The sequence below is a fragment of the Lagenorhynchus albirostris genome, chromosome 8, assembly GCF_949774975.1.
Source record: "Lagenorhynchus albirostris chromosome 8, mLagAlb1.1, whole genome shotgun sequence".
NCBI classification, from domain to species: Eukaryota; Metazoa; Chordata; class Mammalia; order Artiodactyla; family Delphinidae; genus Lagenorhynchus; species Lagenorhynchus albirostris.
The window spans coordinates 23,460,388-23,531,803 of record NC_083102.1 but is presented as its reverse complement, the minus strand read 5'-3'; the positions used below and the strand labels follow the sequence as shown (position 1 = coordinate 23,531,803).

The following is a 71,416-nucleotide window of genomic DNA, read 5'->3' as shown; positions in this document are numbered from 1 at the left end:
CAGAGGAGAATGTCCTGACTCAGATGGGTCTTCTAAAGAGAGCTGTGAAAGGTTAAGTGGAAGGACTGGAATGGAAGGAATCTGGTGGCCATGGAGACCCACTGGGACACTTAGAAAGAGGTCCAATGATGAGGGGGTGGCCGAAGGGATGGAGAAGAGAGCCAGGTTTGGGAGAGGGCTCTGAGGGAGGATCGGTAGGGCTTAGGGACACGTTGCATGCTGGCTGGAAGGGAGAGAAGTTGAACATGACTCCTGGGTGTGCAGTTTAGGCAACCAGATGGCGGTGGCACCATTCAGTGGGGTGAAGATCCCAGGAAGCTGAGCAAGTTTGGACAGGTTGAGAGGCAGCTGTGTGTTTGGGACTGGAGCTAAGGAGAGAGGTTGAGGCTGGCTGGAGATCAGGGAGTCAACAGCATCCAAGGGTTGCTGAAGCCATAGGAGTGGGTGAGATAATTTAAAGATGGAAAGGAAGGGGAGAGGAATAGACAGAATAGTGGGGCCTTACCATTTAAGGGGAGATAGGAGGAGGAGAAAAGGAGGGGGATGGGAAAGAGGGTGGAGAGGTGGGAAGGAGCCAGTAAAGACAGGCTGGCAGGAATGGGTCAGAAAAGGAAAAAGAGCATTAAGATAGAGGATGCCTTGGGGCTCCCCTGGTGGCGCAGTGGTTGAGAGTCCGCCTGCCGATGCAGGGGACATGGGTTCGTGCCCCGGTCCGGGAGGATCCCACATGCCACGGAGCGGCTGGTCCCGTGAGCCATGGTCGCTGAGCCTGCGCGTCCGGAGCCTGTGCTCCACAATGGGAGAGGCCACAACAGTGAGAGGCCCGCGTAAAAAAAAAAAAAAAAAAAAAAAAGATAGAGGATGCCTGAACATCACAAGACACTCAGGAAAAGGAGTCTAGTTCATGGAGTAAAATACTGCAGAGAATTTTGGAGATGAAGATTGAAAGCTGGATTTGGTAATTAGATCACTAGTGACCCAGTGGTCGCAGTGGTGTGTGGGTAGAGGGACCAGATTGTAGTGGGCCTGGGGTACTGAGACAGAAGACACAGAAAGTGTAGATTCATCTCCAACGTTGGTGGGAAGAGAGAGGGAGAGACAGAGCGGTAGTTTAAAAAAGAAGTAGGACAAAAGGGTTTCTGTATCCTGTTTCGGTTGGAGAAGACGAGCCCATTTCTGAGCTAAGAGGAAAGAGTTAAAATTGGTTAAAGATACAGGGGGAGAGAAGATAACTCTTGTCCAGCTGGGAGGAGGAGATGAGATTCAGAACAGAAAGAGAGGAATTCATCTTGAAGAGGAGAGGGATGTTGAAGTAGTCCCCGTCAATGTTCTCTGTGTTCTCTGGCTGGAGCAAGTCACCTGCGGACAGCCAGGAGGAAGCTGCGGGCTGGGCAGCCGCAGGAGCCATGAGAGGTTCCTGGAGCAGAAGAGGTAGAGCCAGCCAGGTGGGAGATCCCCAGCTGCAGGGACCCCAGCAACCTGCACTGCATTGCATTTTTTTCCCAGCCACAGTGGCCCAGGAGGTGAGGAGCATAAACGTGCTGTTTTCCTTCAGGTTTGGGGATTGGCTAACCTGAGGGGCGAGTGAGCAAGGGCACCCAGAGTTCTGTGAAGAGCACCATCGATGCCATGATTTTAGGTCAAGTTTTCCTGCCATCCTCATGAAGGTCAAATGCAGGGGCAACGCCCATTCAGTGAGCCTCCTTCATGGCGCTGGGGGCTAATGGGACTGCCAGTACCGTGGCTGAGCCAGATATGTTTGGAAAAAGGAAACCCCTACAGATGCACGAGGCAGAGGCAACTCTGTGTCACCCAGCCCCGGTGGCTCTAGAGATGGGGATACCAGACTCATCTGTCCTCCTGCTGACTCTCCAGCTCCTGAGGGAATCAAAGGGTCCTCAAAGGGCTGGAAGGAACCTTAGCAATCACCCAGTCCAATGGTTTGGCAGCAGTGACCTCTGGGGATATTTTGGAAATATGGGGAGGGGGGAGATTTTTGATTGTCACAATGATTAGAGGAATGCTACTGACACAGTATTAATGCACGAGACAGTCCTGCACGGAAAAGACAAGAAAAGGTTTGTCCCACTGTCCATGGCTTTCAAATACCTTGCCAAGCAGCGGAAAGCTGTCCACAATTATCTTTGAACTCTGGCCCACATATAAACATAGTTGAGTTTGCTAGGAATGTTTCTGTATATAAATCAGGGAAGGTTGTACTTCAGAACGTCGCTAAGAGCTGGGTATTAGTTTGGAAAATCACCTCTCTGAGAGCAAAGATCCCACAGTCACTGAGCCACCGAAATAACATGCCTGTGTCCATCAGCATTGGCACCTGTCACATTCATGTGGCTTCTACACATAGACGCAAGCGTCTCACAGTTTCATCCTATTATGCATTACCATGCTTGAGCATTTACATGCTGAAACACATATTCCTATATTATAATTGTGTCATTTTAATTTTTATATGTCAGTTAGGGAATTGTATGGATTTTTTATTGAATGAAAGATTCTTTAAATTCCATTCTTTAGGGCTTCCCTGGTGGCGCAGTGGTTGAGAGTCCGCCTGTCGATGCAGGGGACACGGGTTCGGGCCTTGGTCCGGGAAGATCCCACATGCCGTGGAGCGGCTGGGCCCATGAGCCATGGCCGCTGAGCCTGTGCTCCACAACGGGAGAGGCCCATGTACGCAAAAAAAAAAAAATTCCATTCTTAAAATTCCAATTTTCAAAAGATTCACACACATGATTTCATGTAATACCATAATAATAATAATAATAATAATACCATAATAACCCTTTTTTCCCCGCTCCAATATTGCCCCTCCCCTTTTTCCCTCTCCCCTCTGGTAACCACTAGTTTGTTCTCTATATATGGATCTGTTTGGTTTTTGTTATATTCACTAGTTTGTTGTATTTTTTTAGATTCCACATATAAGTGATACCATACAATATTTTTCTTTCCTTGTCTGACTTACTGCACTTAACATAATGCCCTCCAAGTCCATCCACATTGCTGCAAATTTTATTCTTTTTTATGGCTGAGTAATATTCCATTGTGTGTGTGTGTGTGTGTGTGTGTGTGTGTGTGTGTGTGTGTATGTACACTACATCTTCTTTATCCATTCATCTGTTGATGGACAGTTGGGTTGCTTCCATACCTTGGCAATTGTAAATAATGCTGCTATGAATGTTGGGGTGCATGTATCTTTTTGAATTAGTGTTTTTGTTTTTTTCAGATGTATACCCATGAGTGGAATTGCTGGGTCATATGGTAGTTCTATTTTTAGTTTTTGGAGAAACCTCCATACTGCTTTCCACAGTGGCTGCAACAATTTACATTGTACTGATTTTTAAAAAATATTTTTAAAGCAGGTTTTAATCTCTATTATTTTATTTCAGAATAATAAAGAGGATACTGTCAACCATTTGCTATAAAAGAGGGTGCTTTAACTCCAGTAGAGTTAGAAAAGAGTCGAGTCTAATCTCTCAACGAGTGAATTCTCTCTACAGCAACTCTAATGGCTAGTTGTCCAGATCTGCTTGACCATTTCCAGGGCAGGGAATTCATCCCCCGCCAGTAGTCTGTTCCATCATCAGGCAGCTGGCTGAGCTGAGAATTGAAGAGATGGCTTGCATATAAGGAGCTGAACCTGTCATTGAATAACTTCCCCCTTCACTAGTTCTACTTCTGTCCTCCGAGGCCACGTCGAAAGTGTCAATCCTTCTGCATGAGATCTCTCTGATATTTGTATGTGGCCAGAAACCCCGTGTATATCCCCTCTGCCCCCCTGCTCACTGTCTTCTCTTCTCCAGACAGAAGGTCTGCAGGCCCCTCATCATTCTGTACATGACATGATTTTTGTGCCCCTTTGTTATCTTGGCCAAACAGACACTGTATTAAGCATGAGGGCTTCAGAGAGACCAGCAGGTTCCATTCTGTTCAGAGGATACTTTACAGACTGCTGACCTATTCACTGTGCTCAGCTCTGGGCACACAAAGATGATTGAGAAACAGGTATTGTCCCTGGGAGCTCGGCCAATGGTGAAATAGTCACATGAAATGGCACACAGAACATACTGTTATCTCCCTTCACTCCCAAGACCCCTCTAGACGTATAGGAAGGGGATATTCTTTTTAAAGAAAAATACTATGATGAGGAGAGACCATCAGCAGATAAGAGGTTTCCACAAACTTTTAGAAGGGTAAGAGCAGGTGGAGGTAGGGAACAGTCGCGTGGCAGAGTGGAGAAAGAATCGGCTTAGAGAGCTCAGAGAAAGGGAGGTGGAAGAGAAGGGACTTATTCACTCCTGAGAACTGGTCCCCGCAGGGCCGGCAGTGGCAGAAGGCAAGAGTGAGATCTGGTATCGGAGTAGGGAGATTATTTGAAAGTCCACTTATGTAACTGTCAACCTGCACCACCAAACAAATATTTACAGCCAGGGTTCTAACCCTCACCTCAGCCACATGGTTAGAGGTTTCTTCTCAGGAAGATGGAGTGGCCCCAGAAAACAGGCACGTGAGGGTCCCCACATAATAGCTGGCTCCCACTGAGAACCCAAAAGCCAAACTCAGCTCCTGAGAAAACCCCACCCAAGCACACAGAACTCCCAAATGACATTTCAGTGTCTTATGTTTCAACATACAAATAGATAGAGCCAAAGATAATCCAGCCCCAAGGAGAGTCTCTGACATAATGCGATGGAGGGAAACACAGAGAAAGAAGACCCCTGAGAAAATCGACATAACGTCAGGAACAGAAAAGAATTCAGACAAAACAGACACAGCCTCTAATTAATGTCCACAGAGACAGTACCAAAAGGGAAAACTCAGAGGACAAGAAAGCGCTCATGGAAATTAAAACATTTTAAGAGTGCTGCCCAAATAAAATACTCAGTTGAATTAAAGATAAGATTAAGGAAATTTCCTGGAAAGCAGAAGATAAAAATTCAATAGTGTTGGAAGATGAAGTTGAGGAAATAACCCAGAGAGCAGATAACAAGACAGATGAAAAAGATAATAGAGGTGAAAAGAGAATCAATTTGGTAGGTTCACATGGGACTAATAGCAGTTCTAGAAAGAGAGAACAAAGAACATTGAGGGGAGGAAACAATCAAATCAATAATACAAGAAAATTATCAGCTCTGAAGTTTAGAGGTCTTTACAGAGTTCCCAAGTCCATACAGAACAAAGAGTAAAATCAGTAGTGTATGTCAACCTAAAATTTCAGTATATCAGGGACAAAGAGAATAACCCAAAAACGTCCAGAGAGAAAATATCAACATAAAATCCCTGTGAACATTACAGAGGCATGAGAATTCTTTATGGCAACACCAGACTCTAAAATGCAGAGAAACCAGACCTTCAAAATTCAGAGGGAAGGGAAGTTCAACCCAGAATTCAATACACGACAAATTATCATCATCTAGTATAGAATAAAGACTTTTTTTAGATTATATAAGAACTCAACACACCATTTAAGGAAGTTATTAATAACGTACTCCACAAAATAAAGGCGGAAGCCAAGAAAGGTGGACAGGAAATTCCAGAAGCAGTGGCTCCCATCTGGAGAGCAGCTGGGAGATGTCCCAGGATGATAGCTGAGCCCAGGGAGCTGCCATCTGGTTGGGAGCCCAAAGGAGAAAGGGCTCACGACAGGGAGTTTCCCAAAGGTAAAGTCCCTGAGGTGCCAGAGCTTCTGAATAAAGCATGGAGGATTGGTTGAAGGAGATCATGGCAAAAATAAAATAGAGACAATTACAAAGTCCTGGCAAAGCAAAAACCTACACACACAAAACTTAAACCTTGTACCCTAATTGATTCTGCAATGGCCATGTTTACATTGTCACGATACTATAAACACTAATTAACCAAAGATGGTGATACAACAGGAGAGGCAAGGCATGGGCAGTGTAATATAAGTGAACCCTCATCCGTTATATAAGAAGTATAGATGAGGGTGAGCATATTTTCATATACTCATGATCCATTTTTATTTCCTCTTCTGTTTTGTGTTTTCATTATTTTTCTATTTCTATGTATTTCAAACCAAATTCATCATATAGCTTACTGATAAACCAAAGAAGGATTCCCATCAGGGTAAGGAGGAGTTAGATGAAGTATTAACTAAAGCAGTTAAGTAAGAGACAGAAATGAAGCACCAAATTAGGAAACAGGAAGTAAAATTGTATCATTAATGTAAAATGATGCGATTGCATAACTTGAAAACGCAAGAGAATCAATGGAAAAAATTGCAAATAGTAAGAATTCTGTAGGATTGATGATGCAAAAGTAATATGGCAAATTAACAGCATTCCTATATAAAATGAACAGAAGTTTAAAAATACAATGGACGGGGCTTCCCTGGTGGCGCAGTGGTTGAGAGTCCGTCTGCCGTTGCAGGGGACGCGGGTTCGTGCCCCGGTCCGGAAGGATCCCATATGCCGCGGAGCGGCTGGGCCCGTGAGCCATGGCCGCTGAGCCTGCGCGTCTGGAGCCTGTGCTCCGCAACGGGAGAGGCCACAACAGTGAGAGGCCCACGTACCGAAAAAGATATATATATATATATATACAATGGAGGGGAAAACCAATTGTAATAGCAATAAAGGGTAAGGTCCATTATGAAGAATTCTGAAACATTGTTGAGGAACGTAACAGATGAACTCATCAAATGGAGATGAAAAACTTCTTGGGTTGGAAAATGTTGATCCTAAGTATAACGTTGTTAATTCTTCCTAAATTATGCCTTACACTTAAATATCTAGATAATACCTAGATAATTTTTTTCCTTGAAACCAGACAAGCTTATTCTCAAGTTCATATGGAAAAATAAACATGCATGAATAGCCAGGAAATTCTTATAAAGAGGAGTCGTGAGAAGAGAACAGCTCTACCCTATGGGGAAACATAATTAAAATAGAGAGGCACTGGAGAACATTTGGTCAGATCAATACAACAGAATAAAGAGCTCAGAAATAGATACAAATTTATATGGGCACTAAAATAAATAGGTCTGGGCACAGCTGGAGACATCTGGGGAAAAAGTTGACTCCTACTTCTTTCCTTCAAAATAATGGAACAAATATATAAAAGTTAAAACTGAAGCCATAAAAGTACTAGAAGAAAATATGGAGCATTAAAATATATATATTTCTAAATATATATATATATATATATATGATCTTGGAATAGGGGAGAACTGTGTGCTCATGAAGCAATTCAACAAAAGACTGGCTAAATCAACTATTTAAAAATATACATCTGGGGACTTCCCTGGTGGTGCAGTGGTTAAGACTTCATGCTCCTGATGCAGGGGGCCCAGGTTTGATACCTGGTCAGAGAGCTAGATCCCACATGCATGCCACAACTAAGAGTTCACATGCCACAACTAAGGAGCCAGTGAGCTGCAACTAAGGAGCCCATGAGCCACAACTAAGGAGCCCCCCGCCACAACTAAGGAGCCTGCCTGCTGCAACTAAAACCCGACGCAACCAAATAAATAAATAAATATTAAAAACAAACAAACAAAATACCCCACTCTTCCCCTTCCCCTTCCTCAATAAAAAATATATTTATATATACATATGCATTGGAAAAAAGCACATATAGACAAGATCAAATAACAAATGATAAATTGCTGAAAGGTACTTGGAGACATATATGGCAGACAAATGCCTACTTTTTTCTATAGAAAGAATCACTACAAATCAATATAAAAAGTGAAAAATCCAATTGAAAAATGGGCAAAGGATGTGAATAAACTTCAGAGATAAAGAAAAATTCATTGCTCTTGCACAGATAAAAAGATGCTCAACCTTACTTATAATGAGGGAACTGCAAGTGAAGATTGCAATGAGATGTCAATTTTCATCCATCAAAACTCAACAAAGAAAAAAAAAAAAACTCAACAAAGATCAAAAATAGAATAGCATATTGGCAAGGATGGGGGGCATTCATGCATTATTGGTGGGAGACTAAATTGGTATAAACCAAGATCTACTGTCAAGTGGAAAAGGCAAGGATAGAACAGTGTGTACAGCATGCTACCTACCATTTCCATTTAAAAAAGTAAACACATATATTTTGTATAGATATAGAGGAGCCCTGGAAGAAAGCACAAGACACGGGTCTCCTTCCTTCCTTCCTTCCTTCCTTCCCTCCCTCCCTCCCTTCCTTCTTTCCTTCCTTCCTTTTTAAAAAAATAGAAATAATTTTATTTTTTCTAATTATAAAAGTAATATTTGCTTCTCATAATAAAAGAATCTGAAAAATACAGAAAAATGTTAAAAAAGAAAGCAAAACCGTCTTCAGTCTTATCACTCAGAAAAATCACAGTTAACATTTTGGCATATATTCTTTCAGGTATTTTTCCTGATATATATTTTTTGAAATGGCATCCTAGCTTGCACACTATTTTCAATCTGATTTTTTTCTCATTCAACAGCATCTCTGTCTTCCTATTTGAATGGTCAAAATTTATACTGCTTTCTAAGAGAAACATATGTATTAAGGACATTTATCTTTGTGTGTCATATCACAAATATTTTCCTAGTTTGGATTTTTAATTCGTATGAGGTTGAAAACTTTTTATTTGGGGGAATTTTCAAACATATATAAAAGAAGGGAGAATAGTGCAATTAGCCTTGGCATATCCATCATCCAGCTTCAAAATATAGCAAATTTTCTTTCATCTATATCCCTCCCTCTTCCCTCCCATTATTTTGAAGCAAATCCCGTATATCATAACATTTTATCTGTAAATATTTTGGCAATATAGTGTCTTTGACATATGGAAAATTTCATTGTTTCAGTAAATCAAATCAAATCAGAAGAAAATAGTCTTCATAAAATCCCAGCACGATTTCTTTTTTTTCCAGTTTCTAATAGTATTTATTTATTTTTTTATTTATTTATTTTTAACATCTTTATTGGAGTATAACTGCTTTACAATGGTGTGTTAATTTCTGCTTTATAACAAAGTGAATCAGCTATACGTATACATATATCCCCATATCTCCTCCCTCTTGCGTCTCCCTATCCCACCCCTCTAGGGGGACACAAAGCACCGAGCTGATCTCCCTGTGCTATGCAGCTGCTCCCCACTCGCTATCTATTTTACATTTGGTAGTGTATATATGTCCATGCCACTCTCTCACTTCGTCCCAGCTTACCCTTCCCCCTCCCCCTGTCCTCAAGTCCATTCTCTACGTCTGCATCTTTATTCCTGTCCTGCCCCTAGGTTCTTCAGAACCTTTTTTTTTTTTTTTAGATTCCATATATATGTGTTAGCATACGGTATTTGTTTTTCTCTTTCTGACTTACTTCACTCTGTATGACAGTCTCTAGGTCCATCCACCTCACTACAAATAACTCAATTTCGTTTCTCTTTATGGCTGAGTAATATTCCATTGTATATATGCCAGCACGATTTCTTGAACAGCATATTCTTTCCCCCACTGTCTTGAAATGCCAGTTGGATTTTCTGTTCTGTTCCTTTGATCCATCTGTTGACTCTGACACCAATACTTTACTGCTGCAATTACTATAGGTTTCAAATATATTTGTTCATATTTGATATGACAAGCATCAGGGGATGCTCTAATTCAGTCTTTTTTTCCCAAAAAAATTCTTATGTATTTCTTCACATTTATTCATCCAGATTAATGTCAGATTTATTTTATAAACTTCAACTCGAAAACTCAATTGAGATTTTGATTGCACTTATGAGAAATTCATGATGAATTTGGGAAAGATTGACATTTTTACAATATCAAGTCTTCTTATCTTAAAACCGAGTATGGCCCTCTATTCATTTGAATTGTTCAGTAAAATGTGAGAGCTTTTCTTTATAAGGTCCTGCACTCTTCCTGTTAAGATTTTTTCCCTGATATTTTATATTTTGGTTGCTATTGTGAATGCAACCTTTTTCCCATTATATTTTCTAACTGGTTGTTACCATTATGTAGAAAATCTAATATATTTTTCTATATTTCTTTTGTAACTACCTTAATCAACTTATTAATTATAATAATTTTCACTTGATCCTTGGATTTTCTGTGAAGTTAATCAGGTTTTTGACTCTCCCTTTCCAATAATTATATCACTTTTTCTTTTTCTTTTTTTTTTTTTTTTTTTTTTTGCGGTACGCGGGCCTCTCACCGCCGCGGCCCCTCCCGTTGCGGAGCACAGGCTCCCGACGCACAGGCCCAGCGGCCATGGCTCATGGGCCCAGCCCCTCCGAGGCACGTGGGATCCTCCCGGACAGGGGCATGAACCCGTGTCGCCTGCATCGGCAGGCGGACTCTCAACCACTGCGCCACACAGGGAAGCCCTCTTTTTTTTTTACTATGGCATTGACTAGAACTTATTTCCATACAATCTTTCATGACAGCTTGAATCAAGGACATCTTTGCATAGTTACAGGATAACGTTTTATCTTTAAGCATGACATTAGTTCCTGGTTTAGACTTGTACTTTATCCCTCTTTGGAATTATCACTCTATTCCAAGTTTACTCTGGGGATTTTTTTTTAATGTACACTATATTTTTTCAGATGCCTTTTGGGCATCTATCAAATGGCCGTATGATTTTTCTCCTTTAATCTCTATTCCTGAGACAAGTTGCATTGATAGATTTGTTAAGGTTGACAGTCTTCGAATTCCTGCAATAAACTTCACTTTGTCATTTATACTATTATATTTATTACTCTTCTGCTGGATTCAGTTTATAATATTTTTTATCCCATTAATGTTGGTGTACGAGACTACAGACTACTCTTTCAGAAGCTTAGCTGAGAAGGGGAAGAAAGAGAGAACCAAAGCTATAGTGACTCAGAATGAAGGAAGTATGTATTTTGAGCATACTCCCTCAAAGTATGAATAGGTTTGTGGAGACATGTCCAGGGGAGAGGAAACACTTGAGGACGTAAGAGAAAGAGGACATAACTGATGGAACAGGAGCCTGTGACGCTGAGACTGGAGGGGAAGAGTCCAGGACAGGTGAGAGAGGCCACATCAGTTGGGGCCGGTCATGGTTGGAGGCCTCAGTTGCCATGGCGTCAAGGAAGCACGGTTATCCTCCCGGGTTAGTGGGTGAGGGCTGGAGGCATGTAGTGGAAGTTGAGAACAGCTGCTGAGAGAAATGAGGAAAACCAGAGGATTGTCATGGATGCCAGGCCACACTGAGGTTGAAGACCTTGGCTTTGGGGGGCTTCAGTTTGCAAGATGATGTAATTATTTTTTCTAGGAGCGCTGTGGGTGTGGAAGGGGACTGTGGGCCTGAGGCGGTGTTGGCGTTCTGATGGGTGAATGTGGAAGGCAGCCGGTGGAGCTGTGGACCTGGCAGGTCCCACATGTTGGCAACAGGGATCATGAGGAACTGAGAGGATACACACGACACAGCAGGCCTCTCGGAGAGCACAGGTTGTCTTTTTTTTTTTTTTTTTTTTGGCGGTACGCGGGCCTCTCACTGTTGTGGCCTCTTCCGTTGCGGAGCACAGGCTCAGGACGCGCAGGCTCAGTGGCCATGGCTCACGGGCCCAGCCGCTCCGCAGCATGTGGGATCTTCCCGGACCGGGGCACGAAGCCATGTCGCCTGCATTGGCAGGCGGACTCTCAACCACTGCGCCACCAGGGAAGCCCACAGGTTGTCTTTTTTAAAACGTCCACCTTGAGGCAAAATTTTCCATTTTTGCCCTGTCACAAAACAAACAGAATGCACCATGGCTTAAGCCAGATAACTTATGTAACTGATTTCATGCTCTGTCACGTTTCTGACAGTTACAAAAAGTCTGTGCTTGTGTTGGGACCACAGGAAGTGTGTTCTACTGCAGGGGAAACGCTGAGAGGAGGGAGTGGTTCAGGTGATCTGGCCAGCAGATCCAGCTGGCCTGGTCCACTGGGAGAAAGGGGGCTGGTGGAGACAGGGCGGCTGGGAGCTGGCCAAGGCTGTGAGTGCCTGAAGGGAGCTAGAGGTGAAAGACCTGGAGATCAGGAGGCCCAAGTCCCCAAGCTGGCCTGTTGAGTGGGCATTCTACCTGGATCTTGAGGTCACCCCCAAATGATGCTGGGAGAGACAGGGAGACAGTAAGCTGGACATAGGTTTCAGTGAGTGTGGAGGAGTGTCCAGGGAGTTGGGAGGATGGCACTGAGGCAGGGAGGTGGGTGTGGCTGGAAGGTAGGCCCTGCAGAGGAGGAGCAGGTATGTTTGGAAAGTTGCAGTGGGGAGCGAGAAAAATGCTGACTCGCCCTGGGCCCCTCGATGGAGCCTGGGAGGCCCAGAGAGGGGAGTGACCCACTGGAGACCATCCCTCACCCCCACCCCCGCCCACCCAGCTAACAAGCAGCAGGGCTGGGATACACACCCGGGTCTGTGGCTCCCTGAGGGTCAGCAGGCAGACTTCTGGGTGAGGGTGTGACCTGTAGGCACTGCCATCCCCATCCTGCAAGACCCCGTCAGAGCTGAGCTCAGAGGCCCCCCCCGGCACTGCCTGCTGAAGGTGGCCTCTGGGCGGCTTGGCCATAAGTGTCCAACCCTAGTAATAAAGATGCAGATGTAGAGAATGGACTTGAGGACACAGGGAGGGGGAAGGGTAAGCTGGGATGAAGTGAGAGTGGCATGGACTCATATATACTACCAAACGTGAAATAGACAGCTAGTGGGAAGCAGCTGCATAGCACAGGGAGATCAGCTCGGTGCTTTGTGACCACCTAGAGGGGTGGGATAGGGAGGGTGGGAGGGAGACGCAAGAGGGAGGAGATATGGGGATATATGTATATGTACAGCTGATGCGCTTTGTTTTAAAGCAGAAACTAACACACCATTGTAAAGCAATTATACTCCAATAAAGATATTAAAAAAATTTTTTTAAACTGTCCAACCCTGAATGTGCCCAGGCAGCACAAGGATGGAGCACCCTTCTAGGACCCAGGGGCTCTGCCTGCACATCAGAGTGGCCCAACCTGTCTCCCCTTCCTGGCTCATTCTTTTGGGGCTGCCCCCTCCTGGATGAAAGAGGATGTAGTGCCTATGGGATTTGGCCCTGGATGGAAAGGGTTTACATCTGACTGTAGCTATTGCGGGCTCTGGAACCTTGGGCAGGCAACCATCTAAGTTTCAGACTTATTACCTGCAAAAAGGGGATGCAGGACTTAATCTAGCATGTATGTTTCCCTTGCTAGTTGCTGTTATGATGAAAGGAAGGAGTCCATGTGTCACCGGTTGAGTTCTCCAGGTTCTCCCAGAAGCTGACTCTGGGAGGGTGAGTAACAGACTGGACGTTTATTAGGTCGCACTCTCAAGATCTGCACCCACTGGGGAGGGGGGGGAGCCCTTCAGAGCTGCCGAGTCAGTTAACTCCTGTGCTTTGCCTTGGGAAGGAGAGGGCAATGGGCAAGGTGCCCTCCTCAGTCAAGGACGGTTCCAGAAGAGGGATGGGGACCGTCAGGGTGGCAGCACTCCCTGCAGCTGGGAGAATAAGTCCTTCAGTTGTAAAGCCAGTCCTGGGCTCAGCCCCTGCATGGATTGGTTGATCTGGGGAAGCCATGAACCCCCTAATATCACGAGAAAAGTTAGTATGCTTTCTAAGGTGAGAGTCTACTTTTTATCAGCTCCCCAAAAGGGTCTCTGACCCTAGTTTTTAGGAACGATTACTTTAGGGTCACATTCTAAGTGGAGAAGGGGGTTCCTTGACCTTCTCACTCTACAGTGCGCCTCTCCCCAGCTGGTCATGTCTGGGAAGCCCCTTCTAGGTGTAGTGGTTAATAGGGAGAAGTTGGTGCCAGACTCACTGCCTGGGTTCAAATCCTGACCCTGCCCCTTGCTGGCTGCGGCACTGGGGGATTTTCTTCTGTAGCAGTGGGGGAAACATAGCCCCTATCTCACAGATAGCCGTGTGGGCAAATGTCAGTGCCTAGAGCAGCGCCTGCTCTGGTCTACGTGTGAGCTACTATGTGAAGGGATCGTGATTTTCACCACACTTTCCAGGATTTGAGCTCCGTCAACCTCCTTCCTCACCACGTTGAAACATCATTTACCGTATCCTCTGTTTCTCTTCAGACTGTGTTGGTATTTTTGAGGGGCTTCCAAGGGGCTCCCCCTGAGTCCTTGGCTTCATACCTGCTTGACTCCTTCAAAAATCTTCCTTGCTTTTTTTTCTGTCTTCCGTCATTTCACCTAAGCCATCTGCCCCTTCCCCAGGGCCTGTAAACAGCAACAACTCCCCTCACCCAACACCCTCCTCAGCTGCTTCCTCTTTCTACTTCCTTTCCCTTGACCAGTAAACTTCTAAAAAATAAAATAAAATACCTCGAGCTATTGCCTTCCCACTTTCCCCTTCCCCACCCTCTCCTCAAGTGCTGACTGTGGGCTCTACCCGGTTTCTTTCTCCGAAGCTGCTCTCTGAGGTCATAGGGCTGCTGAGAGCAAAGGACGGGCACTGCAGATGCTCTCCTCCTATCCGCCCCCCTTCCCCAGCATCGCCCCCCTCCTTTCTCCCCTTGTACTTGCTTAACCCAGGCCACACTCCCAGACTGACTCCCAAATTACCAGCCTTCTCCAGCTCTCTGGTGCCTGTCCAGCCCCCTCTTCCTCCTCAGCCTCAAGTCAGGGCACTGCTCTTAGATCTGTCGTTTCTTACATCTGTAGGTGGACGTTTTTCACCAAATTAGGGGAATTTTCAGCTTTTATTCCTGAAAATATTCCTTTCTGCTCAATTCTCTCTCTCCTTTCCTTCTGATTCTTTTTATGTTAAATTACCTGATGTCGTCCCATGGGTCAGTGAGTCTCTGTTCCTTTTTTAAATCATTTCTGTGTTCTTCAGATGGGATAATTTCTATTGATCTATTTTCAAGTTCAATGACCCTTTCTTCTGAGACTCCAATCTGATGTTTTAAGTTTATCCAGTGAATTTTTTATTTTAGATCTTGCAGCTTTGAGTCCTGGAATTTCCATTTAGATCTTTTATATAGTTTCCATTTTCTGCTGAAATTTCTACATCTGTTCACTCATTATGAATATCTTTTCCTTTTAAATGTCTAAACATATTTATGGTAGTTGTTTACAAATTCCTTTCTATTGATTATAACATCTCTATTACTTGGGGACCTGCTTGTATTGGATCTAATTTTCTTGATAATGGGTCTCATTTTCCTGTTTCTTCTCATGTCTAAAATGTTTTCTTACTGTATTGTTGGCCATTATGGATGAGACGTTGTAAGGAGTCTAGTTCGTGTTTTCTTCCTTTACAGGGTGTTGATTTGGTTCTGGTAGACATTAATTGCAGGTGGATCATCTTGATCCTGGCAGGCTAATGTTTTTTTCTTTGCTGTTTTTTATTTTTTTTCCTTGGTCTTAGGGTAGGACACTGACTCTAAGTCATGGTTGTTAGCCCAAGGTGTTGACTTTCCGGGATCACTCCTGAATGCTCCAAGTACTTACTGAGGTCTTGCTACTTCTGGTTGGACTGGAATTTGGTCTCTGGGCCCTGAATGACCTGTAGTAACGCTGTACAGCAGCCGCTCCCTGCTGGGATTTGTGGAGTCTTGTCCTGTGCAGAGCAGCCCAGCCCTCAGCCAGGCACCCTTGCAGATGCCACAGTCTCCTTCAGCACAACTCCCCTCTCTCCACTATTGTGTTTGTTTGCTAGGGCTGCTGTAACAAAGTACCACAGACTGAGTGGCTTAACCAGCCTGTATTCCTCACAGTCATGGAGGCTGGAAGTACAAGATCAAGGTGTCCCTCTGTGTATTCAGATTTCCTCTCCTTATAGGATGCCAGTCAGATTAGATTAGGGCCCACCGTAACAGCCTCATTTTAACTTACTCATGTCTTTATTTTTTTATTCTATTTTTTTAAATATTTATTTATTTATCTTTGGCTGCATTGGGTCTTCGTTGCCGTGCGTGGGCTTTCTCTATTTGCAGCGAGCGGGGGCTACTCTTCGTTGCGGTGGCTTCTCTTGTTGTGGAGCACGGGCTCTAGGCATGCGGGCTTCAGTAGTTGTGGCACGTGGGCTCAGTAATTGTGGCTCTCGCGGCTCTAGAGCACAGACTCAGTAGTCGTGGCGCACGGGCTTAGTTGCTCCGCGGCATGTGGGATCTTCCTGGACCAGGGATCGAACCTGTGTCCCCTGCATTGGCAGGTGGATTCTTAACCACTGTGCCACCAGGGAAGCCCTACTCCTGTCTTTAAGAGCCCTGTCTCTAAACACAGGCACATTCTGAGGTATGGGGGTTACAGCTTTAACATGTGAATTGCTGAGGGTGGAGGCACAGTTCAGCCCATACCAGCTATCTGGCCCCTCAAATTCTGGCCTCTTCAGCAGCCCTGAACTCTGATCTCTGCCATGTGGAAATCGCCTGGGTAGAAATCTGAGGCAAACGGGGGCCTCACCTCCTGCCTCTCCCTTCTCAGTAATTGCAGTCTTGTGCTGCCTGTGACCGGATGGTTGAAAAGAGTTGCTTTACACATTTTGTGCTTCCAATCAGGAGGGCAAGTCCAGTCCTAGCGACTCTATCGGGGCTGGAGTCAAAGTCCAACAGCTGCTTTTACCTTCTCTGCCCCAGTTCAGGGGTCAGAATTACTCATGATGCCATACAGACTTTCCTTGCCCACGCCGTGAGGGTCACAGTCATGCTGCGACACTTAGCAGGTGCCCGGTGCGCGCTGGCCTGCTTTGCCCAAGCTTCCCTCCCAGCGCTGCCCTGGTCTCCATGGGGACCTTGGATGGGGACTGGGTGGCAAACACCCTCCCCTTCACTTTTCTCTCTGCCTTTGCCTCCCTTGGCTTTATTTATTGCCCCAGGAAGAAGAAAGCCACATTTCCACAGGAGGCAGTTTTGGTGGGGAGACAGGCAGAGAGGTCGGGGCAGAAGGAGGAAGATGGAGATCTAGAGAAAGGCTCTTCCAAGGGCAGTCGACCAAGGCAGGGGAAGCAGGGGAGTAGGAGGGCAGTGCTGGCCTCTCTTCAGGGCTCCACACGGGCCTGCGCTTTGGGCCCAGAATCTGGATATGACCTTTGCAGCGTCAGAATCGTGAGTTTCCATTCACTCTCCCAGAGCGGTGCCAGGGCCAGGGGCCTGACTCATGAATAGCAGAGAAGGCCTGAAGACAGGCTTATCCCTTGACTGTGGCTGGGAGGGGTCAGGGGTAACTTTCCAGGGCCGACACACTCCAGTCCGGCAGCTGCCCACAGCTTAGGGATCTGTACGGCCACCAGAGGACATCAGGGCAGCCTGGGATGAGGCTGGGATGAGCCCTTCCTCCTCTAGACCCAGGCTGCCTCCTTCCCCCACAGGGTGGAAAACCAGCCCCAAGCCTCCGCTCCCATCTCCCTGTCCCAGGCTCCCTCCAGACCACCTCCTCTGCTTTCATTTGCTGAGAACCATCTCCCCGATGCTTGGATGTGCCCTTGGCCACAGCTCTGAGCCCCAGACCCTCTCCAAGGGCCCTTCGAGGCAGGTCCAGCAGCACAACTCCCCAAACCACTCCTCCTTGGGTGCTCACCTGCTGTGCCATTTACAGTGCTTCCTGATCCCCTGAATCCAGAGGGTGATGCTTCCAGGCCTGGCCTCCGCTTTAACTGGGAAGGAGGGTTTTCTCTGCACATGTGAATATCTGACCTTTGGGAAAAGCTCCTTCTGCTGGAGGTCAGATCCTGGAGAACCCCAGCGAATCATGGCAGTTTTCAGATTTTGAGGCCCTCTTTTCAGAGTCCAACTTCCCAGATCCAGTGAGTTCAGATGGCGGAGTGGGGGTGGGAAGTTGGGTTTCTATTAGCATCAGAAAGAAACACATCAGGAAACTCTAAGATTATTAATAGAATGAAATTCTATAAACTGCAGTACCTCAGTTCACCCACCATTCAGAATATACAATAGTTATTTTTATCTAAATTATTTCCTGAACAAGATTCAGATGTTAAATTAAACAACTGTTACTCTATTTAGTGTCATTTTATGGTTAATAAAACTATGAGGCACAATAAGAACTTACAATAGATCCAGAAAATATTATTACTGAGCATTTAAAAAGAATGTCCTATAAATTAATGAGTAAAACTTGAATAAGGAGTGTTTCTACTTTAACACGAAGAAAGGAAAATGTAAATATGAAATTGAGAAAATTACAAGGGCCAATGTGTTACCAAGGGTGTTGCATCGAAAAATATGAAGCTAAAATGAAGAAAGATACAGGAAAGGTGATTTAGCAAGTGATGAAATCACAATGTAAAAAGGCCTAATTTTAGCAGGGGTCCTATTACACAGGAATAGGCTGGATGCACATATGAAGAGGTCACCTCCTGCAGCTCTGTGGGGAGGGTCAGCTGAGGTAGCAGCAGTTATAACATGAAAACACAGCCCCTTCCCCCTCCCCCTCTCTTCTCTTTATCTTCCTTCTTTAATTTCTCACTTCCTTCATCCCATCAACACTAACTGTGGGTGCTAGGTATACATCAGCTAACAAGACAGACAAGGTTTCTGTCCTCACGGATTTACAGTCCAGCGGGATAGGCAGACATTAAACAAATAAACAAACAAATCACACTAATAAATATACATTTGCAAAAGGAGATTAAGTGTTGGGAAGACGTACAGGGTGCTATGCAACGGACAAACCGAGTGGATTTCATCTGGGTGCTCAGGGAAGGTTTCTTAGAGGGAGTGCAGAGAAAGCAGGAGTTATCCAACTGGAGAGGGAGGGCTGGGGCTCCTGGCAGAGGGGACAGCAAGGGCAAAGGCCCCAAGGCAAGTCTGACGTGTTCAAAGAGCTGGAGGAATGCCAGTGTGGCTGGAGCGCGGGGAGAGAGGGAAAGACTGACTCAGGAGGAGCCCCGGGTGCTGGGCAGGGCAGGTGATCATGCATGGATTTAAGTTAAGGGTGATAAGAGACCATTTAGAGATTTTTTTAAGGAGGAGAAGGACATGAGCATATTTGCACTAAAAAAAAAATAATAATAATTGCAGAGGTGTGAGTGGACGTGGAGTGACCAGGTAGGAGGCTGCTCTGGTCAACAAGGTAGCCAGCGGACGGAGTCTTCTATAGGGAAGGGGCAGTGGGGCAGAGGGAGCGAACAGGTGGATTCAAAATGCATTCAGGAGTTTGAATTTGAGACATATTAGAAATAAGGGGTGAGGAAGTGGAGGTGCCCGTGGTGGCCTCTCCACTTGGGGCAGAACAGCCAGGAGGTGGAGGCACCCTCTCCTCTGTGTGTCTGAAACTCTCTTGTTTTACAGTTAAGAGGCATTAAAGGTGGCCTTTGAGAGGGAACACGGAGGCCCCCAAGGTCACCCAGCCAGTTGACCGAGCTGGGACTGGATCCCAGTACAGCGGCTACCACTCAATGGTGCTGGGAGCAGATCTCCACTGAGTTCCCTGCTCCAGGCTGGGGTGGGGATTCCACGGTCTCAGGAGACCCCGGCCCACCCGGCACCCTGTGCAGCCCCGCCTCCCTCCCAGGCTGGGCATCCCCCCAGGTCCAGCAGCCTGCTGGGTGGCCTTCCTGCAGGCATGCCCTGCGGAGCCCCTCCACCCAGCCAGGCTGCAGGGACAGTGCCAGGGAGGCCTCCACACGCCAGCCTGGAGCACAGTGGCCACATCCACGTGCCCGCCTCCCTTCCTTCTGCTGTTTCTCCTCTCTGGGCAGCCTCCAGCTTCTATTTCTGCCTCCCTCTGTCCCTTCTGCCCTTCACATGTCATGGTCATCATCATTGCTGAAAGTGGCCCTCTACACAGTGGGTCGTCAACTTCCGTTTATTAAATTGGACTGCAGGTCACTTTCCCCCTGAGTTTGCCCCTCTGTCCCCATTGCTCTGACCCCTCTCCCCGCCTCCCAGATGACCTGTACATCGTCCACTGCTGACTATGACATCCTCATAAATTTGTTGCATCCATCCTGCCTGCCATCTTTCTGGGTCAGGTCCGCCCTGCTACCTCTCATCAGAATTGTTGCAAAGCGTCTAACTTCTCCCCCACCTGCAGCCTCTCCTCCAATCAATTTCTTTTCTCTCTCTTTTTTTTAATAGATCTTTATTGGAGTATAATTGCTTCACAATACTGTGTTAGTTTCTGTTGCACAACAAAGCGAATCAGCCGTATGCACACACATGTCCCCATACCCCCTCCCTCTTGAGCCTCCCTCCCACCGTCCCTACCCCACCCCTCTAGGTCATAGCAAAGCACTGAGCCGATCTCCCTGTGCTATGCTGCTGCTTCCCACCAGCCAACTATTTCACATTGGGTAGTGTGTATATGTCGCTGCTACTCTCACTTCGCCCCAGCTTCGCCCTCCCACCCCATGTCATCAGGTCCATTCTCTGTCTACTTCTTTATTCCTGCCCTGCAACTAGGCTCATAGCTCTGGCCTTAGACACTGCCATTGCCCTCTCTGGGCCTCAGTTTCTCCGTCTTTAAAGAGAAATGTTAGACTAAGGGTATTGATAACTCTAAGAATCTGTCTTTAACGATTCACGTTAATTGGCTCTTATGATCTATTCAAAGATATGCTCGGTCAGTGACTCTCAGCGGGGAGTAGGGGCTACATCCCCCGAGGTGAGGGTGTGTCAGAATCTGCCTCCTCCAATCAATTTCATACATTTTTCCTGCTCAAAAACCTCCAGAATTCTTTTCCCATTTAGGTTGTTACATAATATTGAGCAAAGTTCCCTGTGCTAGACAGTAGGTCCTTGTTGGTTATCCATTTTAAACATAGCATATATATAACTGAATCACTTTGCTGCACACCTGAAACTAACACAACATTGTTAATTAACTATGCTCCAATATAAAATTAAAAATTAAAAAAAAAACCAAACCCAACCTTCAGAAGCGGCCCATGGCCAGCTGGAGGAAATGCCTGGCGCTGCGGCAGCTCGGCCATGGCCTTGCACCCTTTCTCACTTCTCCCCATCCCTCCCCGACACACCCCCACCCCCACCCCCACCCCCAGCCTGTTTCCACCTAGAGCTTTTGCTTCAATCTCTCTCTCCACCCCCCAGTGCTAGAAGTTCAACACCCCCCACTCCTCCCAACACAGCTCCTGCCAGGCTCCTTGGTGAAGCCCCCCCCTCCCCGTCTCCTCATGCTGCCCCCACCCCGCCTGGAGGAGTCCCCCTTCCTGGGCACCCTCAGCTCTGCCGCCTCCTCAGGCGCCCATCGCTGCCTACCTGGCCCGTCACTGTTTGTGCTGGTGCCTTGGCACAGGGGTCCTGAGGGAGATCGGCTCCTGGGGAGGCTGACGAATTCAGTGGGGGCTGAGTTTTGTCTGAGGAACTCAAGGCATCCAGGGGGCCGTGTCTACACTTCGCTTCTAAGCTGGGAGCTCCTGGTGGGTAGGGACGGTGGTGGGCTCATCTCTGGATCCCCAGCACCCCGCACAGGTATGGCATCTGGCCGGCACGCAGCTCACCTCTGCCAGGTGAACAACCAGGGGGCTAATGGGTGGCCCTGAGGCACGTGCGGCAGGAATTCAGGACAGGGATTAGGGAACCCAGGGAAGCGCCAGGAAGGAGGTGGAACTGGTGGACTGAGCAGGGAGGAGTTCAGTAGGGAAAGAGGGGAGGAAGAGGATGAAGAGCCTGCGGGGAGCGGGGGAGAGGCAGTCTCCTTGGGACGAGCAGAGGGGCTGGGTTTGGGCTCGGACAGGGGACAGTGTCTGGACCTGGTGAGGTTGGTCCTGTGTGGGCAGATGGTGTGCCAGGCGGAAGAGCTGGGGAAACAGAGGGAGCCCTGGCCTCCCCATCCCACGACGCACTGGACAGGTCCCTCTCCCCTCCCATCAGCAGGGACGTGGCCTGAGGACAGCACTTCTGAGAACCTGGTCCAGCCTGCGTGGGAAGAGCTGGAGCGGAAGGGCAGCCTGAGGCCCTCTTCCCCACGTTTTACACTGAGATTCCAAGAGGCTCATTGGGAAGGTGAGGATCTCAGCAACGTACACAGCTATTGCCAGAGGAGGGAGGCACCAGGATCAGAATGGCTCGGCCAATCCTGGGGCATTAGGAGGGATGCATAGAGACTCAGAATCAGAGAGGCCTTTGGAGGCCGAACCTGGAGCCGACTGGAAGTGCGGGTGCGGGGGGGGGGGGGGGGGAGGAGTCACAGTTGACCTGGATGAGATCACTAAAGGCTGAGTGTGGAGGGAGAGGAGGGGAGGTGCACGGACTGCACCCTGGTGATTCTGGCACTGGGGGCGGCAGGCGGCGGGCGTCAGGGAGATGAGGCGGTGACTCTCAATGCTGCCAGCAGAGGAGCAGCCAGTGGCGTAGGCGGACAGGCGGGGGAGGGGCATTCCTGGAGCCGAGGGAAGAAGACCTTTCCGGGAGGATCAGGCGACCACCTGTGTCCAAGGCTATTGACAGGTCAGGTGAGACAAGTTTGGAGAACCAACCACTGGACTTCCAACATGGACATGATGGTGACCTTGACAGGAGTGGTCTCAGGGACAAAATGACTACAGGGGGTTGTACAGAGAGTGGGACCAGGGCAAGCGGAGTAGCAAATAGTTTTGCCTGAAAGATAGGCAGTAGCTAGAGAGGGCCGCGTGGCCAGGGGAGAGCTTTTATTCGGGTGGGAGTGACCCAGGAAGGGAGCACAACCAGTCGGTGTCCGTGAGGTGGCCGGGATGGGGAAGGGGTGGTGCTCCAGGCACAGGGGAGGGGTGGGCCTCAGGTTGGAGCAGCACGACTCACCGGAGGTCAGAAGGGGACGAGGTCAAGGGCACAGGTGCGTGCAGGTGGGGAGACTTGGTAGCAGGAGCATGAGGTGTTTCTTTCTGAGCCACGCACGGGGTTATGACACCCACTTTAGAGATGAGGAAGCCGCGGTACAGAGAGGCGAAGTACCCACTGTTAGACAGTGGACTTGACCTAAGATTCAAAGGCAGCAGAAACTCCCCAGACAGGGAGTGGGAGAAGGAAAGAGTCAGGCAAGGGGCAGGGAGGGGCCGTCGGCAATAGTCTAGGTCCGGTCTGTCCTGGAGGCCAAGGGCCAAGGGGGGAGGGTGCTGCGTGGGCTTTAGGGCCAGACTGACCCCCGGCTCGGTTCCAGCTGGCTCTCAGCCACTCGCTAGTGGTGATTGGACAGGCCAGCCTCCCCCGCTGTGAGGGGTGTTGAGAGGACCCACTCAGCGGGGTCTCTGTGAGATTACGTGGGCAGCATGTGCCGGCCTGCAGCGAGCCTCCACGGGGGAACACATTGGAGTGCAGACGTCAGAGAGAGGACCCTTGGAGAGGAGGCTTCAGGTGATGCCTGTGGGGGGCGAGGGGGCCTGTGCAAGCAGGGAGGGCCTGGCTTACTCCCTGGTGGCCCTCAGCGGCCCTGCCTCGCGGTCCAGCACCAAGGCCTGCCTGGCTCGGCTCCAACCCCCCAGTGTGCCTTCCCCAAGCCACTAACGCCAGGTCCACGCTGGCTGTGGCACAGGCTGCAGCCGTGGAAGTGGGGCAGGAGGGAACTATGCTGGTGAGGGTGGAACGGGGTGGGGGGACAGGACCCGGGAGCGGCCAGAGCTCAGACGGGCTGAGGGTGGTTCTCCACTCCTGTGAAGACTCTGAAGCAGCTGCAGGCCCCAGTCCTCGTGATGCAGCTGAGTCACCACCAGGTATGGATTCCCGGGGTCGGGGCGGGGGCTGGGGGGAGGGCTGAGCAAGCAGGTTCAGGTCCTGAGCTGCCGTGAGTGAGGTCCAGGGCCCCCCACGTGGAGGCACAGGCTCTCCTCCGTGGCTACAGGTCCCACATTCTTGTCTCTTCCCTGGACCACCCCACAGAGCAGGGCCAGGGTCTCTAGGCGGCCCCTGCTAACAAGCCCGTGTTGGGAGTCGGGGAGGCATGAGGGCCCACTTCTCTCTGGCAGGATGCAGATGCGTCCTCGACTCATTCAGGAAAAGCACAGGCCAAACCATCCCACCCTGAGCTCTGCAATGGACCGCAGGCCGAAGCCATCCGTTCTGCACACCTGTGATGTTGACCGGGCTACAACTCCCTGCACTCCTCAGCACCTGTGGCCTCTGGGGGTCGGGGGGCGTCCTCCAGGTAAGGCAGGTAAGACCCAGGCCAGGCCAGCTCAGGGACTTCTGCTGACGCCCCTCATTAGGGAAGGACACTGAGATGCGGGGACTTAGCTGCCACTTCACCATAACAGTCTCATCTGCTGAAACAGAGGGCGTTGTCAGAGCAGACCAGCAGCAGACGCCTGCAAGTTCAGAGGTGTCTGGCCTCAGAGCTCTCATCCAACACCATCCTCTTCTTGGGGCTCTTGGCGTTTTGTGACTCTGGGAGAGTTCCCAGCCGGACCTGGGTACACTGATGCGGCAGTGCCCACCCCCACACCAGCCTGACTATCTAACTGAACCTCAGTCACAGCAGGAGACTAAAATCCTCCAAGGTCAGAGAGGATACAGGGGGCCCCTTTGCCTGGGGGTGCACTACCGTCCTCCCAGCCCTGCCGGCCTCCCCACCAAACGGACCAGGTAAGAATTAGGTTGTGATGTTGGGTGGGTGGAGGCAGGGGTTACTGGGATTCCAGCTGCTCACCTGCTTCCTGGGGCTCAGCTCTCTGCTCCCCGCCCCTCTCCTCTCCCCAGGTCCTGGCTCCATCGCGCTAGCAGAAGGCGTCCTGCGGGCCGAGCCCTGGAGGGATGCGCCTTCCCCTCCTGCCCTTCTGCCCAAGCAGGGCTGCCGGCCCCTTTGGATCTTTTTGCGGTCTGGGCTTGCTGTTCCTCTCTACAGTAGTCAGGAAGCCCTTACCCCAAAAAGTATCTGCGGGAGGCCTTGTCTACAGAGGGGACGCCCCAGAGGGCTCCAGGGGGTCACACACCAAACCCGCAACATGGAGTGGAGCCATCAACCTGGCCATGCCATAGAGCTGCTGGTGACCTCAGCGCAAGTGCTGAACCTCTCTGTGCATCGGTGCTCCACCACGCCTTCGATCATTTACCTGTGTGCAAAGTCTATGGGAGATTCCACAAGGTAAGGAAAAACAGGAGTGGCTCTGTTGAAGGTGGCAGATGTTGTGTGGCAACTGGGCTCCGGCCCTCTGTCCTGTCTAGAGACCACCTCCGTCTAGGCTCCTTTTGGGGAATTACCTCTCCCACCCTGTGGGGACTCCTGGTGGGACTGTCACTCGAGACACCTTGCCTTTCCCTGCCCACTTGGATAAGAGACCCAAGACAGGCCTGGGAATCGGAATCCCGTGGGGAGGGTACAAGATTGGGAACGAAACCGTCGATGCTGATTAAGTAGCAGCGGTGTCAATGGGAAGACTGTGAGCTCGTGCCGCCGGCGTCCCCTGAGTTGTCTGGCACCTGCCTTCCGCCAGCCTGGACCTTCAGCTGCCCCGTTCACCTTATGAACCACCCCCAAATCCTTCCAATGCAATCCTTTATTGTGTTAGTTAAGCATTCAATAGAGCTGCTTGCCTCGGGATACAGAGACCTCTAGAGACAGGAGGTGGGATTGCTCCCGCTGGAGAGGAGGAGGGGCAGGGCCTCGGGGAGCTGAGGGACCACCCTTGGGGGAGGCCCACATGGTGTCAGCCCCCAGGGCACAGGGGACAGAACAGAGGACAGAGGTCATATACAAGGCTTGGTTTAAGGCCCAAGGAAACATTACCAAAGGTGCGAACAATGTTGGGATGAAGGACAGAGGAGGACGTATGTGATATGGAGAAATGTGAAATAAAGATGAACAGGGGGCTTCCCTGGTGGCGCAGTGGTTGAGAGTCTGCCTGCCGATGCAGGGGACACGGGTTCGTGCCCTGGTCCGGGAGGATCCCACAGGCCGCCGAGCAAAAAAATAAATAAAAGGGAAAATATAAACAGGTTCTTCATTTTCTAAATGGGGGAGAGGATGGGTTGTGACAACTGCAGGTGGCTGTGGATCGCCGTCCCTCCTGCCAGCTGCTGGGTGTCTGGACATCACTGCTGTGGCTGCAGTGAGCCCTGTCTCGTGTTCCACCACTAAGGGAGGTCCCGAACTTGACACTCTCCATCCAGGAAAGGCCCGCTCCCCTGCCCCTCCTTATCTGGAATCCTCCCACCTGGCCCTGGCTGGCTGCTGTGCCCGAGAAGCCCACGGTGAGGGGCACCGTGTCAGGCCTCCCCAGGTCCATTAGCCATTAGAGGCCACACCAGAGCCACAGCCTGCAAGAAACAAGGCAGCTGGAAGTTTCCTTCCCCATGCAGAAGCCGCAAGAGGCAAGTCACACATGAGCTGATGTGTGGCCCACGCTGAGTTCAGAGGTGCTAAAGGATCCCGAATGAGGCTGGTGTTCACTGGGGGCTGGGGCGGGGGTGGTGTCAGGAATGAGGGCTGGGTGTGTGGGTCCCAGAGCAATTACTGTAGCTGTGTGAGGTCAACGGAGCCCCCGCCCAGACACAGACATCAGTGGGCGATGATAGGGTGGTGACAAAGGCAGTAAGGCTGACTAGTGCTGTGACTGCCGGACCTCCTACCCCTGGTGCCACCCTGACCTCCCAACCCCACGCAGTGCAAAGGAGGTCATGCCCTGCCACCTGCCCACGGGCCCGCGAGTGGGGAACGCATCTGCAGCTCAAGGGTGGCATCGTGTGGTCAGAATGGGGTAGTGCGACCCACAGCCTCCAGAGAGCTCCACTCACGGGTCGCTCCACCGCTGCAGAGTCCGACTCCGCTCTAGGAGGGCAAGGCCTGCAGATCTTGCGCACAGAATTGCAGTTGCTTTGAGGCACAGTCCTGAGGGGCTCAGGGCCTGAGAGGGATGGAGAGGAAAGAAACAGATGGAGGGCAGGAGGGAGGGGAGGAGGGAGGGAGAGGTTGCTGGAGGGAAGAAGCCTCTCAGTGAGGGGGTCTGCACCACAGGCCACTCTCCTGGGTCTAGGCCACCTTTCAAAGGGAGTTTCTGGGTCCACGTTCCAGGTGTTGTGTCCCTGGCCCTTCACTTGAGCCCCTCAGGCTGCAACTCAGAGCCTTGCACCCCAGGGAAGCTGTTCCCAGGAAAGAGAGCAGGGCCCAGGGAGAGGGAGGGTTCAGAAAAGGCACCTGTTTCCAATGTTAATGGAAACAACCTGAATTTCAGAATCAATCAGATCTGGATTCGAATCTCAGGTCCTCCCCCTGTGAGCTGTGTCACCTCGGGAAAGTCCTTTACCCTCCCTGTGGGTACCTCAGTGTCCTCATCAGTAACATGGGGCCAATGATGCCCTCCCTGCAGGGGCGTGGAGGGGAGTCACTGTCAGTCATGACCGTGGAGAAGGCCCCCCACTCTGAGCCTAGGGCTGTCAGCTCTGGGGACTGTCTGCCCGGTTGCCTGCGCATTGCTGCGTCTTCCTGCTTTCGTGTGTATGTGTTCATTTGGCAGTGAGCTGTCTGATTGAAATCAGCCGTGGTTGCATGCCCCCTACCTAACGCACCCAAACAGACAGGAGGTGTGCTGTGGCCCAAGGACCGTGGCCAGCACCGTAAGGGGTTGAAGCCAGTCCGCAGATCCTGGGGGCAAGAGACGAAGATGGGAGGGGCATGGCCGCCAGAGCTGGAGGGGCCAAGGCTGAGTCTTAGGGAGAGGGAGGTGGGGGAGGGGAGGTGGCACAGAAAAAGCGAAAGAAAATCTAGAAAGAGAGGGAAGAAAGGAGAAGAGTTCAAGGCAAAATGGGAAGTCTCTCCAGGTGGCCGGTGTCCCCCCTCTGCGGCTGTTCAAGGTTCCCCAGCAGCACCTGGGCAAGGCATCCCAAGCTGAGGGAGTGTCCCTGCACCAGTCCCCTTCCTTCTCTGGGCCTCAGCTTCTGCCTCCAGAAGATCAGAGGAAGCTGGATTCCTTCTCTCAGCTACCATCCCTCCCCTCCCAGGCCCACCGGCTGTCTGGAGGGTGGGAGCTGTGAGGGTGCAGAGGAGCTCGTGGGCGCGCCAGCCAAGGGATGCTGGGGGGTGTGGTACGGGGGTGGGCAGGCTGAGACAGAACACTGAGCCTCCGGGAGGAAGGAGTCAGAGAAATTACCGGCAATGAAACCTATAGGTTTCCCCAAAGTACCGTTTGAATAGAAATGTCAAATGCACCTGGAGTTGTTATACCCTGTAATCCTAATGACATATAATCCTATATACCAACTTGATAATATCACGGAGCACGTATGTTAATCCTGCCTTCCTCCCGGGGATGAGCTTTCTCCTCCCAGCAGAGCCTACAAAGCCTTCTTTGTTCTCCCCAGAGTGGCCTCATCCAGGCTGAGCCTGGGGAAGTGACAGTGGAAGGACCAAAGAGCTCCCAGAAGAGAGCTGTCATTTCATTAGGAAGGGAATAGACAGTTGTCATCTGGTGCTTTCATTTGTGCCTAATCTGGGTGTAACCTGAGTCCCCTGGGAGTTGCTGAGCCCTCCCCCCCCCCATCATCAGACTCTGTTCTGGACTCTGTCTCCTCTCCCACCCTCCCTCTCTATCCTGTTCCTATCCTCTTATGCCTCCTTTCCCACTTCCCTCCCTTCTTTTTTTCCCAGCATCGCAGGACACCCTCAGACACTGTTCTTTCCTTCGAGAGCCCCCAGGGACTAGTGTACACTAATCCTGTGGGACGGTGTTCCCTCGCTTCAGGGCCTGGGCGGGGGGAGAGAGAGCAGACCATCGCAGGAGATGGGAGCAGCACGCTAGTGGTCTGTGGGCAGGGGGCTTTCAGGACAGGGGGCAGAACGTCAGGCCAGTGCACCCCTCAAGATGCACCCTGGACTTGTCTTCCCAGCGGTCCAGCCCATGCCCGTCCCCAGGACATAAAGCTGCCTTTGCTTTCAGAGCAGGAAATCTCCTTTTGGGCTCCTCTTAAGAAGGTGGGATTTTTAAGGTCCAAGTTGCAGTCACCCACACAATCCAGGAATCCCATCCCAAACCCCACGCTCCTGTGCTCAGCCTTCCAGGGCTGTGGTTCTGGAAGTGTGGTCCCTGGGCCAGCAGCTTCAGTGACACCTGAGATCTTATTAGAAACGCACATTCTTGGTCCCAGCACCCAGCACCAAGGGCGTGCTGAGATGGTTTGCGTCACCTTGGGAGAACGAAAATGTGCGCATCTGCTCCCCAGCTCCACCTTTAGTGACAGTCGCCTTGGGGTCTTGGAATCAGCTGCGGTGGGAATATTTACACCATGGAAACTGGCAAACACTACAAATCAGTGCCTATTTTCTTTTCAGAGAGCAGCTTCCAGCACACCACTGGGCCCCATCCAGACCTATTGAATCAGAAACTCTGGAGGTGGGGTCCAGCAATCTGGGTTTAAGTAAGCTTTCCAGGTGATTCTGATGCACACTCCAGTTTGAGAAGGACTCAGTGGGTCAGTGCTGGTGGAATCATGAATCTCAGGGCTGAGATAGAAAAGGGAGATGTGGTGGCCAAGGAGTAGGGAGGGTTTCAGGAGGAAACTTTGAGAAAGGTAAAGAAAGGACAGAGAAAGTGAACCAGACCCTGGGCCTCCCCTCCAGGCAGAGGGGCAGCAGGCGTCTGGCAGGAAGCCCTCCTGGGCAGAGGTGAGACTCCAGCCCAGGGACTGGGCTAAGGTGCCGAGGAGGCTGGGTGAAGCCTGCTTGGATTGTACCTGTTTCTCCAGGTATCCGGGTGACGGAGCCATGCGTGAGATCAGGAGGGCACAGAATAAGTGGCTGGAAAAATGTCCCTTTTGATGATATTTCCAAAACAACAAGAACAAAAGCACACAAGCATTTTGTTAGAGGTATAAGGAAGGGAAATCTTGAAAGTTTTCTTTCAAGGACAAGATGCAAATGGAAAATCACAGTACCATACCCATTACTGCTCATGTAAATGGGGGCAAAATGCCACGGGAATTTTCTTTGTTCAATTTTGAAATATTTCAAACATACAGAAAAATACAAGGGGGTAATATAACGAAAGTCTTGCACCCACTCCCAGAAATAGCAAATGTTAACATTTTGCCACATTCATATCAGATCAGTTAAAAATAAATAAATGAGTAAACAAACCAGCAAACAAAAACCTTACAGACATGGCAGAGTCCCTTTTGCACCCTTTTTCCTCCTTCAAAAACATGGCAACTGTCCTGAAATTGATGGATTTTCTTTTCATACATGTCTTCCTACTTTACTACATATGAATAACTCATAAATTACAACTTGCCATGCTTTGAGTGCTTCTTAATTCACATAAGTGGTGTCACACTGAACTATCATTCTGGAACTTGCTTTTTTTCCACCTAACATTATGTTTCCAAGCGCTATTCATGCTAATGGGTGGAGACCTAGCTCATTCATTTTAATTGATGAATAACATTAAACTGTACAAATAGACCACAATTCATCTGCTCACCTACTTATGGACATTTAAGTTGTTTCCAATTTTTCACTGTCACAAATGATTCTGCAGTGAACATCCTTGAACTTGTTTCTCTAGGGTATATTCCTAGAAGTGGTGCTGCCGCCCTTGGGAGAGTGCATTCCCAGTGATACTCACGTTGCTGAATTGATCACTAGCTTGGCTGACAGGTTCGTATTTCCATAGTTGTGGATATGATACGTTCTAGAATACTCTTTATTCAGTATGTGCTCAGATTGGGTTCTTTTCTGAACATAAAAACCATATAAGGGTTTTCTCTAGTTCATTCCTGACTTTTCTTCTCCTAACTCTCTTCTCCCTGAAAGTCTTAAATTCTTCAGCCATCAATTCCTTTACCAGCAGGGTTTTTCAGAATATGAACCTAGAAGGGGTGACCCCCCCTAGAAGGCCCAGAAGGGATGACCAGTATGTGTGTTATAAGGTGGAGTGGTGTATGTGTGTTTGTGCTTGCAGCTTGGTACCAAAGCCAGCAAGGAGGACTGGAAAGGGCAAGACTTTCTGCAACGGCTTTTCAACAATCCATCACAACCAGGAGAGAGGGGGGCACCCGCTGTGACCCAGAATCGCTCTCATGGTCCTCTTCCTCCACCTCTCTTACTTGGTGTGGGTTAGGAGCAGAATGGTCCCAGGATGTCACCCTACTGTCCCATCTTCCCTGCTCTCCTACCCCGACCCAACTCCAAATACTCTCTGAGCCATACAAACCCACGGGAGGTGCGATGTCCAGGGGAGGGGCAGGGCAGTCCCATGTGCTCCATCTGGGGGAAAGGGCTGACTTTTTGGCCCTGAGCCTAAGAGCTCTCTGTCCATGCCAAAGGCTGCCTCCTGCATCTGGGCCTGTGGGGCCAGGAGAGCTGCCAAAATCCTAGACTGGGCAGTGACAGTGGACAGCCTAGATCTTGGCCAGTGACTCTGGGGCCATTCAGAACTGCTCTGGAGTTCCCTCCCAGACCATGAAGCGAGGAGCCTTAAAGGTCTCTGAAGCAGACTTGAGAAAGGGGATAAAGGGACACCACAAAATCGCCTGTCTCAGACTAGAGGCGTTTCAAGGGGCAGAAACCCAAAGTGAGTGAAAAAATACAATTCACAGTTAAGTGGGAGTGTGGAAGGCCCTGATCCGAGGACTATTTCTGGATGAGACATTTTCCCCCCAACACTTTAAGTGTGGCCAGCAGGAGTTGTTTGCTTGTAGGGGGGTATTTGTCCTTTTTCAAAAAGATGAAGCCTGAAATTCTTTTTGGCCCTAAACGTCCTGCTCTCGTGGGCAACAGGTGGCTTGCTTCGTGCTGGAGGATTCATGCTGGAGGACAGGAGGCTTACCCCTGCGCCAAGCAGGTCCCATCGGAGTCCTCACCTTTGAGCCCCGCCCACCAGCCAATGAGGACTCGCGGAGGTGATGTCACTACATCCCGTTTCCCAGCCCTGCCGGGAGGATGGGACCAGCTGGGGAAAAGAGCCAATGTAAGTGACGGATGCCACAACCATGTTGGTAAAGAAGTGGAAGGCAAATGAGTCAGCAGCAAGTTTAAGCAATGAACAATTGCACCACGGGGTGTTTCTCAAATTCTTGTCTACTTTTAGAAAGTATGCAATGCCATTGGGTTGAGCGTCTTGGTTCTGAAATAGCTACAGAAAATGTTAAAAATGCTGTGGGTGAAGATGTGCCCACATTTACCTCTTCTGAAACAATAGTTAACAATTGCGCTGCGTGTCCCTCAGCAAATGTTTTAACGCTGGTTGTTCCTTAGTTTCCGTATCTGTCAATGAGGGGAATGTATGAAAATTGTCTCTGACGATTCCTTTCAGTCCGACAGTCCATGATTTGATATTATGCTCACATTCTTTTTTTCACACTTTTTTTTTTTTTTTTTTTTTTTGCGGTACGCGGGCCTCTCACTGTTGTGGCGTCTCCCGTTGCGGAGCACAGGCTCCGGACGCGCAGGCTCAGCGGCCATGGCTCACGGGCCCAGCCGCTCCGCGGCATGTGGGATCCTCCCGGACCGGGGCACGAACCCGTGTCCCCTGCATCGGCAGGCGGACTCCCAACCACTGCGCCACCAGGGAAGCCCCTATGCTCACATTCTTAATACTCAGGCTGGGTCTACACAATGCCAAGACCACTAGCCAATTCAGTTAGTGTGGACAAAATGTTCTTTCCAATCAATTCCTTGGCACCATGTAGATAAAACAACCAGTTAATTGACACAATTTTTCATTTTCACAATGGATTGGCCTGGCATCATCTTGACCAGCAGTTCCTTCATGGTGATGTCCTGACACACTGCATGTCTGTTATGAGGTGTGTCATAGAAAATTTGTTATTAATAATGAACTATTCAGATTTTCAAATGATTGATGCATTTTTTATCGATTAGATCAGATTCAACATATTCCTATGATGACGCCCCTGTCACTCACTTGCATTCTGATATGCCTCCCTGTCTGGAAGAAGAAGGATTGGAGTTACAGCCGCCAGCCAGGGATTGCCTGTAGCCCTGAGCCAATGGGCAGTGTGTCACGGACATGTGAGTGTCATCCGTCACCTGCAACATGGCATTTGACCTTGACTGATGGAGACCCTTGACACATGGTCAGACATCAAGTCACTGGAGACCCAGGCCCTGGGACAATCTGACCCAGATTGTGTACTGCTGCCAGCATCCCATGATCCAGCTGAAAGCCAATAAAGAAAGAAGTGTTGAAGAAAGTGCAAAATGAAGGGCCTGTTCATTATGCCAGTCTCTTAATCCAAAGAAGCATTATTTCACCATGATCTGTTCATAGCCGGGGAAGGGGAGGGGGCATACAGTAGTGTTTACTGAGCATTTAGGTGCCAAGTCCCGCTCCAGACACTCATGGCAGGTTTGAATGCGACTTGCCGTACTTTCTGTTCTCTGCTGTCCAGTCAGACAGCACTTCCTCCCCCTTGTGGTTTGGAATCTTCATGTAATATTCTGGCCAGTGAGTTGTGCGTAGAAGCAATGTGTGTCGATTCAATGTCAGGGTATTTAATTGCTGGTTTTAGACCCTTCAGAGCTCCCGCTCCCTCTACCATGGGGACTGGCAACAGTCCAGTGACTGCTCCATCTTCAGCCTGAGTCCTGGGGGATGATGGGGCAGAGCTCCCAGCCAACTGTGATGCATGTGAATAAGGCATCACATGCGAGGATAAAGCAACACTTGGTTGTTAGAAGCCACTAAGATCTGGGGGTCTCTCTTTACTGCAGCACAACCTAATTTTGTGCTGGTCGGTGCAATGTTTTATATAACATAGTATCATGTGGGAAAATGTGAGCTTTAGAGTCAAAAAGACCTAGGCTGGAATCTTAACACTTACTGACCTTGAGCAAATTCATAACTTCTCTGGGTTTCTTCATCTATAAAATGGTAGTTATGATTCCTATCTCATGATCTTGTCGTTGGGTTTGGAAATCGTATTTGTCAAATACCCAGTAAAGGATTTGGCATGTAGTAGATGTTCGACTATAATTATTTTAATTTCATTTATTCCTCAAAATAGGTCTATGAGTAAGTAGGGTTAGGGAGTATAAGAGAAAGGACCAATTCATTATTGATGTTCCAAATGGCATCATATGTTATGGACAACACTGACCAGGGACCCCAAGGGTAAGTGGATGTGTGAAGTCATCTGTGCCTACCCTCCCCTGAGCTCAGAGAAGCTCTAGAAAGGAGAGGAGACCCCAAGGATACCATCTACCATTCCGTCTATTGCCAGAGGAAAGGTGGATTCTACTTACAGAAGTCATTATGGATACAGTCAGCTTATAAAATAAGAATATGACGGTGGAGTGGGCTAGTATCCCTGTTAGCTTCACTGAAACTTACCTTACCAAGCAGAGTGCCAGCTGAGGTCTTTCCCAAAGGCCCAACGAGCTAAACTCCTCACTTAACTCAGCTTATTAGTATCATGCCCACTTCAACTGGCTCGCCCAGGACCCAGGAACAGTCTGGAGATCAGACTACAGAGGAAGCGAGAGGAAGAGACCATGCGTGCGGAAGCGGGGATTGCGGGGCCCTTTGCCTCCTCCCGCTGCCTGCGAACCTTCTTCCCTCCCCACCAAGCCTGGCCTGATAGAGCAGCAGGAGCACAGCCAGGGAAGGAGGTGGGGGAACCATCCCTTCCTCCCCACTTCAGTCACTCTGGAAGCCATCATGTTCCAGGGCTAGCACTTGCTGCAATTCCCACTTATATTTAATTTGGTGGTGTACATTATCTCCAAGCCTAGTTATCTCCAACGTCTGCTCCCAGATCTCTGTTTTCCTCTGAAATGCCACGTAGTGGCCATGAACTTAGAATTACAGACATTCAGTGGTCTGCACCATAGAGCTCCTCAATTCTGCCTCTGGGATGGAAGCTCCCTAGACATATTCACACACATGGAGTGCAGACAGTCACTCAGGGCCCAAGGAGAGCTTGACCACCACTTTGTGACCCCCTGGTCATCAACAGTAGGTCAGATAGGAAACACTGGTTGAGGGCCCCAAACACAGCCTTGGTTGAATGAAAAATAAAGAGATGTCCAGTTTCAGACAAAGCACCACATACTGGGACAGCTTTTTTTTTTCCCCCTAAATTTCTTTCTTTACTTTCGGCTGCGTTGGGTCTTCGTTGCTGAGCACTGGCTTTTCTCTAGTTGCGGCGAGCGGGGGCTACTCTTCGTTGCGGTGCGCGGGCTTCTCATTGCTGTGGATTCCCTTGCCCTGGAGCACGGGCTCTAGGCGTGCGGGCTTTGGTATTTGTGGCACACGGGCTCAGTAGTTGTGGCTCACGGGCTCTAGAGCGCAGGCTCAGTAGTTGTGGCACACGGGCTTATTTGCTGTGTGGCATGTGGAATCTTCCTGGACCAGGGCTTGAACCCGTGTTCCCCTGCATTGGCAGGTGGACTCTTAACCACTACGCCACCAGGGAAGCCCCTCGGGCAGCTTTTACACCTGCCATCAGTCTGACCCTGACTTGTTCTTGGTGAACTTTTTGACTTTTCCCAGGCAGATCAAGGCCTCATGAGAATTCCCATGGCCAGAGGGGTGACTGATCTCCAGCAAATAGGTGATTCTTCTAAGTTAGGAAGGTTTAGAAGAAGCATGTATTAGAGATACATGGCTCTGTGCTCAGGGGTTTACAGCATGATGAGAATGGAAGATTGTGGGATTGGATCCTGGACGGGCCTGGCAACCTCATTTTAATCAAGATTTCAGGTCGTACCCCTGACTCAGATTAAAGTCTCCAAAACAGCTTTTGTAACCAGGAGCAGAGCAAGCTGCAGTGTGCTGGAGCAGACTCACACTGGCTCATGAGAGCCAAGTGTAAAATATTCAGGAACTTTGTGAACTGCCTTTTAAACCACTGGTAGCTTGAAATCTATTACAGTGGAGTATTTACACCATGGAACTTGGCAAACTCTGCAAATCAGGGTGCTTTTTTAAGAGCTAGTTTACCAAGGTATGCATGGCTTCTTGCAAAGCCTTTCCTTTCATTGGAAAAACTATTCCGGGGTAGAACCAGAGAAACCGATTTCATATATGGAAAGATCATAGCCCTCTGGATCCCTAGACAGCTATGAGGACTCAAAAAAAATGTAATATTGATAGACACTTTGACCAGATAAGGGGCTGTGGCTTCAGTCCCTGTGCAAGATGGTAAATGTAAAAGCTTTAGCTGAAGTGAAAGTTACATGTAAATGTTGGGTTTTATAGAGCTGCAGGAGTCTGTAGTAATAGTCTGTTAAAACAAACAAACAAACAAAAAAACCTTTATTGAATTCTCAGCAGGGCAGTGGTCTCTCAGGGATGTGGCTTCCAGAGAGCAGTCTCTGGCCCCCAAGTCTTGCAGAGAGGGGCTGACACCTGGGATTCTGCTGACTGTGCCCCACGCTGTAGGGGCTGCTGTAGGAGGAACACAGAGCTTTGAATAATCTATGCGGGAGCTTGAACAGTGTCCCCTCAAAATGCATATGTTAAAGCCCCAACCCCTAATGTGACTATATTTGGAGACAGGACTTTAAGGAGGTAATTAAAGTTAAATCAGGTCATAAGGGTGGGGCCCTAAGCCAACAGAACCGGTGTCCTTATATGAGGAAGAGACACCAGGATGTGTGCACAGAGAGAAAAGGCCATGTGAGGACACAGCCAGAAGGCGGCCATCTGCAATTCTTGCCAGACATCTATCTTGCCAGCACCTTGATCTTAGACTTCCAGCCTTCAGAATTGTGAGAATATAAATTTCTGTATTTTAGCCTCTCAGTCTGTGGCATTCTGTTTTGGCAGGTCTTGCCGCCTAATACGATCTACAAGGCAGATTGTTTTCTGTTTTTGCCTGTTTAGTGATTTTGCAGAATAAGACACCTTTCCACAATTCTTCAGACCCTCTTAGTCTTGCCTGTGATTCTCAATGGTCCCAGTCACCCAGCTGGGAAGCCAAAGGGTAGAACTCTATAGACTGAGTCAGAACCATGGCAGGTGACTATATGAGGGAGACTGAGATTGAACATGGGGAGAGCTTGCCAGTCAGCCTCTAGTCGTGAGATCGTTGGCAAATCCTCATCTTTTCTGTGCTTCAGTGTTCTCATCTGTAAAATGGGAGCAAAAATACTATCCTCCCTCCATAAGGTTATGATGAGGATGAAATGAGATAACGTAATGATAAGCACGTAGCACCATGCTCAGCGAGGAATCCCTCCCAAAGTACAGGCAGCCTGGGTGCAGCCTGGGTGAGACACAGGTCGGCTGGCCCTGGCACTGGTGGGTGGAGGAGCCCAAGGGGATGGGGGTAGGGGGTGCCTGAGAGAGGAGGGTCTTGGCACTGCAGGAGACCTGTACCGTCGAGGAGGAAGTCATCTTACTAGGACAGCCCCTCTTGACACCAAGACCCGTCCCCAGTCAAATTTTTCTGTTTCCTGATTGTTCCCAAAGAGGATGAGACCTTCCTCTGGAGAACCTTGTGCATCTTAAAAAATAAGATAATGAAATCTGGCTCTCAGCAAACACTCAATAAACGTTAACGATTTCTATCCACATACCACCCACAAGCAGTTTCCACTTCACCCCTCCTTGCAGCTGTGGCCTCAGGATTGAGGCATAACATGGACCCTTTTAATCAGACTGGCATTAGGTAACTTCATTAACCAACTTGGTTCAGCCTTTCTAAGGGGAAAAGCTCTGTCCATGTCAAAGGCTTCTCCAGGCCCTTCCCAAATACCCTTGCTTAAACAGGCTGAACTCCCCAAGAACGACCCCCGCCAGGACGCAGCAAAACCCGGCAGTGGTCCTTCCTGATGCTCTGGTCCTCCTCACCCTGCCTTCTGATGGGCAACTCGGCTCTGTGACTTTACTGAACTCCAACCCGCTCGCCTCTGCATGCTCGTGTCTTCCCCTATAAGCGAGAGCTCTTGTGACCTGGGAAAGAACCAAAACAGACACCAACCCTGACCCCGGACATTAGCCTTGAAGCAGGATCGGGAGCTACAGGGAACAGCTCCCCTTACAGGTGGTCTGAACCCAGGGGAGTTCGCCTCACTGAGTCAGACTCGATGGGCTGTGACACTTGGGCCGTGGTGCTTTGTATCTGACTCCCAAGGGGCTCTCCCTAAAGTGACTGCAAGTTCCTTCAACACTTTTCTATTTTTGCATCGGTCTGAGCACCAGGGATGCTCGGGTAGAAATCACTTTGTGTCTCTGAGTCACCTTCTGGTTAAAGGGGCTTTAAAAGTCATGTTCTGGGATGGCCTGCTTTCTACCTACAAGAGAGCAGGTGTGCAGAGTCAGGCAACATTAGGGGTCAGCTTACAATCTAACCTTATCAGGGACCTGGTTGCTAAGGGATCTTTCAATAGAGATTAGTGATAACAAACTCAGCAAAGAGCTGATTCTTTTTTTTTTTTCTTTATAGCACAATGGTAAATAACATGGGCTTTTTTTTTTTTTTTTTTTTTTTTTTGGCTGCGTTGGGTCTTTGTTGCTGCACGCGGGCTTTCTCTAGTTGCAGCAAGCACGGGCTACTCTTCATTGTGGTGCGCGGCCTTCTCATTGTGGTGGTCTCTCTTGTTGCAGAGCACAGGCTCTAGGCACGTGGGCTTCAGTAGTTGTGGCGCACGGGCTCAGTAGTTGTGGCGCACGGGCTTGGTTGCTCCACGGCATGTGGGATCTTCCCGGACCAGGGCTCGAACCGGCGTCTCCTGAATTGGCAGGCGGATTCTTAACCACTGTGCCACTGATGGAGCTGATCAACCAGCTGATTCCTCAGAAAGGCATTCAGGTGAGGAAGATTCGCCTGCTGATTCAGAAAAAGGCAGTCACAAGCTTCCAATACTCTGGAGACATCACACCTTTGTATAATTTACTCTTCCTCTCAGCAAGGAAGCAGGGATGATGAAGCAAAGAAACCTAGAAGAAACTGAATCCTTCTTCTGAGAAGTTGTAAGAGGTCGGGAGGGGGGTCCTTAATTAAACATCAGAGATCAAGGCTGGAGAAAAACTGCAGATCGGGGCTCTTGAAAAATCTGACCAGATGTGGCAAACACCTAAGACGGTTAAAAGATTCAGAGTCAATGAATGTTACTCCATCCTAAGGAGGACCAAGATCAAATTAAATAAAGGATGGCAACACTAGTAATGAAGATACTGTTTTATGCCTAGGTGCTTGCATTTCTTTGGATCTAACTCCAACTACGGATCTTATTTTTAATTAATACTTTTTCTTCTTTGTTCTTGGTTATTTTCATAAAAAGCTCCGTTTCAGGTTGTTTAAAGAACACCAATGCCACTAGGAAAGCATGCTTCAGTTACAAATACCTTTGGGGAACTAAGCAATTCAAACCCAGCTAACTATCTCGTGGCAGTTTGCTCTAAGCATAGGCAAGGAACCTCAAAGGACATAAATAATCTGTGGGGTACTAGTGATGTGAATCTATAAAGTTCTTATAATTGTCATCATGAAAAACCCCACCCTGGAAGGGGCAAGATTTAAAAGCCTGAAAATAATGATAGCCAATGTCTTAACGATGAATGAATAACAGTGAAGGGGAATCCCACACGGCATTTCCCTGGGGTGATGCTGGTGGGTGGAGGAGCCCAAGGCCTTGTTGCTTTAGGCAACAATGGTTCAGGCAGTATGGCCAGCGGGAGGCCCAGGGCTTCTGCCAGACCCTGCTTCTCGACTTCATCCCTTTGTTTAGGTGAAAGGGATGAAAAGAATGTTTCCTAAAAACCTCACAGACACAAAAAGCAGGGCAAGTTCTGCAATAGTGAAGGCGGAGGTATCTGTAAAACATAAAGTCAGAACTCTTGGAGGTTCCAGGAGCCCAGGGGAGATCCCTGGGGTTCTGAGATATCCTGGGGCAACCCCTTTGGCTCAGACATGTAGAAAAGGAAACACTGGGATCCCAAGAAAGAGATGGCAAAGTTCCCTGTGGCAGAAACACTTACTCCTCGCCAAAAATCCACGTGCTCACCCACAGTCCGAGCCCTCTGATCGGTTAGGGACCACGTGGCTGACAGCAGAAGTGACAGGTGTTGCTCCTGGGCTGAAATATGGAACCTGGCAGCAACACACCAACTCTCTCTCTGTCCTCAGGGGCCGCAGAGGCCGCACGTTGAGATGTCAGGGCAGGATGTGGAGTAGAACTCCTCCACCAACCTGAGTTGGTCATTTGGCAAGAGCACACAGTAAGCCTTGGAGGAGTAAACCCTGAGAATCAGAGTCGATTGCTCCTCAGTTTAGCCTAGATGGATCCAACGTACACACTATGCATACCTCGTTCCAGTGTCAACCCAGCAATCAGACTAGCAGGCCATAGAATCTCTCCCAACAACTCAGGTGTGACCTTGAGGAAGTCACTTTTCTTCTCTGGGTATTGTTTTCCTCCGTGGCAACTTAGAGCTGGATAAGTTGACCTTTCTGTTCTGTTACTCTCTCGTTTTGCATTTTTGAAAATTTCAGTCTAATATCAACTCAAAAGTTACTAGTTACGGGCTTCCCTGGTGGCGCAGTGGTTGCGAGTCCGCCTGCTGATGCAGGGGACATGGGTTCGTGCCCCGGTCCAGGAAGATCCCACATGCCGTGGAGCGGCTAGGCCCGTGAGCCATGGCCGCTGAGCCTGCGCGCCCGGAGCCTGTGTTCCGCAGCGGGAGGGGCCGCGACGGTGAGAGGCCTGCGTACCGCAAAAAAAAAAAAAAAAAAGTTACTAGTTACCAGTATTAGTGTCTGTCTATCCCCGTCTATGTATCTACCTATCTGCCTCTCCATCTACCCGTTTATCTACCTGTCAATCCATTCCTCCTCCCACTTCACTCCTGTTTTGTTATAAAGGGAGCTGCGACAGTTGACATAGTGTTTGGGACTCCCCATTAACCTCTCTTCCCTGAATCCTGGAGAGACTCTCAAGTATCCCAGCTATCATTTGCTGTGATGGTTAATTTTATGTGTCAACTGGGCTGGGCCACAGTGCCCAGACAGTTTGTCAACTGTGAGGGTGTTATTTTGATGAAACTAACTTTTTTTTTTTTTTTGCTGTGTCACACAGCTTGCAGGAGCCTAGTTCCCCGACCAGGGATTGAACCCAGGCCACGGCAGTGAAAGCGCTGAGTCCTAACCTGGACTGTCAGGGAATTCCTGAGACTAACATTTAAATCAGTGGACTTTAAGTAAAGCAGATTGCTCTCCATAATGTGGGTGGGCCTCGTCTAATCAGTTGAAGGCCTGAATAGCACAAAAAGATCAAACTCCCCTCCCCGTCCCGGGGCCTCCCCAAGCAAGAGAGATTTTTCCAGCAGGCAGCCTTTGCACTTAAACTGGAACATCTGCCCTTCTGAGTCTCTAGACGGCCAGCCCACCCCACAGAGTTGGGGTTGGTTGGCCTCCATAACTACCTGAGCCAATTCCTTATTATATGTATATCCCATTAGTTCTTTTTCTCTGGAGAAGCCAGACTTAGACTCTTGCCCAGGGAAAAGTAGAGTGGATCCCTGGGCCTGAGTGTGGAGAGGGGATGGCAGCCAAGCCAGGAGCAAATCGAAGGGACCAGGAGCCCAGATCCCTGTGCTGCCCACTCCATCCACTTCCACAACATTATCCCCGCCTCCCTCGCACACACACCTTCTAGCAACCAGAGAGTTAGGGGCTTAGGGCTTTAGGGCAAAGCTCCCCCAAGCCTGCTTGCCCAAGGTCACAGCCACCTTCGCTCTGTAGGCACTGCTACCAAGGTGGCAACTGCTCCTGGGCTGGAAAGCAGGGATTTATGCAGTCAGGAGAAACCTGAGCGAGTTGTTAACCAGTCCAACCTCAGGATCTTCCACAGTTGAATGGGAATAACAACATCTGGCTCTCCCTGCCCTCTGGCCTGTGGGAGGATGAGCGGAGAACAGTGTATGAAGAGTGCCTGGTGAGTGCTATGCAAATATGAGGTGCTGTCACCCAAGATTCATTCGTTTCACCGGCTCACTTTCCTCTAAGAACTGTGCTGGGTGGTGGGAAGCCAGGGATGAAAGACACATTCTGTCCTCAAGGAGCTCCCCATCTAGTGGGTGAGACAAAGAAATGAGGGATTCTAGCAGTGAGTGGAGAGCGCTCTAATAGAGGCACGTCCAGGGTGAGACGAGAGCACAGGAGAGGTACTCCCTCCTCATCCCAGAGGGGCGGGTAAGGCCTCCTGCAGGAGGAGACATCACTGAACGATGAGCAGGATTTATCTAGATGAAGAAAGAAGGGGAGGGTGTCCCGGCAGACGGACCTGCAAGTGCAAAAGCTTGGGGGCATGAGAGAGTTTACATGTTTGGAGCCAGGGCTCACAGCCACCAGCAGCCAAGTGTTGGACCAGGAGAGTGAAGAATAGTGGACCAGGTACAGCCCAGAGCATGTGGGGAGGCAGGTGGAGGCTGCTCCCCAGTTCCACGAGGACTGGGCCCTGTCAACACATCATCCCAGCCTCAGTGACCCTCCCTCTCTGCTGACACTGCCTAGGACCAAGAAACTGCCAGACTTACCCCAGCCACGGCTCGAAAAGTGGGATCCCTGGAAATCTCTCCCCTCTGCACTACAAACAAGAACGTGTCCACACATGCGACAGACACAGATACGCAGCAAAACTTGCTCAGAGACACACAGGGGTGCAGAAATTTAGGATCCTGCTCCGAATTTTCTAACGTAAACATAAAAGGCCACACGCTGACAAACACACCCTAAAGGTCCTGCTCAGAATTTGCCAACACAGGACAAGCACTGTCCTACCACATGCACCTCAGAACCATCCCTCCCCATCTGTACCCCCAACCTGCCCAGAGCCACCCAGTGGCCCCTCAGCTGGTCAGCTCTCCCTGCATCCACCCCCTCAGCCCCATAGCCCCCTTCCTGGGATGGTTCTGCCGGATTGTTTGCAACACGAACACTCAGAGCTTGGGAAGACTCAGCAGCTACTGTGCTGTGCTTTGCAACTCGCCCCTCACTCCTCAATTCTTTTTTTTCTGGAGAGCACTTAGCAGGAAAGGCTAATTTATGAAATCCCTAAAGATCTGAACTTTCCACAGAATTGGCTGCAGCTTCTAGTGGGTTAGAGTCTAATTGGAGCGGAGCAGAAGCTAGGAGCCGTGCTGGGAGGAGGGAGCGATAGAGCCACCACCGCCCAGGATCCATGCCTGGCCGGGGTCCCCAACCTGCCTTCCTGCTGGGCAGGGAGCTGAGAGAAAGCAGAAGGTCCAGAGCGGGGAGCAGACACACAGGATGAGTCCAGGAAGGCGGAGGGGTCAGGGGATCCGGGGTGTGGGTGACACCTATTACAGCTAGCATCCTAGCCAAATCTGAAACTCCCAAGAGCTGGAGGCAATGTTCACCCTTGCTCCCCACCCAGCTCGCAAGACCAAATCCATCTACGTCTACACTACCCCTCAGATTGCCTCAGGTTGTGAGCCGATGCTGCCCGGAGGTCAAATAATCACAGCCCTCTGCAGCAGGAACTACATGAAGGCCAAAGCAGAGCTCTGGAAGGGCAGAGAAAAATTCAAAATAAGAAGCTTACCTCTCCCTGCTGAAAATAACAGAAGAGACTTGCCCACCCCACCTCACTCCCTTTTCTTAGAGCATTTACCTTAGAAAACCTGTAACTGGAAGTGCTTTCTTGGCCTCTTTGAAATGTATGTAAATCTTTTCAAAAGTCAAGTAAGCCTCTTGCCAGCTTTATGACCCACGCATGTCTTTCTCAAGGACCCGGGAACCATTTCTTTGAACTGCAATCATCCAGGAAGACAGCGCCTCACCTCCTAGTTTCTGTGGGAGGGTAGGACTCTAACTTCGGCTTCCAGTAGCAAAACTAGCTCTTGTCATAAAGATATGAGTTTATTTTGCTTTTGGATAAAGGCAGTAAGCCAACACAGATGGCCACACCAGTAATCAGGTGAATCTAGGATGAACTACGCATGACCAATGTTGCTATCAAGTTCTCTTGCCTGATGGCTGGTAGCTGCCTGTCTAGAGAAAAGGTGATTTCTTTCTGTCTTTGCGCTCTCTGAGCAGGTGGCCTCACATTCTGGTTTAATGTTAATTCAATAATAAAACTGTTTTCTTTGTCTGCTACCTCCACGGAGAGGTTTGCTGGGCTGGGAGGAGAGTTTGCTTTAAATTCCATTTCCGCAGTAATTCCCACACTCTCGTAAAGGGAGTTTATGTCAGTGTTCTGCCCAGGCCCTTCAGAAGGAGGGAGGGCCCAGAGTGGAGCGGGGAGAAGCACATGGGCCCTGCCAAGGTCATATCCAGCACGGATGACGGAGCCTGGGCGTCACCTAGAAGAGGGGGGCTCAACTCCACCCTGGACTGGCCCCTGTTTCCCAGCCCCCAGCCTACCTTCCTCACAAGGCTCCTGGCCCTGGCTTCACCTTGTTCTTTCATGCACTGATTGTTAAACTTCTTTTGTTTTCCCCTTCAGCATAGTAATCCTATTCAGCAGTTCTTTTCCACTTTGCATACAAAGTCAGCATATAATAGATGCCCAGATTCCATTTCTGTCTTTCTGCCGAGTCCCCTTTGTTCCCAAAGTCAACCTCATTCATCTGGACCCCATTCATGAAAATTTATTTTTTAATCACTCTTCTAGACAAAGACTAAATTACACTTGGCTTTTTCTGTGAAGAAAGATTATGTCAAGTAAATTTGTCAAAGAATTTGCTGGGCAGCATTTAATTGATTTGAGAGTAAGAATTCTTTTTGAGCATTTAACGACGTCTTTGCATACTGGATTGTTGGATGTTGATTCTTTTTTCTCCTTCTTCCTCCCTCCCCACAGCTAGCTGGGAAGCCAGCAAAGGACAGGCCCCCTTGTCACCTTATCTCTGCCCTGGTCAGGTTGAGGCTGGTCAGCTGCCTCTCCAGGCCATTTGGTTCAAGCCTTTGGAGTCGAATTCTCAACACGGGTTGCACTTTTACCACCTGGGGAGCTTTAAAATTATATGTGCCGGTGCGTGTTTCCCACCCCAGCATCTCTGCCTTAATTGATCTATAGTGGTGCCAGGGCGGCATCCGTCATAAAGGTTCCCAAGTGATTCTAAGGTGAATGGAGTGGGAGCTCTGTCACTTGGGTCAGGTCCCTCCCTGTGAGTTAAGAAGCCACCGGGTGACAGCTGAGAGGCAGCTCAGCACAGGTCCCACCTTCCCTACCCTGGCTGCTCATCTAAGTACCTGAGGAGCTTTTAAAACATACAGATGCCTGGCACCAAGCCTAGTGATTCTGATTTTATTCGGCTGGGGTGGGGACTTGGGCACCAAGAGCCCCTGGTGTGCACCGGGGGTGAGAACCACCCAGATGGGGGAGGGAGCCCTGACTCCTGAGGCAGACTGACCAGAACTAGAATTGCAGCTCTGCTGGGCGACTTTGCGCAAGTTAATTAACTTCTCTGAGCCTCAACCTTCTCATTCCCAACACTGGAGCGGTTACCCACGTTGAAGGGTTGACTGCAGCCGACACACGTAGGGGCTTCCTCCACCCTCCCGACACAGCAGGGGTTAAATGTCTCCATAACCTTCCCTTGGGCCAATTTACTATCAGTAATTAACCGTGCTACCAATACAAATTCAATTTTTATCAATGAAAGGGTGCTGCTTTGAGGATGAGAAAAAGAGAATGCCAGGGTCTGTCTGTCCTCCCAGTCTTTGGTAAGTGTCACGACAGCGGCTCCTCATCTCATAAAACCCCATTCAGGAAGCTGGCACTTTTAAATCAAATTTTAGTTCATTAAACCCTGCCTGGAACTCCCTAGGGGAACCCTCTGCATATATTTAAAGTCTTGCATGCTAGATCTTATTGTAAAGGAATGAATGCTTTTCTGTTAGAAATAATCACATTTGTATCACAATATAAATATGAAGTGATTTGGCTCAGGAAGTGAGCGTCAACCTTGGAATCAGATCAGACAGGTTCTAGACTGTTTGTGTACCTTGGGCCAATGCCTTTCACCTCTCGTGGCCTCCATTGGCTCAAATAAATTTTTGACTGAGATTCTAAAAACTGGGGTTGAAAATAGTGCTGCTACTACAAAGGGTGTGTGGTCCTGCAGCTCGTCCCTGATGATAATAGCTGTAGGCAGAAGACTGGTCTCACAGCGCTGTAGGGAGTGACTGCGACACTTTAAAAGCACCTCCTTCCCCAAAGCGCACCCTTCCATCCAACTTTCTGAACCTGCTCTTGGTACCACACTCTGCCAGATGAAGATAAAATAGCTGTGGATTCTGCCTGCCAGCCCTCAAATAGATTGTGGTTTGGAGGTTCAGATAAATCATGCATGTAACTGACTCTAATGCACAGTAGAAAAGATGTCCAGCCGGGGGTCAGGGCAGGCTTGCTAGAGAAGGTAGTATTTTATCTGTGTCTTGGGGGGAGAGGAGTTTAGGTAATGGAACCGGAAATGCCTTCTTCCCCATGGTAAGGATGCTAAGGAGACCAGGAGGTGAATGGAGAGTGGTGTGAGTAGAGGGGGCATAAAGAGAATCCAGGGGAAATGGAGGGGAAAGGCAGGCCGGCAGCTCCTGGGGGTCTTGGATTACTTTAGAGTAAATCGCCAGTTAGAGGTGAAATCGCCAGTTGAAAGGAGTGCGTATTTTAAGACCTTTGGTATACATTGCTCAAGTGGCCTCCAGAAAGGATGCTCCAATGTCCACTTCAAAGGCAGTGAGATGCCAGGAACGTTGATCTAAACGTGTGGGATGAGGAGGTGAAAGGTCTGTGAGTTGGGATGCAGTCTATCCTGTCAGTTTAATAAATATTTATGGGTCACTGCGCCGGCAAGACAAATGAAAATATTCCATTGCAAAATGGTATTACTGTATGATTCTATTTATGATAGAAAAAAGTATATATGTACCTATCTACAGAGACACAAAGAAGAAAGAATTATGCATAAAAATATAAAACATTAGTGATCTCAGGATAGTGAATTAGAAGAAATTTAAAGCATCTTCTCTGGATGTTGTCTGCAAGAATGTTCATTACTTACGTAATCAGAATAACCCTGTTTCTTAAAGTGACATCTTCCCAGGCACAGAGCGATGTCTCCCATCTGAGATATGCTCAGGCAGGAGCTGGGTACTGGGTGCTGGGTGCTGGGCAGCCACACTCTTTGGGAGCAGGCCTGGCCCAGGAGGGTCCTCCAGAGCTCCTGGTGCCCCAGGGCTCAGCCATGCAGGGTGCCATGCAGCAACCCCTCTTATGCAACGTGCTGCAGGAAAAATGCGCCTGGCAGCCTGGCCTCAGCCCTGAGCAAACAGATCTCCCCACTCCTTGGCCTCATTACAGGCCATGATGAGACAAGCCAGGACTCAGGCCCGATGATTGCATAAAAGAAGGATGGACGGATTTCTGGTCATTGCGTTCGACTCCACTGAGCAGACATATTTGAACTTCCCCTCCCCAACTGCTCAGCCCATACAAGCCAGGCGCCTTCTTCAGGGAGCTTTCCAGGCTAACCCCACCATGCAGTGTACACTGAATGCCCCTGCTCTAATTAATAATTAACATTTGTAGAGTGGCTACCAAGTGCTTTACTTATAACAACGCGAATTACCCTGACAACAACCCTATGAGGTGGTACTCTCACGATGAACAAGGAAATAGAGGCAGAGAGAGAAAGTAACTTACCTAAAGTCATAGGCTTATAAATCACAAGGATTCAAGCTCAGACCGTGTAGCCCCAGAGCCAGCCCTCAGACACCATCCATACAGGATCTCTGGCACACCACTGATGTCACAGTCATGTTTCCAGGGTGATTTTGAGTTCTTCCCAGATTTGTCCTGGAAGACTGAATTCCCCAAGGGTCACTGAGAAGGTGCTGTGTACCCAGCACAGTTAGGATTCTAACTGCAGGAGAAGTGAGGGTAGCCTGTAGAGCTAGCTTCCAGCTGCTAGAGGCGTGTCTACAGGTGAGTATGCGAGTAGTGCCGTAAAACATCTTTAGGGACAAAATTGGGCTGGTGACTTGGGAAGCCTCAGGATGCGTTAGATCTTAGCCTTCTGTGGGATAGAAGGCTTCTTGCTACTTCTCCACAGCATCTTCCCAAATGCCTGTTCAGCCCCGGGTACCTGGGTAGGGTCCAGCTCTACACAGGATCATGGCCCGAGTCCTTCCACTCCAGTGGGGAAGAGAGATTAGAGTAGAGAAAGAGCACGCAGCCCAGAGGCTGAGCCTATTGGAGTCAGTCTCTTGGCTGTCATCTCCTTCTTCAGAGTTTCCAGGCTGGATTCCAACCCGGGAACTAAGGTACCGATACCAAGACTGGGCAAACCAGCACAAATATATTAACAAGTTATCTCCACATGGTGCAATTAGGGATGACTTTTTTCACGGCTTTGCTTCTTTGCATTTTCTAATCTTCTACAATGAACACGATAGTTTGGTCAATTAAATCATTAAAGGGAAGGGAAGTCACTGTTCTCGCTCTGTTCCTCGCAGGGCTCTTTCCCCAGCCGTCTGTAGACAGCTAAGCTCAAAGTGCCCTCTATTCCATGTAACTTCCTCAGAGCCCCTTCTGTCCTTCACACCAGCCAATTCCCATCGCCACCCTCTTCTTTCACACCCTCCACTGCACAGTCATCTACTCAAAACCTTGCAGATTGCACAGTTTCCCAGGCCTGAGGCTGCTGGCCCCCCAAACCCTGATTTGATGAGACGTCATCTTTCCTGTCTTTGAAGATGATGCCTGGAACCACATCTCCACCTGGACTTCAGCCCCAATTAACTACTGGACATCTGCAACCAGATGTTCTAAACAACCACGCTCACAGCACACATCTTAGTCCCCCCTTCTTGTTCCTCAGCTTCATTGCCTCTGCCGGGGGCACCATTGCTAAGCTCGAGGTGGGAAAGTCTATGGAACTATGACTGCTTAGTTTCCTCCCAGAAGAAAATGCAGTTAACAGGGCTGATGTTCTTTTATTCAATATGTCTCTTGGGTCTTTCCTTTTTCTGTTTCCTCACTCACGCTCCTGGAACCATGGCTGAGGTCCAGGACTAAATCTGACTCATTTTTTCATCTCTAGGATCTAGCATACGGCTCAGCACAGAGTATGCTCTCAGTGTATGCTTCCCTGGTTGGATGAATGAACAATGGGTGCAGAAATAACCTTTCATAATTTGTCTCTTTGATTTTAGCTTTTCCCCCTGAAATTCTTCTTATATTTCTCTGGTGACTTGACCATGTGAACCCCGTCTCATGCTTTTAATGGCTCCCACTCTCTGTCAAGGCCCTTCAAAATCCAGCCCCTCTTTCCCTTTCCTTATAAAGAATTTGTTCTCTCGCTCCCTGAGGCTCTCCTCTGGCTGGGATCCCATGGAAGCCAGTGGACCTCATGGTGGGCTGTCCATCCGTCTGCGGCACTGCTGGGCAGCCTGGCTCCCTGGCCCTCCTCTGCTTTGTTAAGCGTCAGTCTTCAGCTCAGTTGTTGGAGGTGTGTGATCGTGAAGTCACTGTTATATGTAGTCAGAGTTTATTCCAGGGATGTTTATTGAGGGCCAACTATGTGCCAGACACTGCTAAACGCATTTGCTCAAAGCTTCATTTAACAGCCTCTAGAACCCTTACTACGTATCAGGCCCTGGGCTAGGACTGGGCAGACCCAGTCTTGACTCTCATGGAACTTACATTCTCATGATGGAGACAAAAGTATTAACAAATTAGTAATTAACTGATTGATTGATTGGTGCTATGTAGAAAGAAACATGGTGTTCTGACAGATGAACAGGGAGGACATCCGTCATTACCAGAAATAACTCAAACCATTCATGCATCTGATAGGCATTTATGGAGCCCTTACTATGCATCAGGAGCTCTTCCAAGGGCTGGCAACAGTGAGGTGAATAAGATATGGTCTTTGCCCTCAGGGAGCTCACCCCTGAGAAGTCACATACATATAGAAGAACCATCCAGTCTACCACCCCCCCCACACACACAAATATTTAATTTAGGGGAAAAAATAGACCCATTATTTGACTGAATTATCCTGTTGCTTTTTTCGTCCAGTCTGTAAGCTTGTATAGACCTTCCTCACTGCAGGTTGAAAGGCATATTTCACACAAGAGAAGGTGCTTGGGATTGCCTAAAATTAGAACAGAGATCTAACCTTTGTCTGCCTTTCTTCTCCTTCAACAGGGCACCACCAGTGGCTCTGCAAAGCACAGAGCTCTGTGAGGCCACCCTCAGACCCCGGCACACTATGTGAGCCTGCAGCTCGTGGCTGACCTCAGTGCAAAACCACAAGGGCCACGGCGACTGAGAACTGTGACCTCTAATGATGCCACTTGCTGGGCCTATTCCTTGACCACTCTGCATCTCAGGCTCTCATTCGGAACAGGGAAATAAGACCCGCTCTATTTCTTCCTGTGGGTTACTGTCAGTCAAAAGATATCATGGAAGTGCTTTGAAAAAGAAAAAGCAATACTCAAATCCAAAGGGTTAGAATTACCTCTTTTTTTAATTGTTAAGGTTGTCAAGGTTCAAACAAAAATGATTTTGCTTTGTTTTGGTTTTGGCCGTGCAACGCAGTTTGTGGGATCTTAGTTCCCTGACCATGGATTGAACCCACGGCCTCGGCAGTGAAAGCACGGAGTCCTAACCACTGGACCAACAGGGAATTCCCACAGAAAGCATTTTTAAGTTTTACTATTTAAGAATAAAGTCAAGTGCATCGGAAGTTTGATAATACACCATAGTTGACTGTAGCAAGCACTGTTCACTGCGTACCCAAGATCCATTTCTCCTCTCCTTCTTCCAAGCTCACAGAAGCCCAATTCTTTCAGGAAAGGACAGAGCTTCCCTTCATCTACCTTGATCTACCACAGCCCGAGAGGGGAGACTTATGATCAGTCTAAATCAGTCATGGCAACCACATTCCATTTGGCCAGTGATTGGTCTAAGGATGAACCTACATCCCATTTCTGGTCAATGAGAAACAAGGGAAAATGTGACTTCTCTTCCCCAACTTGAAACAGAATTTCAAGAGGAGAAAACATTTTGCTTCTGCCCTGCCCTTCCTACTGGGCACTCATGTGACGACATGATGCCTGAAGGAGTAGCATCCATCTTGCAACCGTGAAGCAATAAGCACAAGGACACAATGGAAGAACAGAAGGTCAGAAGGAGCAGAATTCTTTTTTTCTTTCCTAACATCTTTATTGGAGTGTAATTGCTTTACAGTCGTGTGTTAGCTTCTGCTTTATAACAAAGTGAATCAGCTATACATGTACATATATCCCCATATCTCCTCCCTCTTGTGTCTCCCGCCCTCCCACCCCTCTAGGTGGTCACAAAGCACCGAGCTGATCTCCCTGTGCCATGTGGCTGCTTCCCACTAGCTAGTTATTTTACGTTTGGTAGTGTATATATGTCCATGCCACTCTCTCACTTTGTCCCAGCTTACCCTTCCCCCTCCCTGTGTCCTCAAGTCCATTCTCTAGTAGGTCTGCGTCTTTATTCCTGTCCTGACCCTAGGTTCTTCATGACCTTTTTTTTTTTAGATTCCATATATATGTGTTAGCATACAGTATTTGTTTTTCTCTTTCAGACTTACTTCACTCTGTATGACAGACTTTAGGCCCATCCACCTCACTATAAATAACTCAATTTCGTTTCTGTTTATGGCTGAGTAATATTCCATTGTAGATATGTGTCACATCTTCTTTATCCATTCACCTGTTGATGGACACTTAGGTTGCTTCCATGTCCTGGCTATTGTAAATAGAGCTGCAATGAACATTGTGGTACATGACTCTCTTTGAATTATGGTTTTCTCAGGATATATGCTCAGTAGTGGGATTGCTGGGTCAGATGGTAGTTCTATTTGTAGTTTTTTAAGGAACCTCCATACTGTTCTGCATAGTGGCTGTATCAATTTACATTCCCACCAACAGTGTATGAGGGTTCCCTTTTCTTCACACCCTCTCCAACATTTATTGTTTGAGAATTTTTTGATGATGGCCATTCTGACTGGTGTGAGAAGATATCTCATTGTAGTTTTGATTTGCATTTCTCTAATGATTAATGATGTTGAGCATCCTTTCATGTGTTTGTTGGCAATCTGTATATCTTCTTGGGAGAAATGTCTATTTAGGTCTTCTGCCCATTTTTGGATTGGGTTGTTTGTTTTTTTGACGTTGAGCTGCATGAGCTGCTTATAAATTTTGGAGATTAATCCTTTGTCAGTCACTTCATTTGCAAATATTTTCTCCCATTCTGAGGGCTGTCTTTCCGTCTTGTTTTTGGTTTCCTTTGCTGTGCAAAAGCTTTGAAGTTTCATTAGGTCCCATTTGTTTATTTTTGTTTTTATTTCCATTTCTCTAGGAGCTGGGTCAAAAAGGATCTTGCTGTGATTTATGTCATAGAGTGTTCTGCCTATGTTTTCCTCTAAGAGTCTGATAGTGTCTGGCCTTACATTTAGGTCTTTAATCCATTTTGAGTTTATTTTTGTGTATGGTGTTAGGGAGTGTTCTAATTTCATTCCTTTACATGTAGCTGTCCAGTTTTCCCAGCACCACTTATTGAAGAGGCTGTCCTTTCTCCACTGTACATTCCTGTCTCCTTTATCAGAGATAAGGTGACCATATGTGCGTGGGTTTATCTCTGGGCTTTCTGTCCAGGAGCAGGCTTCTTGATGATGTCACCGAGCTACGGCACCTGCCTTCCTCCAGGCTTCTGGTTAAAGGAGACAATGAAATGACGTTAATGCCTAAGTCACTGTTACTTGCAGCCAATTGCATATGTAAATCAGTGCAATCTCTAAGGAATGTAACTTGACGATATATTTCTGTTTTGAACGTACATGCCCTTTGATTCAACAATTCTGTTTATCAAGAAATTCTCCCACTGATACACGCACACTGTGCTCAAATAAGTACATTTGAGTGAATTAATTACATTATGTATGTAACAATACAGTTAAATTGATTATGGTACACCTGTAAAATGAAACATATGCTGACTTTTAAAGGATTTGGAACACCTGTGTGTTGGTAAGAAATCGTGTTTTAGATATATTAAGTGAAGGAAGTGAGATTAATAATGGTTGAAGTTGGTTGATGGTACACGGAGATTTGTAATGCCATTTTTCCTTGCAAATGTATTGTGGAGATTTGAAATTTTCCAAAATAAAAAAATGTAAAGGCAAAGGGCAAGAACATTAGTGTGAATAATATGACATTATTTGCATGTTTTTTTTAAGGTAATAGATGTACGAAGGACACGCCATAAACTGGGAATGACAGTTACTTCTAGGGAGAAAAGGAAGACTTGGGGGAGACTGAGTTTTCATGTCTCTTTGTCCCTTTTGAATTTTTTTAAAAAAATAATATTTTATTTTACAGTATTTTATTTTAAAATAAAATAATTATTAATCAACCAAATGCAAAATATAAGTAGGGGATAGATAGCTAGGCAGACAAGCAGTCCATAGCCTCTCACTGTGGTCTCAAGTGCTGCCTGATGTTCAAGCAATAACTCTGGTCCCAATCTGAACTGTGACCCTAAGAAAAGGTGATGCTGGGACAACTAACCTGAGGCTGCTAAGGCCCTGCCTATAAGCTACGTCTCTACTTAGAACCAAGTTACAAAGATGTTGGGGACAAGAAAAACTTGATTGTAGTGGGTGCTACAGTCTATATATGAAAAACAATATAAAACACCATTTCCGTGGGATGTGAAAGATTTTCTTCAAAATGTAATTCCATTGTAGACGCTTTTTTAAAAGCAGAAAAGCACAAAGAAGAGGTTAGAAATTCCTGATCCCGTTCCCAGTAGTGACAACATATATTTTGGTGTGCAAGTGCGTGTGTTGGCATGTGTGTGATCAGAAAACACAAACCATTGTATAATCTGATTCTTTCCATCTCACAAAATATAATTATTTTTTCCTACATCATTAAATATTAGTTTTACAACAGAATTTTTAATGTGTGCATATTACTCTCATGTGGCTTTTCAATAATCTTACCAATTTCCTATGTTGGACATTTAGTTGGTTTCCCACAATTTGGTAGCAGTATAATTAGAATTCATGGTCAATGCTAACAATCTGTGACTTCCACAGATATATAGCTCAATTTCCTTCCTCCCTCCCTCCCTCCCTCCCTCCCTTCCTTCCTTCCTTCCAAAAATATTAAGAGCAAAACAACCAGGCTCAAACAAAGCAATCATAAAAGACATTTTTTAGGTATTGGGGGAAATTGAAACGCAGACTAGCTCATGATGTGAAAGAATTACTCTTGTGTGATAATGATCTTGTGATTAAAAGTAGAAATGCTTCCTTATTTTTCAGAGATATATACTGAAGTATTTAAGGGTGAAACGCCATGATGTTTGTAATTTGCTTTAAAATATTTTAGCCAAAAAGATTAATGAAGCAAATATCGAAAAATAATATTTGTTAGACCTAAGTTTGCGATTTTCATTTAAAAATATATCTTAGAAATTAAATACTTTGTGCAATGCACTAGGCTATCAACCGGGGGTATGGCGGTGAACAAAGGAGACCTTTGCAGTCCCGGCGGAGCACAGGAGACTTCGGGGAGCATGCTCCCGTTAGGAAGTCTCCAATGCAGCATGAGTGCTGCCTCCAGACCGTGTGAGCCTGGCTTTCCTTATTCCCTCCACACCATCATCACTGCAGGTGTGTTTTCCCAGGCCTGGCGCACGGCGGGTCGCTCTCGCTAACCCGAGACTTCCCAGGCGCCCAGGGCCCTCGGGTGCCGCCGCCCAGCGGAGCTGGCTGCTGGGCCGCGCCGTCCGCGCACCACCGACCAGCAAGGGCGCCATCCGAGCCCACAGCCGGCTCAGAAGAACCCGTCACCGCCGCCCTGTCCCTGGCGCCCGCGCCCCTAGGCCCTCAAGGCCGACGCTGGCGCCACCTCGAGGATTTCTCACTCCTGCCAGCCGCCCCCAACTTTTCAGGCGGTACCCGAGGGTGCACGCGGGGCTCCTGGCGCAGCGGAGTCCCTCCCTCGAGACCCTGCGCCCGACAGGGCGGGAGCTGGCGCTCGGGGTGCGGCGGAGCCTGCCGGGCAGTTGCGCAAGTTGCGCTCGGGCGTCTATAAGAGGGGCGGGCAGGCATGGAGCCTCAGAGGAATCGAGGAATCGCGGCGCCAGCAGCTGCGAGGTAAGAGCCGGCGCTCTCCTTTCTCCTTCTCCGCTGGTCTTTCTTGACAGGTCACCCCATCCTGGGGAAACTGAGGCGGGCGAAGGGCAGAGCGGACGGCTTGGTTCTGGATTGTGGTAACTTTGCACGAGAGTTCTGACCGGAGGGGAGGCGGCTGGGAGCCGGGAGCGTTGGATTTGGGGCTGGGCTGCACCTATGCCCTCGGGGCGGGAATCTGAGCTCACGGAGCCAGCCAGGGCCCCAGGAGACTGCCAGAGCCGCCTGAGAGACAGAGCCCTGTCGCTGAGATGCTTTGCAAATGGCCTTGAGCACACCCGCAAAGGTCAGGGTACCCCGCCGCCATGTGCAGGGGACGTGCGTTGAGTTTCTGAGGAGTGCGAGTTAGGAGGGTTTTGAGTTTCCGAGGAGAAGCCTTGCTCTGCAGGTGAGATTTCAGGCATCATTTTCCAGCAGGGTTTCTGCCTTTTGAATGCGAGGGGCTGTATGAACCCCAGGACCTAGGAAGGGACGAGGTAGTAGAGGTGGGCAGAAAAACTGTCAGGAAGAACCCAAATCTCCCAAAGAAATTATGCTGGATCTCACCATATCTGGCCTCAAAGCTGTGCGAATTGCCTTCTACATTATGGATAAAATAGGGTTTCTCTGGGGCAACAGAACAGCAGGTCATGGGAAAGGCCTGTTACACTTTTCTCACGGTTACCATCTCTCTAGCCAAAACTGATAAAGACACACTATTGGCAGGTGAGACCTGCCAGCCTCGCTTATAGCCCGCCTTCCCTCCTGGCTGCTTCAGATTTCATTGTGGATGGGTTTGCCTGTACACTCCAGTTTCTCTAGCTTAAAGGTGTGGCACTTGGGAAAAGTGAATTCTTAAACACAGTTCAATCGAGTGACATGGTGGCCTGGTTGTCATTTGAGGGTTTTGTGGTTCGTTTGTTTGTGTTTTCTGGGGGCTGCATTGTGCAGCATGTGGGATCTTAGTTCCCCAATCAGGGATGGAACCCGAGCCCCCTGCAGTGGAAGCATGGAGTCTTAACCAGTGGACCGCCAGGGAAGTCCCCTGGTGGTCATTTGAGACTAGCAGCTTTGGAGGGGATGAGAAGGTAGTCTGCAGGGGAGGCGGGGCAGAGGGCAGGGACTTGAAGACACCACCCCAGGAGCACGAGCTGGATGACTCCCCGCACTGACCTCTGTCCGCTCTCTGGTGTTTGCTCTGTAGAGCTCTGAGGCGGGCAGTGGTCAGCTGACACTGGTGGGACAGAGGGTATCCAGTCTCTTTCCCACCAGGACGGTGAACAGAATCATAGTCACTCCCACACTAACGCCCTCCTGAGCGGGAAGGCCTTGCTGATCCGTTCTCTCATGTAGGCAGGGGGAAAAGGCAAGAGAAAAACAGTGGGTGTGATTTGGTTCTTTCCTTTTCAAGCAGTTGAGGACATTGGGCTGAGGGGAACGTTTCCATGTTGGCCAAAGGAGTGTCCTTGTCTTATTTTGCACATCTTATGCCCAAAATAACTCTTCTTGGTATTTGGGGGAAATATTTTCCTCCCCCCTCCATTCCAGGAAATGGCTCCAATCGCCAAGGACAGAGCCAGGGAGATTGCAATGAATTCCGCCTGTCAGCCCCAGGCGGATGCCTCTTGTGTCTGAGTGGTTCATGCAGGGTACGGAGGTGGCCGCTTGGGAGAGCTCTCTTCACAGAACCTGGGTCATTGTCCCCGCTCTAGCCTCGATGCCACCTAGGGGAACGTGGGGGTCAGTGGGGGTCAGAGAGAGAGAAGGGCTCCAGGGAGGTGGTGTCCTTGTGGTATGTGCATCCTTCAACCACATGCATGTAATTTAAAGGAAAACCGAGCCAAATTCTCCTGCAATCCGTCAGTCAGTAGGCCCTGTTCCCACCAGCAGTAGGAGTCCAGTGGCGACAGCTCCCTTGTAGCCTGCCAGCGAGAGCCTTGAAATTCTTCTTTGTCCACACAGCTGTCTCAGAGAAGTAGAAAGAGAGGCGGTTTCTGCTTAAAAACAACCCACCTGATGACTGGGCCCACAGAGGCCTTTGCACTACTCCATGTGTGACGACAAACGTGCCTTGCTTCTCAGCAGAGTGCATTTTACAGTCTTTCCTGTTCAATTTGTCAGCTCTCTGGAGCGATCGGTGTCAATGCCGATATCTCATCCATCCCCTGGAAGAGTTCATCCCCATCTGTGCACGTATTGAGTTTGTACTCTGGGGTGCTCCAGGCTGGGGGTGCCAGGGAAGAGGGGGGAAACCACAGGGAAGACTAGCCGGGCAGAGCAGAGACCTCTGAGAAGGGCAGGAGGCTCAGAGCACAGCAGGAAGAGCCAAGCTGATGAATGGGACCAAGGCAGGGAGCATCTGAGACAATAGTTAAGATGGAGCAGGACGCAGGAAGCTGAAGGGAATAGGGACCTATGTGGTGCTAGAGGACATCTATGGGATGCAGGAAGCCGACCAAAGTCCCCATGAAAAGGAGACCAGGATGCTGAAACATTTTCCGTCTTCATTAAGAAAGTTTCTTAGGAATTCCTGCTGGGCAAAAGTGAATTCTAGATCGTGACTTTAAAATGGGAGCAGGTAAACCATTGTAGAGGTAGGTTAACCTTGTTAGACAATGAAGATCAGGGATGGGAAATATTTCATTCATTCATTCAACAAAAATTTAATGAGCACCTGCTCTGTGCCAGGCCCTTGGGAGATGCTGAACAAGTGGCATATCCACCACTCCTGCACCCGGCAGACATCACTAATTGATCACGGCACCTTCTCCCTCTGAGACTGGATGGAGCTTCAGATTCATCTCCACTCAGCACTCCAAGGAACCGCTAAACATTGATCAGAGTTGACACGGGAATTGAAACCTATTTGTTATCCCTGATGAGATCAAATCTAAGGGTAGTTTCTGATGAACAGGAAGAATATAACCCCTCGCACCCACATTCTGGCTACCAGTTAAGTATGTTAACGTGATTTCTCAACCAGCCTTCCGGTTGCAAATAAGAGAAAACCACTCATGTTAGCTCAGTGTTTTCAACTGTATATTGCAGCCAACATTTAAAAAACAGAACGGAGACTCTCAAGAGTGCATCCCCCATAGTAAAGGTGAATTTTATTTCCTGACACTTGTTTCTCTTACATGTGTGTATCTATATGTCTCCTGGATGAAAAAATATATTCAGAAAGTTGAAAGCTACTCAAGTGAGTAGTATGTGTGGAAGAGTATCTCACACTGGAGGCTAAGGACAGGGAGAGCCTAGAACCAACAAGGTCAGGAACCAGGAAGAAGGTCAAGAAAGAGTCCAGGCATTGACCGTAATCCACCTCTCAGCAGCTGGATGGACCCTGGTCTCTCTTAGCTATTCCATGCATGTGATGCCAACCATGGCTACCCTTGATCTTCTGAGTCCTCATCAGAGGCAAACTGGACTCCTCGGAGCACTACTTTAAATTACCAGGAGATACGCTAATTGACCCAATCAGGAGCTGGAGGAGGAAGGGACACGGAAAGGGAAGAGTAGAGTATTCTGGTTCTCTTGCCCACTACTGCTCATGCAAACATGGCCTCCAGGATTCGTGTCTCTGTGTGTGTGTGTGTGTGTGTGTGTGTGTGTGTCCTGAGCAGGGCAGATTCCCCGAAAGGTCCCGGCTACACATAGAATCAAGCCCGGGACATTCTAGCTCTCCAGCCTCACATACTCTACCCTTCTACCATATTGAATTCTCCCAAACCCACCATGGTTTCCCCAAGCTCCACACTGTCCCCTTGGCCTGGAAGGCCCTGCTTGCTCTCTTCCCCCTGGGGAACTCCTGTCCTTCAGGTCTCAGTGCAAAGCTCTCCTCACCTCCCCAGAGTCACCCCCTTTCCCCACGATCCCCCAGTTCCACGTTCCTTCTCTTGTAACCTTCACCACGTTGTGTTAAAATGAGTCGTTTAAGCTTCTATCTGTTCCACTGGATTCTGAGTAACTCGAAGGATCAGGACCCAGCCTTCTCTGTCTGTTCATCCTTTGTCCTTTCCCCATCCTCAAGTCCCTTCCAACTTGGAGTTAGGGAGAAAGGAAGGAAGGAAGGCTGAGAGGGAAGAATGCGAGGGAGCTCACAGGAAGGATTTCTACAGGGAGAGAGAGGGTGTTGACTGTCCAAAGTTTTTTCCGTAAAATTAACAGTAAATACCACATCACCTGAATTTAATTCACAGTAGTATACCAAAGGCTACTGGAGAGAGAGGTATAAAAACCTGATGGCTGGAGAAAAGAAGGAAGAGAGAAGGTTGTGCCCTTCCTAACCTCTGATACTTTCTACCGGGAGAAGACAGAGGAGTTTGGATAGCTCAAAGCTGGCAGCCTCCACCAGCAAAGGCCTCTGTGACCCAGAGCTCTCCCCACCTCCCCTCTGACTGCTGGAATCCAAAGGCTGTGGGCAGGCCTGCCCTGGGGCCAGCCAACCTTCTAGCCTGAGTCTAGAGAAGCGCCCCCCCACCTTGACATAGAGGCCCCCACTTCGTCTGCTGCATCCCCCAGGACAAGAGGGGAGGGGAGGGAGCTCACGTCTGGAGGCGGCCAGCTTCCTGGGGAAGGCGGAGGCAAGCTGCTCTGTGGAGAAGTGGGTGGGTGGCCTTTCCCAGTTTTCATCTCCGTCCTTTTTGTCACCTGTGCTGAAAGCATTAGCCTGGGAGTGATCAGAGCTCCTCAATTCCACAGAAATAGCTTGGCCTCCCTGCACAGCCAAGGTGGTACAGCCCACCCCTCCCTGCCCCCCATCACACCTCCTGTGCCAACTGAGAGCCACCATGTTCTGAGCCCTCTGCTGGGGGTGCCCCTCTCCTCCACCTTCACAAACCCATTCCCCCCATTCTCAGGGCCCTTATTAAATGCCACCTCCTCCAAGATGTTTCCTTGATTCCCTAGCTGGAAGTAATGCTGACAACAGCTAACATGTATTGGGATTGGCCACGTGCCAGGCACAGAGCAAGCATTCTACATACATTATCTCATTTCAGCCACAGATGGGAATTATGACTTGTTTCATCCCCATTTTACAGCTAAGAAAACTGAGTCTGCAAGAGGTTAGCAAATTTTCCCAAGGTCCTATGCTCCAACTGAAACATAGCTCGGCTTTAGAGCTCATAAGTTTACACACGACTTCCTCCCCTGAGTTATCCAAGGCATTTTATCTCTTTACAATTCCTTGCATTGTAGTTAATTAGGTAAATTCTTAAACCAGTTGTTTAAGAGCACAGTTTTGCTCTTTACTTTTATTTTTAACAAATAATATATGTAAGTAGTTAACAACGCCGAATACTGTGGTGTACTACCTGAGCTTCCTGGGAGAACCACCAGTCTTCAGCCCCGACTGTCCCCACTCCTGATCCCACTTTTCTGCGATTGCATGTCTCTTTATCTCTGTCCCTGGCCCCCAGTGGGTGATCAATACATGTTAGCTGTCAACCATCAAACAGATATTGAGTAACTAGTATGTGTCAGGTGCCGTGCTCCGTGAAGCTGTAGTTGCTGTCTTGGATAATCCCTCCCCTACCCAATCCCCAGACCCTGCTCTTACCTTCCCCCCAAACCCAAAATCTCGGGCCACCGCCAGGCCCCACCCAGGTACTGACATTCAGGTGAACCAAGAAAAACTTGACGTCTGCCCGTGTCTGGGTGTATAAATTAATTAGCATTAAGTTTGGCTGCACTTAGCAGAGACCCCAAACAACAGTGTCTTAACCAAGACAGAGGTTATGTCTCTCACACACTCAGTACAAGTTCAGAGGTAGGTGGCTCATGCATGTCATCTCGCCTGCAGCAAGTCCTCAGGGACCTGGCCCCCTCCAGCTCCCTACCCCAGTGTTCATACGGTAAGGCCCTCGTCCTCATGACCCAAGAAGCACCAGAATGCTAGCTGCCACAACCACAGTTCAGGCATCAGGATGGAGGAAAGGATGGAAAAGGGAGGAGCAGAAGCACACAGCACAAGAGCTGCCACATCGCATTCTGCTTATACTCAGTTGGCCAGAATTTAGTCGCATCGCCACACCGGCTGGGAAATATCGTATTTATTCTGAATGGCCACACCTCTATCTAAACCTGGATGTGCTACTAATTGCGAAGAGGCAATAGGTACTGGAGACAATCACGAGCCTTCACTAAAGGGTTAATGTGTTGATATGTGTGTGTGTGAGCATGTGTGTTTCATGTTGTGTGTGCCTGTTGGCCAGGGTCTCCCCATCACTTTGATCTCAGATGGGCCTGTTATGAGTTCTCTCTGCAGCCCCCCCCAGGGAGCTCCCCTAACCCTGGCCTCTCCTCTTAGGCAGACTTACTCAGCAGCAGTTCCTCAATTCCGCGTTTCAAGGAACTATGATTTATTTTCAGCGCCCACTGAAGCATGTTATCCGTGGTGATAGAGGGGGCTAGTAAAACTGTTTTTCCACTCAGGTATTAAAGGGTGGCCATTATGTGAGAGTGACTATGACCAGAGTTAATCTGGTAATAAATTCTCTTGGGAAGGAGGGTGTCATTAACACATGAATCCTAGAAAAGTTTACCACTCTATCTTGTGCTGCAGGGGGAGGACCCAGAAATACCAGGCACCCTCTTGAGATGGCCCAGGCGAGGCGATGGGCCTAATGCTAGATTCAGGGTTGGCTACAGGTAGTGCTGCCAGAGCATTCCAAGCGCTGCTGAGTAACTACACAATTCAAAAAAAGCTGATATTTACTCCCCCTGCCCCCAACCCTCACCCTTACACACACACACACACACACACACACACACACACACACACACACACACACACACACACACACACACACACACAATGGGCAGGGGCTTTACAGGTTCATTTCAATTAACCTTTGAGCCAGGTGGTATGATTCATTCCATTTTACTGATGGGAACCGATGCTTTAGGGAATTAAATATCTTGCCCAGATACACACAGCTAATAAGGGCAGAGCCCACTGATGAAGCTTTGGGGCCTAACCACTGTGCTTCCACCTTTGCTAGGGTTTCATGGAATCACACTGAGGGGTTAGCACTATTTAACTCCATTCCTCAAACATTTGGTGGGCATGTTTACTCAGGGAATAAGGAGTTAATAGAAGCAGTATTAACTTTTTAGGAGAGAGAACAAGCACAAAAACATTTGACATGCCCCCTCCCGAATTACTTAGTATTTTTCATACATGAAGTTGATACAGGGGTACAATCTCATAGCTTCATCCTAGAATAGAGCAGGGTATTTTTTCCCGAATGCCATGGTCTCAGGAGCTGCCCTTGGTTGGTCATTGGAGTGCCTTGTAATTTGGGCTTTCCCTTAAAGCTTGGAGAAACTGGTGGGGTAGGGTAGAAAGCGCCCAGCCTTTCTGGGTGAAGCAGCTTTGGCTGTGAATCCTGGCTTTGCCGCTTACTTGTTTGACTTTGGACAAGTTAGCGCGTCTTCTTGAGTCTCATTTTTCTCCTTCGGTAAAATTCAGATTAAAAAAAACAGGACTTCTCTGGTGGCACAGTGGTTGAGAATCTGCTCTGCCAATGCAGGGGACATGGGTTCGATCCCTGCTCCGGGAAGATTCCACATGCCGCGGGGCAACTAAGCCTGTGCACAACAACTACTGAAGGCCGCACACCTAGAGCCCGTGCTCCACAACAAAAGAAAGCCCGCGCACAGCAACGAAGACCCAACGCAGCCATAAAACAAATTAATTAATTTTTAAAAATACCTTTGATCAAGCATTATAATATAGAAACAGATTTTTTTTTTTTTTTTTTTTTTTTTTTTGCTGCACTGTGCAGCCTGCAGGATCTTTGTTCCCCAACCAGGGATTGAACCTGGGCCACCATAGTGAAAGCACCGAGTCCTAACCACTGGACCACCAGGGAATTCCCAAGACTGCTTATTTCTATTATATTGCCAGAATATGAATCATACTAAATTGCCATCTATGGACAGAAAATGTGTTACCTGTTCTTATCAAGACCCAGATGAGGCAGAACACAAAAAGCAGAGATGAACTTTTTTGCCATCTCCAGGACCTTCGTGCTAACATTTACTTACCCTTGATCATTATTTCACGCTCATCCACACATACTTAGCACGGATCATTGGCCACAGACTCACATACCTTTAACCTGATTACCTTTTGCCTCATGTATCTCATTAAAACTTTGCTGCTTAATCAAGGATCTGCATGCATATTATTAATGTTAGAATCCATGGTTCCATGACTTTGAAAGTTTCAGACATTCTGGGTGAACGTGTTATATACTTTCTCCTGCCTTCATGCCTTTGCACCGGCTGTTTTCTTGGCCACTTATGCAACCAGTTTATACTCTTCCTGCTCCCTCCTTGGCCTTCAATACCCAGCTCAGGTGACACCTATTCCAGGGAGCCCCCCTTTGTATTCCCACAAAATCTTGTCCTTCTTGCAGAGCTCTTTCTTCCTGTATTGGGATGGTGTGTTTACCTATTTATCTCTCCTATTCAACTGTAAGCACTTTGAGAGTAGAGAACATCCGTTGTCCACTGCGGCATCCTTGGTGCCCAGCACTGCATCTGACGTATTACCAGACCTTCCATAAGTGCCGGTTGGATTCAGGCTCCCAGTGGGAGAGAAAGGAAGTAATAAAGCCAGTGATAAATGCCATCATGGAAATATGGCATGAGAGAGTTAATGGAGAGGACAGTAACACAATCTCTAATAATAGGGTAGTAAGAGACCTCACAACACCTTTAAAGCTCTTTCACACACGTTATCTAATTTGATCCTCATAAAAGCCTGGCGATAGGTATATTGCAGGGGACGCAGGCAGGAGTTTTTAGCGGTTATAGGATATGCCTGAAGTCATGAAGCTAGTAAATGGCTGGATCCAAGCCATACCTTAAAAGCCCGTCCGTTTACTCATGCCCTGTCTTCCTGCTCTGCGGTCTACAGCACACCTCACCGTGGTTTCCTAGATGCGGCCATGCCTTTCCCCAAGGGAATGCATTTCATTACTGTATTTCTAGATAATGAATTGTCTTTGAGGAAATGATAACCACAAGCAGAAAGCAAATCTCGTTTTTATCCGCATCTGAGAATGTGGTTGGTAACGTGACCTGTGGTGTTCTCTGAGATCCCAGCGACATGCCACGTGTGGTTCCTTCTGTTTTCAGGCCCCAGAAGCACATCCCGGGAAGAAAAATGCGTTGTGGACCCCTGTGCCGATTCCTGTGGCTTTGGCCCTATCTGTCCTACATTGAAGCTGTGCCCATCCGAAAAGTCCAGGATGACACCAAAACCCTCATCAAGACGATTGTCACCAGGATCAATGACATATCACACACGGTAGGGAGGGCCTGGGAGACGAGGTAGAACCGTGGCTGGCCCGTGGGGAAACCGGACCTCAGAGTTTGGCTGAGGCCATGCAGCCTCGCGCAAGGGGCCTGGCGGCCTGGACGCCTCCCGACTGCGTGGACAGCTGCCTCTGCTCTCCTGATCTCCCCTTGCCTCCCACCTCCTCACTCCCCTTCCTCCCAGACTGGAATCCTAGTGCCCAGGACCAGAGCATAAGGGTCCGGTGTCCCCTTGGCAGGTGACCAGGGCCCCAGCAGCACCCTCTCTGGGCCTCCAACACATCTCTAGAACGTTCTAATCATTAGGCATTCTTCCTGGCTGGTAGCTGAACGCTGACCCTGTGAAGCTTCTCCTCATTACTGCTGGTCCTGCCTATCAAGCCCTCTTTCACATACCACCCTCTACGTATTTGCAAACAGCTCTCAATGTCCCCTGGGTCTTTTCTCTGGGGTCCACAAGCCTATACCTTCAGCCACTTCCCAGATGAGGTCGGTGTTTAGAATTAGGAAGGCTACGTGTGAATCCTCGCCCTTCTGTTCTCTATCCGTAAAATCTTAAGCTAGTTAAGCCCCTCAATGTCTTTAAACCCTGGTTTCCTCATCTAGATAATAGGACTACCTTAATAGTCTTCACAAGGTCATTTCAAGATTAAATTAGATAAAGCTAGTGACCGCCCCCACACACACACACACACCCCTCCTGCAGAACCAGAACAGAGCATGCCCTCTTCAAATGTTTTCAGACGTGGCTTTTGCTATCCCCCTGCCTTAAAAGCCAACTTGTCCACCTGCATGGAGCAATCCAGAGACTTCCACATCTCCTGGCCTCTCTGGATTTCTAACAGTAGCCTTGGGCAGCCAGGGAGCCGTTAGGTGGCCGGAAGCAGGGACAGCTCAGAACTAGATAGCGTCTTGAGCATTTCATAGGGGAAAACGCTTAAGTCTCCTTGTTTTCAAAATAGTCATTCAACAAGCTGCACATGATAGACCCCGAGTGTCCCAACAGGTGTGGTGCAGGCAGTGAGCGCTGCGGGCAGCGGAGGAGGGGGAGAGCCCCTCCTGGTAACCAGAGTTATTGGAGTGGAGGAGTGAGACGGGGCCTTGATCCCTAAGGGGGAGAGACTTCGTGGAGAACCTGTCTGGGAGGAAGGCATCCGCTGTGGGTGGAAGGGTTGGGGAGGGGCATGTATGGAGGACCTCAATGCCTGGGGAAGAGACTTAAGTCAGTAAGTAAGAAATAGGGAGTCATGGCTGGTTCTATAGCAGAGGCATCTGGAAGAGGAAACGGCCTGCTAAAGCTGGTCTGGAAGTGGAGGGCAGGGTGGTTATGGGAAGGGCAGGAAGACAGAAGCCCGGGAGACCAGTTTGGAGGCTTGGCAGCCACGTGGGCACAAGAAATAAGGGCCTAGGCAGGATGGTGCGGAAGGGGGAAAGGAGACACCTCCACGCTCGCGGGAAGGGCCAGGGGCTTTGCGGAGCTGACTTCTCTCCCCTGAGCTCTTGCTCTCCCCTTCCTCCTGCATAGCAGTCCGTCTCCTCCAAACAGAGGGTCACTGGTTTGGACTTCATCCCTGGGCTCACCCCTGTCCTGAGTTTGTCCAAGATGGACCAGACATTGGCGATCTACCAACAGATCCTCACCAGTCTGCCTTCCAGAAATGTGATCCAAATATCTAATGACCTGGAGAACCTCCGGGACCTTCTCCACCTGCTGGCCTCCTCCAAGAGCTGCCCCTTGCCCCAGGCCAGAGCCCTGGAGACCTTGGAGAGCCTGGGCGGCGTCCTGGAAGCCTCCCTCTACTCCACGGAGGTGGTGGCCCTGAGCAGGCTGCAGGGGTCTCTGCAGGACATGCTGCGGCAGCTGGACCTCAGCCCTGGGTGCTGAAGCCTTGAAAACCTCTCTTCCCAAAGCTGAGGGAAGAAACCTGAGCTTCCAGGTGTCTGCAGGAGAAGAGAGCCTGTGTGGACATCCTTTATGCAGGCCTGCGGGTCATTTCTCTGTCACTCCTCTAAGCCGCTCTTCTTCCAAAGGCAGAAAACTCCAAGGCAGGAAACCAGAGATATAAATACATGGTTCCGTGCCCACCGGGAAGGAGGGCCCATCCAGCAAACAGTGGACTAGGTCTGGGATTTTCACAGAAGCCTTCCTCCCTGTTCCGTCTCCCTCTCACTGCATGCTTCACCGTGACCCGGGGTGATTTTAGACCCTTTGCACGATCAAGCAAGATTCCCTCTGAAAATCCGGGGAGCATCGTGAAGGCTATAGGCACACACAGCTGGATACTCCCACGCAACACAAGTTGGAAGCATTTACTTATTTATTATGCATTTTATTCTGGATGGATTTGAAGCCAAACGCCAGCTTTTCCAGGCTCTTTGGGGTCAGCCAGGGCTCAGGATGCTGCTGGGGTGCTGTTTCCAATCCCATCAATGGGCCTGACCAAGGCAAACCCATTTTGACTGACTTGAGGGTCCTCAAGTCAGTTTTCTAGAGACTGGCTTTGTTTCTACTGTGATTGACTTTTTTTTATTTTTTATTTTTTTTGGGCTGCGTTGGGTCTTCGCTGCTGCGGGTAGGCTTTCTCTAGTTGTGGCGAGAGAGGGCTACTCTTCGTTGCCGTGCGCAGGCTTCTCATTGCGGTGGCTTCTCTTGTTGCGGAGCACGGGCTCTAGAGCACAGGCTCAGTAGATGTGGCGCACGGGCTTAGTTGCTCCACGGCAAGTGGGATCTTCCCGGACCAGGGCTTGAACCCGTGTCCCCCGCATTGGCAGGTGGATTCTTAACCACTGCACCACCAGGGAAGTCCTACTGTGACTAACTTTAAATTACAGTGTTTGCAATGGCATTGCCCTGAATGGATCTCGACGTGCCAGGTTATTTTTTAAAAGAAGAAGATGAATTTTGTCAAGTGTAACATATAGCCGTGTGCAACGGGAGGTAGGGAACGTGTTGGTGGGAGGGGGAAGAATCCAGAATGTATTTTCTGAATAACATTTGTCTGATGGGCTCTCTGGGTGGGATGAGGTCATTTTCTCATCTTCGTGGTTTTCATGAAGAGGCGATGACTCCTTCAGGAGGGTTGTGGTGTTTCGCCAGCCGCCCATGGTCAGAGTGGTGAGGGGGCTGAAGCTGGAGATTGTTGGGGCAGTGGTGGGCTCTGGCCTTCTCTGACTGCTAGAGAGTGGTCTTGCTTATCAGGGAGTGAGGACCCCACATTGGAGACAGGGATCCCCAGAGCAGGGGTCCTTGGCGTGGGCCTTCGAATGGTCTGGGTTGATCCCACACCGGGTTTATAACATGGTAGTGTCCCTACTTGGGTTTTGCATGCTCACCCAAAGCAAGGCCATGTTTCCCATCCATTTGGGAAGGATTTTTATTCTAGTGGGAGGGTGAAATCTATAGGGGGTCTGTGGGCTTTAGCAGATGGTCCCAAGACCTGGGTCAACACTGGGTCAGGGAGTCCCAGGACCCCAGGACCAGCCTCCAGCAGCGCCCTTCTCGCTAGAGGTCATGTCCAGTAGAACAAACGAGGGGGCTTGGGTTTCGCACCATCCTGTCACTGTGATGCAGTCATCGCATTACAGGAGGTGGATCTGTCCAAGGAAATTGGAATCTAAGCAACCAGTTTTCAGACTGAGCACCTGCTTGTGCTCAGCCCCCACTGGTGCCGTGGGCTGAGAACCTCACCAAATAAATATTAAATCCAGCCCTACCCTCAGGGACCTTCCATTCCAGATGGTAAAATCCCACTCAAGAGCGTGCAGAGGCTGTCGTTTCACCATGGCAACCGAGCAGCTGAGACACAGTGCGGTCCTCAGCAGGTGGGAAATGCTGAGCTGAGGAGGGAGGTGCCCAGGACCCACAGGCTAATCCTGCTTGCACTCGGTAGCATTTTTACTTTTCAGGGCATGTCAGCATCTGTTACTGTGATGCCACATCCCTTTGAAGCAGGATAGCTGAGAATTTAAAAGTAATAAGATACTTAAGACCATAACAGCAGACAGGTGGCAGGACCAGGACTAGAACCCAGGTCCTCTGACCCCCACAGCGTGTCCCTTGAGCCAGGTAATGGTCTCTGGAGATACGAACAGGGTTGGGCAGGGAGAACTGGAGTGCTTGCTGGAAGAGAGGAGTTCCGAGGCCGATTTTGCAGGAGGTGAGGGAAGTGAATTGCCTGGAGGGAGGAGGCTGTTTTATTGAAGCTTTGGTGCTGAGACACCAAGGTGACAGGGTAATTAGCCAGTTACAAAGGAAGGCAGAGAATGGAAAGATGGGAGGGGAAGGGTCATGTTGAAGAGGACTTCAGCGGTAAAGATGTTTGCTACTGAAAGAGTCAAAAGTTCTAGAGTGAGACTCATGTGATGGACAGAGTCAGACCTGCTCTGGAAAATAAGTCCTGATAATTACAGCCACCCAGTCAGGCTGGGGTGTTTTAAGCCTTTTGCTCACAAAACCTGGCACTAGGGCTCATTCCCAGAGTGTGAAGCTTCCAAAATGTAAACGATTGTGTTTTTCTGTAACATAAAACAATTTTTTTGTTCCAAAAAGTCCAAATAAATTTCCTTTGCCCCTCGGTCTTTGTTTGCTGTCGCCTGTCCTGGAGGGGCTTTGGAAGAGCTGCTTGTGTGTGACAGGGCGCCGCCTGGCTGGCCCCCGTCCATCCCTGGGGTCAGCTCTGCCCCGGCTTGGCCATAGCAGGCCGCCAGTTATTCAGGCTAAAGGATTCCCCCAAAGCTCAGAGCACATTCTGCACCAGTCTACAAATCATCCTTGAGAAAAACCAAGCACCACATTATTTAAAAAACAAAAACTAAAAAAGAACAACCACAACAAAACCACAAACAAAAAACATGCAACCCAATAACAGACCAGGTGCACAGACTCCAAAAGACAGGACTTTTCTGGTCGAGGGCACAGAGCACAGCCACTCACCTCCGTGGTGCAGTTTGGACCTGAGAGTTTCAACCCAAGCCCCAGAGAGGACCCAGGGGGCTGGCCCATCGAAGGCAGTCACTTCCATGGGTGATTTCAAGGGCCCCCTTCCCCCCGCCAAAAATAATTGCTCACGGCTCTGGAGAGTTTAATGAGATAATGACCTAGCAGTGTCTGGCTTAGAGTAGATTTAAGTGAATCTCCTTCTTGTCACATCACAATTAGCAGCAGGCTTTAAATGTCAGTGATCTGGGACCAGGGAGCAAACGGGTGCAAATTCACCTCCAGTGAAGAGGACAGCTGCCCATCCTTTCCTGGGTGGGGAGGGGCAGGGAGATCAAGCTCCTGACAGAGGGGAGACTGCAGAAGGGGGGCAGTCAGATGTGGCCAGAGCAGCCTAAGTGGGTCACTTGGCAGCTTTGGGGGGAAGTGTCTGGCTTCTTCAGGCCAGAAACCCAAGGCAAACCCACTTAAATAGAAAAGAGAGAATTTTTTGGCCCATGTTTCTGAGAAGTCCAGGCCACGGTCCATCTCTTACAACATTTTCCTTTCAGTCATCCCCAGGGACCTGGAAGGTGCTGATGCCATGATCCTCCCCAGTCCCTGCCCGCCTGAGGTGCGGAACAGGGGCTGGGACCGTCTGAGCCCTCTCATTTCTGAGCAGACACAGCCTGAGAAGCCCCCGCCCACCTCCAGCTGCCGGCTTGGGAAAGCAGCCCCCAGTAGCACGGTCTCCGGCAGGGGTGCCATTCGCTCCTCTGTGAGGCGACTCCCAGGGTCAGAGTGGAAGGGTGTGTTTTTCAAGCTGAACTTCCAGATCCTTTTCCCTCCTCAGGCATCCTGTCGTGCTCCCCTGAGGCAGCAGCTCACAACTGCCAAGCACCTGGCAGAGTCTTGGGGCAGCTTCTGGTCACGTTCAACCTCCAAAGGCAAGACTTCAGCTGAGTCTAGTGAGAAAAACCTCAGATCAACCCAGGAGGACGTTTCTGAAGACCCCATCCCAGCAGCTTTCTGCACAACAGCACACAACCAAAATATTACACCCTATTTTTCCAAAAGGAATTTCCAGCCATTTACTGCAGGCTTTAACAGCAGGACCTGAGTCAGGTGAAGCCTGACCACACAAATCCACCTGGGTTAACTTCACCAGTGGGGTGCTTAACCATCAAGGTTAAGCAACCTAACCTCTCTTAGCCTCAGTGAATTATCTGTACAATGAGAGTATAATAGCACTGTCCGCATAGGTGTTTTTAGAAGATTAGGTGGTAAAATGGTTGGGAAGCTATAAACCAGTGACTGATACACAAAAAGCACTCGATAACTTATGTTGTCGTTATTAGTATTAATGAGTCAGAGAAGCAAAAGGAATGAGGATTGATGTAGCAGACGTGTTTGATGCCCTCGGCCCACCTCTGAGATCAGTGCAGCTGAGCCCTACACACCACTCCCGCATCACTCCACGTTGAAGCCTTAGGGAGCGCTCTCAGCCCACACGGGTCAGCCCAAAAGTGAGGGAGAGTGAAGACCCCGGAGAAGCAAGTCCCAACCAGTGGAGGTGGGGGCCAGCCTCCCACCCTCCACAGAGGCAGTTCTAAGGTGCCTTCTACCCAGACTGAGCTCCGGGTGCCCACACCAGTCACCACATCACTAAAGCGCTCTCGGTGGCGTTTCCTCCTTCCGCGTCTCACTCTCCCCGCTCTTCACTCTTGCCTCCCCAGGTCACCTCCCAAATCTACCTCCTGCACCAGAACCCTTGTCTCAGGTCCTGCTTTTGGAGGAACTCCAAGGAAGACAATTGCAGAGCAAATAGAGTGGTTTTGGATGCTGGGAGGGCTGTGAAGCAAGGTTCCAGAGAGGCGCAGGAACCACACAGCCACGCTCAGGGAACCCTGGGCCATCCCGGGGCACAAGGCTAAGAGAGGGGTCCTCAGGAAGAAAGGAATCCACTCCAGGAAAGCTTGACTTGGGAAAGAGGTCAAGGACAGGCAGGGGATTCGACTAAGATGGAAGAATTACAAGATAGGAAAGAAGGAAGGAGGGAGGAAGGGAAGGAAGGAAGGAAGGAAGGAAAAGAACGAGGGAGGGAGGCAGGGAGGGGGAAAGGGGGCAGGAAGGAAAAAGGAGATGAATGAAAAGAGGAGAAATAAGGAATTCCCTGGTGGTCCAGTGGTTAGGGCTCTGTGCTTCCACCAGAG

At 49.0% G+C, this 71,416-nt stretch overlaps 1 protein-coding gene across 1 annotated transcript; it reads left to right on the top strand.

Annotated features, from left to right (window-relative positions):
* The first annotated feature begins 54,924 nt into the window (after positions 1-54,924).
* Positions 54,925-68,853, top strand: LEP (leptin). Its single transcript, XM_060155975.1, has 3 exons — positions 54,925-54,943; positions 64,109-64,280; positions 65,814-68,853. The coding sequence occupies exons 2-3, from the start codon at positions 64,137-64,139 to the stop codon at positions 66,171-66,173; spliced, it is 504 nt and encodes a 167-aa protein (XP_060011958.1). The 5' UTR covers positions 54,925-54,943; positions 64,109-64,136; the 3' UTR covers positions 66,174-68,853.
* Positions 68,854-71,416: the final 2,563 nt, after the last annotated feature.

Excerpts from the sequence above, each read along its gene's own strand:
- LEP (XM_060155975.1), top strand. The coding sequence starts at position 64,137 with ATGCGTTGTGGACCCCTGTGCCGATTCCTGTGGCTTTGGCCCTATCTG. Across the intron at positions 64,281-65,813 it reads TCAATGACATATCACACACG|CAGTCCGTCTCCTCCAAACA; the intron begins GTAGGGAGGGCC and ends CCTCCTGCATAG.